This window comes from Hippoglossus hippoglossus, chromosome 13, assembly GCF_009819705.1.
Source record: "Hippoglossus hippoglossus isolate fHipHip1 chromosome 13, fHipHip1.pri, whole genome shotgun sequence".
In the NCBI taxonomy this organism is placed as follows: domain Eukaryota; kingdom Metazoa; phylum Chordata; class Actinopteri; order Pleuronectiformes; family Pleuronectidae; genus Hippoglossus; species Hippoglossus hippoglossus.
The window spans coordinates 17,564,387-17,635,923 of record NC_047163.1 but is presented as its reverse complement, the minus strand read 5'-3'; the positions used below and the strand labels follow the sequence as shown (position 1 = coordinate 17,635,923).

At 39.2% G+C, this 71,537-nt stretch overlaps 4 protein-coding genes across 11 annotated transcripts; 1 reads left to right on the top strand and 3 right to left on the bottom strand.

Annotated features, from left to right (window-relative positions):
• Positions 1-11,699: 11,699 nt before the first annotated feature.
• On the bottom strand, positions 11,700-29,936 carry LOC117772836 (uncharacterized protein C14orf132). 2 transcript variants are annotated; one of them, XR_004615846.1, is made up of 2 exons: positions 17,393-17,464; positions 11,700-12,378 (listed from the first exon to the last, which is right to left on the bottom strand). XR_004615846.1 is itself a non-coding variant. In XM_034604355.1 (2 exons), the coding sequence occupies exons 1-2, from the start codon at positions 29,869-29,871 to the stop codon at positions 12,160-12,162; spliced, it is 249 nt and encodes an 82-aa protein (XP_034460246.1). In that variant the 5' UTR covers positions 29,872-29,936; the 3' UTR covers positions 11,700-12,159. The 2 variants fall into 2 exon arrangements, 1 of the variants encoding a protein (XP_034460246.1); XM_034604355.1 differs by lacking the exon at positions 17,393-17,464 and adding an exon at positions 29,842-29,936.
• Positions 29,937-33,664: 3,728 nt separating this feature from the next.
• Positions 33,665-56,021, top strand: yif1b (Yip1 interacting factor homolog B (S. cerevisiae)). 6 transcript variants are annotated; one of them, XR_004615825.1, is made up of 10 exons: positions 33,729-33,830; positions 35,252-35,354; positions 36,533-36,662; positions 36,775-36,879; positions 37,593-37,729; positions 37,853-38,008; positions 38,255-38,348; positions 39,223-39,374; positions 54,952-55,717; positions 55,759-56,021. XR_004615825.1 is itself a non-coding variant. In XM_034604018.1 (8 exons), the coding sequence occupies exons 1-8, from the start codon at positions 33,785-33,787 to the stop codon at positions 39,376-39,378; spliced, it is 918 nt and encodes a 305-aa protein (XP_034459909.1). In that variant the 5' UTR covers positions 33,665-33,784; the 3' UTR covers positions 39,379-40,442. The 6 variants fall into 6 exon arrangements, 2 of the variants coding, with proteins under 2 accessions (XP_034459909.1, XP_034459908.1); XR_004615824.1 differs by having other exon boundaries at positions 39,223-39,453; positions 55,023-55,717; positions 55,759-56,017; XR_004615826.1 differs by lacking the exons at positions 54,952-55,717; positions 55,759-56,021 and adding an exon at positions 40,189-40,442 and having other exon boundaries at positions 33,708-33,821; positions 39,223-40,142.
• On the bottom strand, positions 41,532-53,264 carry LOC117772684 (probable E3 ubiquitin-protein ligase HERC6). Its single transcript, XM_034604019.1, has 23 exons — positions 53,024-53,264; positions 51,773-51,929; positions 51,581-51,657; positions 50,813-51,040; positions 50,070-50,161; positions 49,839-49,960; positions 49,536-49,690; positions 49,025-49,080; positions 48,788-48,873; positions 48,607-48,666; positions 47,877-47,973; positions 47,081-47,261; positions 46,692-46,843; positions 46,071-46,190; positions 45,867-45,965; positions 45,550-45,717; positions 44,632-44,772; positions 44,318-44,484; positions 43,524-43,587; positions 43,366-43,436; positions 42,632-42,815; positions 42,107-42,209; positions 41,532-42,018 (listed from the first exon to the last, which is right to left on the bottom strand). The coding sequence occupies exons 1-23, from the start codon at positions 53,241-53,243 to the stop codon at positions 41,783-41,785; spliced, it is 3,036 nt and encodes a 1,011-aa protein (XP_034459910.1). The 5' UTR covers positions 53,244-53,264; the 3' UTR covers positions 41,532-41,782.
• Positions 56,022-57,148: 1,127 nt separating the features above from the next.
• Positions 57,149-70,287, bottom strand: LOC117772682 (probable E3 ubiquitin-protein ligase HERC6). Of its 2 annotated transcripts, none has more exons than XM_034604015.1 (23): positions 69,991-70,287; positions 68,695-68,851; positions 68,503-68,579; positions 67,733-67,960; positions 66,991-67,082; positions 66,754-66,881; positions 66,451-66,605; positions 66,043-66,098; positions 65,800-65,885; positions 65,619-65,678; positions 63,482-63,578; positions 62,706-62,886; positions 62,319-62,470; positions 61,776-61,895; positions 61,559-61,657; positions 61,253-61,420; positions 60,340-60,480; positions 60,026-60,192; positions 59,190-59,253; positions 59,032-59,102; positions 58,281-58,464; positions 57,760-57,862; positions 57,149-57,671 (listed from the first exon to the last, which is right to left on the bottom strand). In XM_034604015.1, the coding sequence occupies exons 1-23, from the start codon at positions 70,208-70,210 to the stop codon at positions 57,475-57,477; spliced, it is 3,003 nt and encodes a 1,000-aa protein (XP_034459906.1). In that variant the 5' UTR covers positions 70,211-70,287; the 3' UTR covers positions 57,149-57,474. The 2 variants fall into 2 exon arrangements, with proteins under 2 accessions (XP_034459906.1, XP_034459907.1); XM_034604016.1 differs by having other exon boundaries at positions 66,043-66,102; positions 66,479-66,605.
• Between the last annotated feature and the right edge of the window lie 1,250 nt (positions 70,288-71,537).

Here is a 71,537-nt window from a genome sequence, read left to right as displayed (position 1 = left end):
GCTGGCTGACTGTCAGACACTTTATCAGCCTGCACTCACTAACCGGAACACAAGATGCAGCCAGACGCTGACTGGATTAAACAGATCAATGAGCACTTCATCATATTATGTAACTTAATGATTCATCACAGGTTTTATAGTGTAATAAGGTGATGAGGTTTTATTTTCAAACATAAATTAGTGTCTTACACACAGCAGATCCTGTAAAAACACTAAAATGAACTTTACTAGAGCTGTGTTTTATATATCCCTGAATTAATTTAAAGGTGGTTGAGTCGTCATTTCAGAATAATAACAAATACAACAAAAAAATCAGGGTAGAGTTTATTCTTTAATTATTTGATCGATTTTCCATAATTAATATGCATTTTTATTAGTTTAATACACAAGAGATTGCAGCAATATGCTATTCCAAAAATATGCAAGTAAAAGCTGTCACAGTAAACAAGTATGTAATCACATTTGGGAAAGCAGGACATTATCAGGAAAGAAGTACATTAATACTTAGCCAGCTCCTAACAAAGCTTTTGATATTTGTTGTTTTGTCATTGCTGAAAATCCAAAATCTTTTAAGAGCGTTTGTGTCGCTACTTCCATGAGAAAACCGAACTTCTACAAAGTAATGAAGAAGATCAGATCTACAAAGACAAGATCAGACCTGTAAGCGCCACGTAACAGCTGAAAACCATATTCAGCAGACAGTTTTTATTGTCTTCTTTATTGCTTCTAAAATGTGTTAAAATGTGAGTCTGTGAGTCAGCCTTTACTGGAAGAGAGAGGCAAACACACACTCTCACATGCACACACACACACACACACAACCTAAACTGTGTTATCAAGGCAACCAAGCACTCACACTGAATTACTTTTTTATTCTCTCATTGTTTTATTCTGTATGTAAGCAGCTCCAAAATCTGTGGGAATTGTCTGATACAGAGTTCAGTCCAAGGACAGTTGGACTGGACTCTCTCTCAAGTCATGTCACATTCCTATATATTCACTATAACTAACTATAACTATTACTTTTTCTGTGTGACATACGTGTAGAAAGAGAATGAGAGCGTTTCTGTGTGTTTCCAATATATTTAACCTATTTATCCCTATAATGTCATACATTTATACATATCATACATATTTTATTATTACTCGTCCTTTACTTTTACCCCTAGTTTACTTTTTTAAGCCAACATGAATTGTTGACGGAAGTTAGACATACTGCAGGACTGATTAATACAGGACTGATCAGACTTTGACAACACAAGCTGTGCCCTGTTGCATTTGTCAGTACAAACAAATAATACATTGTGCATCTGAATGTATTATGAGGTCATCTGAGCCCCTCAGCTCTTGACATTTGTGCACAGGCTTCACTCAGATATATCTGTTAAAGTGACGTTGACCTGCTAAGGTAAAAGTGAGGTGACAGTTTGCCAAGAAAAACTGTGAGTCGTTGTTCTTCTGTGGCCCTCTCACACCATATATAGACATCTTTCAGCCTGACTGCCACAGCTATTCAATGAAAACACTATGGTGTGTGTATGTGTGTGGGCTCTTGTATAGCTATCTTTGTGAGGACCATGTTAAACCTACAACCTAGGTGAGGACATTTTGGGAAAGTGGGGACATTTTGGCCGGTCCTCACGTTCTGACCAACCTTTAATGGACTGTTTGGGGGTTAAGATTTGGTTTTAGGGTTAGGGTTAGGATTAGAATTAGGCTTAGGTTAGGGTTAGGCATCTAGTAGTGATGGTTAAAGTTAGGGAAAGGGGCTAGGGAATGCATTATGCCAACGAGTGTCCTCACTAAGTGAGAAGTACAAACATGTGTGTATGTGTGTGTGTGTGTGTGTACCCACCTGCATCTGAAAGAGACGCGCCGGGCTTTCACTTAACTCCAATGTAAACCCAACTGGGGCTCATTTCGATGCTCAGCATCCTTTTACTCCATTATAAACTTTTTTAATCATCTTTTATTAAAATGTTTTGTAATATTAATGTAATGTAATTTTGTAAGAAAATCTTTAAAATCACTTTATAGTTTCTTTGCTGGTCGACTGGAAGTCTTTTCCTCACTGTTCATAATGAATTTCCAAGTGACATCGTGTTCAGGGCTTGCAAGCATAGGGATCCCCTCTCCCCTTTTAAAAATACATTTTTATTTTGCTTGTTACTTTGAGGCAAAGCCCTCTGAGTTGTATTTTAGTGTAGTGTATTTCAGTTCGACTAATTGTGCTGATGAATGATCTCAATAGTTTTTTTTTATTGTTTCATGTGATAGGTACACCCATCCAACAGGTATATGTGGGCCCCACATGGGATTTGCTTGGGATACATGGGTACCAAGTGGGTATGGTCCCAAAATGGGAATCTTATCTGAGGCCCACTTTGGTTGAAACAGATACGACCAACATTGATGAAACCAGGTGGGCTCACTATGTTGGTCCCGTTAACCAAATGGGTTAGACATGTGCAAACACAAATAATCCCATACAGACTTGTTACATGGGTCCAAGGGATTACACAAATAGCTAATCAGTATAAGAATTCAGGGTTACCTTGTGCTTCTGTAGAAGACACCATAAATCCATCCATTATCTATACCGATTAGTGTGCTTGGTCAGGAAGCCCAGGTCAAATACTCTTACCACAACAATCTTGAAATTGTTTTCTATGTCCTTCGTTGTCTGTGTTTATCATTCATTCATCCCTTTCTCCTTTCGTTTACTGTCCTCTCTCCTCAGCTGGATTAAATGTAGTTATGCATCAGTGATCACTGTCTCAAACAGATGATGCAGCCACGATAGAAGAGGTCTTTTTTTTTTTATTTCCATTCCAGAAGACAGAAGGTTTTGGTTTTACCTTGGGATTTGTGCTTTGCCTTGAATGCAGGTTTGCATATCGTTGGAATAACCACCATCTATTTTAGGAAAGAGATAACTTCAGGGTTTTCTAGCAATGACTTTGTTAGATTAGACTTAGATTGTCTACTGAGGGTGATTAGCAACAGTGTATCTATTTTTCTTGTTCTCTTTCAACAGCCCTTTTCACCACATTCATCTAAATCTAAAATTACGCTAATGATCTTAGAATTTATTTTTATTTATGTGTTAAATGATATGGGATTTTCCTATTTTGTGTTCGAGCACGGGTGTGTGTGTGTATGTGTGTTTGTGTGTGTGTGTGCATGATTTCCTTCATCTGTGTGTTTTAGGAACTCTCTTTTCCCCAAAGACAACCAAGCCTGACAGGGTGACAGATGGAGTGTTTGGGATAGCCTGTAGTGCTAACACACACACACACACACACACACACACACACACACACACACACACACACACACACACACACAAGCAAACACATGTTTGTGTCACCATCACTTCAGTGAGTTTCTTCCCTGGAGGCCTACTGTGACCTTAACTATAACGACTACCAACCCCAAAATACCCTTTACTTTAACCTGAACTCTAACCTAAATCTAAACCTAGCCCTTAACCCCTGGTCCTGGCACGAAAATGAAACCTAAATCTGAACCCAAATCTAAACCTTACGTAACCCTTAATGCTAACACGAAATAGAAAACCTACACCTGAACCTGAAAGTGGAAAGAAAGAAAGAAAGCTTTTGTCTGAAATTCTCTTTGTCATGATTCATTTCGTGTTGAAATAAATAATTCCATCAGTTAATTTCCTTGAGTAACTGGAAGTGAGATGTTATTGCTTCATTGGATTAATATCTAGTTGAATTTTAAAGAGAGGAAACAGTCCAGGAAGATGAATGAACATTTTACAATCCACATGTGAAGATTACATCATTACAACTGCAGACATCCTGCATCCAATGTAAGTGCATTACATAAGTTTTATACAGTAGTAAGTAAAAATGTATAGACACTACTGAAGCTGTGTAATCAGAATGTTAAAACTAATATAAATTAACTTAGCTCATTTTTCAGCATCACTTTTCATTAAGTGTTAAAGATGTTTTTTTGAGCTGAAGCCCAAAATTCCGTTTTAAGGTGGATATATTTGTATGTAATGACTTCTGCTTTAATAAATAAAAAATACATGCGTGCCATTGCAAAATGGAGCTGCAGTCAAACTAGTTAGAACAGGAAAGTCTGTGATCATTTAGTCAGAAGATGCTGAATCGAAATGAAGTCACATTACCACTAATTCACATTTAGTCAGAGCTGAGATGAAGTCCTATTTAATATTCACTTTGAATTCATCATTTGATTCTTATTAAGTAAGTTACCATTATATTAATATATAACTTATAATGTGATGGTTAGTCATGATTATTCACTATCATCTCTACAATTGTGTTGGTTCTCCTCCATCTTCAGGTACCACTAAACTTAAAGTAGATTATTGTGCTTTTTGAAGATATAATTAATAATCGAAAATGTATTAAATGCACACATTTCTTCTTTTTCAAATGTATTTGTGTCATATACAGTCGGCACAACATAACTCGGATATTAATTAGTTTCCGGGGTGTTCTAAAAGGATTTTATAAGAATATTGACCATAAAAAAAAAACTTGATGCAGCAGACAACATCTCACATTCTGAATAATTTAATGAAGTTATATTACAGAGGATTGAATGTAGGGTGAGATTCATACAGTAGAAAGGTCTAACACAACTCCCTTTAAGAGTAAAGAATAACTAACTAAAATAAATAAATAGAAACATCATAAAAACAAATACTAAAGCCACATTAATATGTATTAACTAATAGATCTAAGCATGTAGTTTGTGTTACTCAAGTGCAAATGACTGAAATGTATGTGAGGAGGTAAACAGTTAACTCCATTAAGGAGGACAAGTCAGGGAATTAGAGCGATCTAGTAGCCATGCATGTGGAGTGAGGTGGACACAATGCTGAGATACGATAATGCTACAATGGTAGCATGTTAACATTTAATACTGTTTCACCTCCTCCTGCTGAACACACAGGGCTGCAGATGTTTACAGTCATAGTGTTTCTGTTATATGTTTGCATTGTAATACATTTCTCATTATGTGTGTTACATTTGTTGTATCCTTTCTGATTATCTGATGTATGAATGTGTGATGCTTTATGACATAACTCTGCTCTACCATTGTACTTTACATGTTTTAGCCTGTAGACTTCACAGTGAAGCCTCTGAGTAACCACAGCTAATACCTGATCATAAGTACAAATACCTCATCCTGTCCTCATCAAGTCAAGACATTTGAGATAAACAAATCATTGTTTAGATAGTTTTATCTGTGTTTTCTCACAAATTAGAGACAAGCTTTGCATTAAAAGGTTCTGTACAATTATCTTTCTGTCATTCCTGTATTGTCCAGCTCCAGTCGGAGACAATGAAGTATTTATGCCGATTTGTGAATGAAGAAACATCTTCCGCTCAAACAAAGACATTCCCAAAATATTATAATATAATAATTTAATGAGATGCTACTTTCCTCTTTTTCTCATCCTGCAAGGGATCATGACGTCACCACCTAGCAGTTTTTACAAGGACAAGAATCAAGAGTCTCTCTCCACGCAAATGCATTTGGTATCATGATTTAGAATATGCTCATCCAGATACACCTGCATTCCCACTTTTTTCTTCTCATCCAGAGCAGAACTGGGTCAGTGTTGCAATGTAGCTCCACAGTTTATTTTTCTGGCAAACAGACCAGTGTTATTGTCATTTCTCCAGGCTGTTGCATTCAGTACTTCTCCTGAATGAAGATCAATGAGGAGGATCTATGTGCAGAAGCAGAAAAAAACGTTTAAAACGACAGTTAATTTCAAACCACAACAACAAAGAAGCTAAACAACACTGTCCAACAAGGACAGTTTGTGGGTCTGCCAAAAAAACATTTTTGCATATTTTTCTAAAATGCAGACAGGACAGTGATCACATTATACTATACTATAAATTGCGTTCTCCCTCAAGGTTCTATTGTAGGTCCCATTTTATTTCCTCTGTATATGCTTCCCCTTGGCTCCATCTTCAAAAAACATAGTATTTCTCACCACTGTTATGTGACGGAAACTCAGGTTTATCAGTTTCACCTGATGACTCTCCCTTAATTAAAAATATTGTGAACTGGTTAAAACCTGTCAATGCTTATGCATTCTCCTAAAGGAAAAGTTTAAATTATTGTCAACATAGGGAGTTATGTATTGTTAACCCACTCTAATCGTTTTTATGATCTTGAGTCATTCTTCTCATGGTCTAAAATTAATAAACAGATCACTGAAATTGAAATTGAATATAATTTTTCTGTTAAAACACATCTGCTGAAGCTGCGTCTGCTTACTATTAAACCCAATGTTCTGGCTTTAAAGCTAAAACTACAATGCTATTGGTATTCATAATTTATTGAGTAATTGATAAATGATGAGTAAAAAAGAAGCAGGGAAAAACAAGATTACAGAGATGAAAGATGGTGTGTGTGTGTGTGTGTGTGTGTGTGTGTGTGTACGGAGGGGTTACACAATGTGGCCTTCACGGTCTGGTGCCTCACGTGCATGAAAGGAGGGAGTGTGGGAGATAACAGACGAAGAGACGGCAGGACAAGAACAGAAGGCGCAACGTGACACACTAGAGAACCAGAGAACGGTGTACAATAAGCTTTTTAAATAACACACCCATTACAATAATAAGTATTCATGCTTTACTCTTCACCTGATAAGAAGCTAATGGTGCAAAAGATGAGATTAATACGGATTCTTCTTGGTTCAACAAACTTAGAGTCGAGTTGTAGGTTAAAATGTGAGCGGGGAAGAGATGAACTCCCTGTCACTTCAGTTTGCTGGATCATTTAGTTTGCTATATGCTGCCATCTTGGGTTCATATCCAGTGAAGAGGATTTTTACTTCAGCACTTTAAAGTTCTTTGGTCTTTGTGTAGCAAGATACTCTATCTTTTAATACAAAGGAAAAAGGTTCAGTTCTTTAATTACCATTGCATATAGTGTGGATACATTTAATAGTTTAAAAGATTCATTATGCAAAGTCTTGATTCCACTCAGATTACACAAAATGCATGATACTGTTGATTTATTTATCTACTGTAGCTTCTCCCATAAAATTTAAGCACGATTATCTGAATTTTCTTTCAGATTCATGCATTGGACTAAAAATATCTTCCTGCAGGGTATCTTGTTGAAACTCCGATTTTAAGCAGTGACTAATGTTTGCCGCAGACTGGCTCATCACTGTCACTGGGCGATGCTGCAGTTACACTGATAACAAGCCTTTTATTAGAGGAGAAAGGAATGTGAACATGAAAAATACACAGCTGACATTTGTGAATTGAAGCAAGAAACTTGTTTTACGACTGAACGCAAACGTCGCCTACATGAGGTCTCGGCACAACACAAGTGTCATCCTCACCTTGGGGCTGAGTGGCTGAGTAGCTGAGGTTACTGGGACAGACTGATACGAGTCTGCAGTTGGAGATTTTAACCTTCACTTCTGTGTGACTTTGCCTGCAGGTCTTAGCAGCAAGATGACGTAAAGAACTGCCTTGTCCGAGAGTGGCAAAGATTGTCCTGTCCACAATAACAGACACCAAGATGTCCATGCTGTCATTTTTTTCGTGGCGTCCATTGAGTCAGTTCCACAAGCTTATAGGATCCCACACATTAGTCCATGCTTCCGCAGAGTCTGGCTGCTGATTGGACAGAGGGTAGTGGTGGTGGTGAACACTGGACACCTGAGCCTTGACCGACCAAACAACGACCACAAACACATTCTGTCTGGAGTGAAACTGTGGCGAACATGTGATGGATGGTTGCTGATAGTAGTTATGAAGGAGTGAGGACTAATAAATGACCCGGGCCTCCCTGAGTAGCCTATATATCCAATCATTGTGATTGTGGATGGGAGATATGAGCTCATAAATCATGCACGCTGATCAATGCATTGTCACTGCAACAAATGTATTCGGTTGTTTGTTACTTTAAAACCCATTCATTCCCACTTATTCTGATTCTGACGACTATTACTTCTATTATTTCCATCATACTTGTTAGTATTGCTGTCAAATATAATCCTTCTCACACCTCCTTCCTTCCTCTCCTCTCTCTCTTCTTTCCTCTCATTTCCTCAGTCTTAAACAATGTCGCTTTCCTTGTGGGTAAATGCTTAATGGCAGAGATGAAAATGAGCATTCGCTGCCTCATTATCTTCCCCCTATCTCCCGGATATTCCTTTTTTTTCACTTCATGTGTCACTCTGCGTCTCTTTATCTCAGATGACAAATTTTTGTTCTTTCTCTCCTCCGCTCATTTCTGTCAGCACGTTTAGCTTTGCTTCCGAAGGCTGAAGTTAGTTCTGCAAATTAATTTCCTAATAAAGTTAACCGCAGTGATGTGATCTTGCTCTGACCACCCTGATAGCCGTCAGGGACACTTTTCCCTCCGGGACATCAAGCGAAGGAGATAGTGGAAGGAAAACTGGACAGGAAGCTCGGGTCGGGAGAACGAGAGGCACGTTACAGCTCATTACGCTGCAGAGGACTGACAGAACGGTGACGCAGTTCAGACAGGATGAATCTCGACTGAGTGATAGTGATATGCATGTGCAAACACATGCAAGTGTATGAACACATACATGTGCAGTGGAAGACTGTGGACCAGTCCTCTGAGGCAGGAAGAATGGGATCAGAAAGTATAAAACTACCAACGGACTACTTTGATTTTGATTAGATTCAGCTAACAAAAGAATATCCTAATCTACACATGGTACTAGTTGACCTGATGATCTACCATATTCTTAATTAATTGTTCAAATTAACAAACAAAAATGTTGACATAGGCTCTCTAGAAAATACATACAAGTATTTTTTGATCTAATGATTCTATGAGCGAGATAATAATTTTAGTCTTTTTATGTCGTTTTATGATGAGGGTGACTTGCGTTTTGGGTTAGAATGACTTTTATCATTGAAATGCGTTCTCTACCTTCATTTCGTATACGGACACATCTTCTGAAGGCGTACGGATACCGACAAAATGGACTAAACGGACTAGTTCCATGGGAGATCGTGAAGAAGAAATTTCAACAATTGTGAAACCTTTTGAGGAGAGACTTTGAGTTGTTAAGAAAATACTATATAATGTTATTTCACGCAGACACACTCGACTCTGCGCTGCCCTCTAATGGATGTATTGCCTAACAACCATGCAAATGATAAAAACACATGTGGGCAGTTATGGTTACATCACTTTTAAACAGACGTACCTCTTTTAGCACATAAAGGCAGCATACATGAGCCTTAAGGGTGTTACTGACCTTAGTGCCTTAAATTAATTTTACAGAATAAGCCTTTAGCCTTTTGATTATTTTTATTCACTTGTCTTGGTTCACGCTCAATGCTCTCATCAATGTAGTTTCCAGTCTCAGCAGGAAGCTTAAAGCCCACTGTCCATATAGCACCAAGCCCCAGACAAAGTTCGAGGCAGACTAATGAGCAAGTGTATGGTTGGATTTTTTGGCTAGTTTCATGAGGTTTCCTCCATTACTTTTTGACCTGATCTGCTTTATCTGCCTCCTCCTCTCTCACCTCAAGAGTCTACCTCGATTGCCTCTTCCCTATGAGCTGCATGGAATTGTATCTCCTCTCTGACGACTAAGTGATTTGAAGGGTGCTGAAAGCAAACGGCACTACCCTTCTTAATGATGTATTTATTCTTATAAGGGGGGTAAGTAACCCTGACAGAAATTATTCTCTGTGACCATCGCTTGTTAATTTCAACAAATCACTGCTCAACCCCTGCAGAGCCCTGCTCCTCTCTGAGAGGAGTTTGTTTCCTCTGGGCTTTTTGAGGGCTGTCATGGTTTCTTCAAATGCGAGACATGCGGGTCAGATGAACTGGAGTTTTTAGGTAACCTATTAGTGTGGATGTTCATGGACAAAGAGGAGACTAGAATTTGCTGAAGCATCAAGTAATGGAGATATAAAAAGAAGCTGTAGTCACGGCATGGGAAAGTCATAACTGAGGGTTTTGCTACACTCCATCGAAAAAACAGCAATTGTCCAATCATAGCATTCTGTCAGGATTCATGTCCCTCAAATAGTAAATAAGCATGCTGAGGAATTTGAAAATAAGAGATACCAAAGATTTTGAAGGGCGGTGTCTCTTTTTTTAGCTTTTACGAAAAAAACAAAACTACAAGAGTGAAAGTGTTCGGTAAAGTTGACGACAATGTGGGCTGTGGTCTCCGCAGGTGTGGTAGCGAGAGGGGACGTTGATGTAAGGGAGGAGGTTGAGGTGGAATTTAAGAGGGAGGAAGGGAAAGGTAAACCTCTACTGCAAAGACAGTAGAGACAGCTAGGTGTGGTAGGATCCACCTTGAGTCTAGGTAGGAGGTGTTGGTCTTGCTGGGAAGGCCATGCTGGAAGCCACTGCGTGTATCTGAAGCTGAAGGAGCTAAAAGTACGGCACAGAGCTCCACTAACATCAAGCATTACAAGGCCAAGGAGCAAATCATACAGCATTATTTTGTGAGAATAAATTTCTTTAGCTCATGCTACATTGGCAAATCTCAATGGGTGAGTGAGTAAATGACCACTGCTCTTTCGATTATGAACTGGTGCAAACAGTTTCCATTATTGCACCCTTTTTTGCACCCCAAAAGCAACTTTTTTTGTTCAAAATATGGGACAAATCCGGCAACTTTTGTAACTGCCTGCAAGCGAGAGGCTCACCACAGTTTGTTACCCAGACAGAGGCTGTGAACCGTGTAACAGACAAAAGCTTGAGCTTTCGAGACATAACCCGGAGGAGCCGCACGTGTGAACGCAAATGTCCAAATCGGTTAAACTGGACATTAAACAGATGTTACGCTCCAGTTTCCTATTGCAAAGTCTGACTGAACCATGTGAAAATATAGCCGAAAGTTGGCCACCTCTGTCTAAAACAGGTGCACTTTCTACAGAAAATAAAGCTAAGCAGACACAGCAACCATAACTAAAGGGAGCAAGGCTTCGCAGGGGTCAGTTCCTCATTGCAAGTTTTCAGATTTACTCTAGTAAATACACTGGATGCTGAAAATGTAAGAATGAAAACAACAGAATAGAAAAGAATAGTAAAGACAGCACAGGTTAGAGTTCAGCACTTCGAGCATCCTCTTGACACTGTCTGTCACTGGGCTCAGACCTCTGAGCGTTCAAACAACTAAATCATGCGCAGCCTCGACTGTGGATCTCTTTCTGGCCTCTGATCCCTGTAAGAGATCAAACTATGATCTCGTCTAATCCCTGTTGTTCTGAAGCTGACCTCTGCTGAGCCTGTGGTGTAACTGGGACTGAATGGGTTTACATAACACCAGCTTGGCTTGCATAACCGACTGACCATTGGCGAGCAGAGTTCTATGATGTTATCACGTTTGGAATCCAAAATGAATACATTTGGTATTTAGCTCTGGGACTAATGCTCATTAAAATAATGTTATTACTCTAAATAAACATCCATTTGAGCTGTTCAGTTTTAACGATAAAGGGGGAATGTGGGGATTCGTTTATGTGAATGTGTTTTCAACGGTCTCAGTTTTAACTATTTAAGTAAAGAACAAAAAGCCTTAAGTCTTATTGTATTTGAAAGCTGATAAAACAAATCACCCATTAAATGTGGCTGAACCTGAATAACGTTTCATCCAAAGGTTCATCTAACATGGATGTGATGATATGACATGGCTCCTAGTTTTAGGGTATTGTGATTGTGTAAGGCTCGTCATCAAAAGGTTACTGGTTGAAATCCAAAGCTGAAAAACTCTTAAGTGAATTAGTGAAATTATATTTACTGCAGTGACAACCTGGACAAGGTTGCAGGAGCAGGATCATCTTTAAACTGTGGGAATCCAACATGGTGAATGTGTGCTGGGTATAGCGTTAGTATTTGCATGTATGGTATCAGAGTGTGTTGTTGTTTGGTCGGTTTGAGGTTTCGACTCAGGTCAATATTTTGACACGATGACCTCTTTTGAATAAATAAATGTGTTTTATGTCCTCTTTTTGAAATTTAAGTTGAATATTTTTATTTGTCAAAAGTGTGTACTTTAAAAAATCCATGGTCATCAGTTTAAATCCATTTTAAGGCTATATTACATTTAAAGGTTTCCAACGTTCCCACACAGCAGCAGTACTTCTGCTCCGCTCTCCCATGCTGTCAGAAGGCACAGGCACAAACCACGGCCACCACCACTATGTTGCCAATAGTTGCCAGCACGGCGATCCAGAGCCAAATGGTGTCGCTGGACACTTTCCCGTCATCCTCTGCTTCTGAGGGTCGAGAGTAGCCGGCGTTGAGGTTGGAGGTAGAAGTCTGCAGGGACGTGTTGCCATTGTACGGAGAATCCATGAAGGCCCCGCTCACAGCAGGGAAATGCTGTCAGGAGAGAGGGACAGAGGAAAGGAACAGGTAAGGGAGAGTTTAGATAAAAGTCTGTCAAATTATTTTTGTTATGCAAAATCAAAGAATATAGAACATTACGGAGCACGCAATTTGTTCGATTACTACAAGACAGAGAAAGTTTAAATTGTCGGAATACATTGTACAGGAAGGCAACAAAGTACATTATAAGAAATTAGATGCTAAAGATTTTTGATGAATACTCATTTTAAAATGCAAAAACCTTTGCATTTTTAGAGAAATTCCACTGTGTGCGTAAACAGTGATTTTTTTTAACCAGAAATATCAATTATTTCAACATGCAATCAATCATTTCTTAAAAATAAACACTTAAATTAAAAACCTTAAAAACCTAAAAAGTCTTGGTAACAAGACTGAGAAAAATTCAACCACCTTGTCTTTGAAACCTTGACTGAAATTTTTATTAGATACATGTTTGTCATTGGATTCAAAATGTGTTGAAAAATATTAAGTTTAATTTGGAAATTGCAAAAAGCAAATATCAATCAAATATATATGTATAATTCATAATATTAACTAAATAGTTTATATAGGAAATCATAGTTTGCAGATATTTAAGCGAAATTATTATTTTTTCATGAATTTTCAATCATTTATCTTCGTTATGTGTCCAGATTTCCTCTAATCAACAAAAAAGTACAAATTTGATCTATAAACCCGAAGATTTGACTTTTCCAAACCAAACTTAGAACTGAAAAAGATTTGTTGTAGAGATGAGTATAATTCAGGTGCCTCCTTTTGAATGAGAAGATAACTGATTGATCAGATGCAGAAGCATCTTCAGATATTTTTTTTTGTTACAAATGAATAAAAATCGGATGCATTCAGCCCTAAACGTCTCACTATGAGTGAACAATGACATGTTCTGTTAACCCCACAGCTGTGCCTGGTCTCAGGACAGCTGTACTGTACAGTGCAGGGGAATCAGCATCTCAAAGGGATTGAATCTCAGACGAATTAACAGAGTCTGACACATGTCGCACACACATATAAACACGGAAAGAGACAGAGACGGACGCACGCAGATGATGTGAGAGAGGGACAACAAAATGATGGATGGATCTCACTTTTTGTCACAGCTGGATGTGTTTGTCCCTGCAGGGCTTCCATAGGACCCAGTCAAACAGACGGGAGACGCAACAAATATACATTCAGCCACCTCTGGTAACTAATAACCTAAAATGTCTAAAAATAAATTATATATTCAGTATATATATGCACACACTCCATTTCTTTTAGGGTCACACACACAGGTTTTAGTTGCATGCGTTGCCTCCAGCTCTTTGTTCTGTAGGTGTAACAGCTGTACTGCAGACACATACAGACACAGGGTTTGAGCACTCAGGTGTGTGAACTGAATATAGCCGACTGTACATTTTTACACAAGCTCTTCAACACACTGTGAAAAAAGACGAGTACACGGGCTGACTCACACTCTCATGTACGTGCGAACACAGACTGCACAGTGTGGCCATTAATAATTCAAGCTTTAAATCTGACATCTGAAAGGCTCGAGGGAGTTTGACCCTTTAACACGCGGTGTAACCGTATCTTCAAGCCCCATTATGTGATCGACAGTATATTAATGCAGATATTAGATTTCTTTTAATCTCCTATACTCGATAACTCACATGTTTTGCTGTGTTTAAATTCAGTTCCCTGCCATTGCATTAGGGAGTTCCAAAACTGTAAGTTATGTGTGTGTTTATTCAGATTTGTGAAATAATCACATGAGTCATCTCATTTGTGAACTTTCAGCAGATTAATATGAGTTTCTGACTTCCTCAGCATAACTGAAGCTCAGCGTCAAAGCCCCGGGATTGTAAATAGATTTTTTTCCCCCGTCAACTGTGGTTCTGGGATGCTCTAAAGCGTCAGGTTCAGTTTGACCCCGAACTCTGGGTTCTCTCGTGTCCTCAACCACCCTGACTCTGCTCCCAAATAGCAGATGTGACTTCAGGGCAAGTTCTCACTAAGGAAACCCTCATACTTCGCTGTTAAAGAAAAACTGTTTCTCCTCTATTGCCACTAAATGTTACAAGTTAAAAGAAGTTTAACACATTCAGTGCTAAAGCTCCGTTAGTGCTCATTGTTCTTATTATGATGCCTTCAAAGACAGTGGAGGTGTTTGAACTGAAATCTCTTCAGACCTTGAAGGTTGGATGTTGGATAAGGGGTCAACAAGGAGTCAGTGGGGGCATGATATGAGGTTATGTGACACCATGTGTCTCAGTGGAGGACTAGGCCACTGATACATGGTTCAAATGTTTGGTGGTTTGGGCCAAATCAGCTTCTTTAATCTGCCTTTACACTGAGTGAGGTGCACGTATTTTGGAAATCAAAATGAAGCTTTTCCAGATGTCCCAACAAAACCAAAAACCAGCTGAACATACTCATGCATATTTATGCAGAAACCTAAATCTGCTTCTCAAATTGTGAAAATACCTGAATGCACTACTTGAACTGTTTAGGTAAGAATTGAACATATTAATTAATATTAATTCAGCAACTTGCACTCAAATATAAACAGATTTTAAATTAAATCTCTGATTCTGATCTTAAATGTAGTTAATGGGACAAAAGAGTAGGTTTACAGGGATTCAGATATGCTCCAATTACACGTGCAAGCCGAATGGAAAACATACTGAACAACCATGAAGCTATAGATTCCAGACCCTGTATATCAAATCCCACCAATGTACAGTATGATGATGATTGCCATTATGCATCATTATTCATGCACAACTGTCTCATCTCATCCAGTGAGACCAACATGTGTCTGTGTTCCTTTCTCCTCAGAAGTGAAAAAAAAAAGTCTAAAATGTTGCGACCATTAAGATCCAGCAGCATAATTTATGAGAGCTCTCACATCATCCACTTAATATGTATATTTAATTAAAACTGCCTCTAATGGTTTTTCATGGGGGAAGGAGTGGGGCAGGCGTATATTTGGCTGTTCCTGAACATGCGACTGACCCACATTAATATCCTATGATCCAAACTGAAGACAAAACATTTTTCCAGCAGCGGGAACGCTGCACTTGTTCACCTTCTCATTAAAAAGTCTCTGCCCTGGAGCCGTGTCTCATTCTGCGAGCAAAACGCCACAGAAAGGTCATCAAGCAAAACAAAAGTGAGCTCAAGCATGTGCACGTGTCATTACAATAACCGTTGCATGCTGCAGCTCTGTACTCAAAGTGGCAATAAGTTCTGAACGTACCTCAGTGGTAATCAGGCAGGGTACTGATAACTATTGTAGTCAAAACTTCTGCTCTGCACATAAAAGAGCAACTCCCTTTTGAGTAGAGCGTTAAACCATAGACTCTACGACACATCTCGTCTTCCTCCCGTTGAACAAAAATTAACCCAAATATCACGGATGCAGGTGACGCCATCTTGCGCTTGTATTTAATTTGGAGCCAGAGTGCAGTACTGATCGTGGTGTGGAGTCGTCGTATTGAGGTCTCGATATTGAGGGCTCGACTATTGCGAATCAGTCTCAGCTGTCAATCATGATGTTTCACCCCATTTCAGCTACAATTACTCCACCATTTTGAATTTTTTTGTTTGGTCGAAATCCCATTTGCTCTTTACATGAAAGAGGCGGGGTTTATGACCAGGCGGCGACTTTTGGGGAGCTGTCATGTCGTCCATCTTTCATGAGATCATGAGGCGTTTTAAGTGGTAACTTCTTCTTAAATCTGCTGCTGTCTACACTGGCTGCCATGTTTTTTCTTTAACCTCGGCTGTGACTCGTATTCTGTTTTCACTCCCTGACTGAACAGGTCTGGATGAAATTAGTGATTAATGAGGTTCTACAAAGAGGAAGACGTTGCTTGAAGAAATTAATTACATACCACAGTGAGACATTTCATACACATCTGCACACCGACTGTCTATTTCCTTGACTAAGAGTCCACCTCAGAGATACATCAAATGAGTGGTGGGGACAAGAATGTTTCCAGACAAACACACATGAATACTCACACACACACACACACACACACACACAGATACGCACACAGTGCATTCTCATAGTCATTTTCATTGAATCTGTTCATTCAGGCTAAATTTGCAGTTACATAAGGAGCTGACAGCTCTCTGGTCTATGACGGCTTTAAAGTTTCACTGAATCTACTCTTTCCGTTTATTTATTCGGTTACACACTGAAAAAAAGACTGTGTCTGATTAAAAATGTGACATTGCATCCAACCACTAATTATTCTCATGTTTAAATGCGTAATTTCTCCAACAAAATATGGTGACAATGCCCATCTTCAGAGCCCCAGTCAACCAGTGACTGAGAAACTAAATCAACAATCATAACATATCTAAAGAAAAGTTGTTGTTATAAGAATAGCCAATATTCTGCTGATTGTCTAATCCATTCATGCACCCACTGTTCCAGCTTTACCTGAAGTTGGTAAAGGAGCCGGTCAGTCAGTCTTGATAATGAGACAGTGGTGTATTAGTACAACACAACCAGGTAACATAAAAAATATAGGAGGCCAAAACAATCAACAAAAGTAGATTTAAATTGTTCAGATGGTTATAAAGGAAATTTTAGATGCACACATTTTACTTCCAAAAGAAACATTTTTTGCCAGAGTTGAAACAAGAAATCTGTTTTCTGTTGTTCATTCCTAAAACACCCCCAAGCATCACAACAAAATCAAAGAAGCAAATGTTCGACTGCATTTCAACACTTTATTCACACACTGATGTATTATATATTCTCTATAGGTGGAGAGAAAGTCTGACTGAAGGTGAGACACAGAAACAGAAGCCTTCAAAGTTTCAAGTCACTTCAACATTAGAGCTGAGTTACTCGGTCCTAAAACATCCCTATACATGCAGCTATAAAAGCCAGAATGGAGAGAGTGAAAATATATACAGTAAAGATATAGAGAGAAGGTAAAGAGAGACAAAGAGGAAGACAATAAAAACAGAGCGAGACAGAGAGATGTACCTGCTGCCAGCTGTATATGAAGAAAGAGCTCAGTTCCTGTCTGTCCCGTCCTGCACTCTGACTTAGACTGAGCACATCCACACAGAGAGAAAGAGAGAGAGAGAGAGAGAGGGGGGGGGGGGACTGATCCCTCCCACTGAAAGCAAGTGATGAGAGTGCACTGTGAAAATGTGTGTGTGTGTGTGTGTGTGTAGGTGTGTGTGTGTGTGTGTGTGACACAGATTTTAAGATGATGCTGTGGGACTGAGTCTAAAGATGTAAAGATGTGTGTTTGTGTGTGTTGAAGTTAGTTGAGTTATGTAAATTGAGACTGCAAACACACCATGGTCGTTAGTGTGTGTGTGTGTTTGTGTGTGTGTGTAGATGACAGAGTTTTCATGCTTTCCTCTTTGAAACAGCTCAGCTGGACACCTACCTAGTCACATACTAAGAACATGTTATGATGGTATGATCAAATCTTGTTAAAGCTGTCAAAAACAGTCATTGCACAATACAAATGTAAAGGAAAGGAAGCATTAAAAGTGTGATAACAGCAACAACCTCAGGCTTCTGATGGATAATCTAGAATAAATCTGACAGGGTTGACATAACAGTGTCTTTTCCAAACTGATGATGTAAAATGATCAGTTACAACCCCGGCAAATGATGCTTCTATTCGGTCAGGGGGAAATGGGTTAACAGAGAAAACTGTAAATCAGATATCTGGAGCATTTGTTCTTTACACGCATGCATACATGTATATATGGTTTGCACCTGAGTATTTTTGCGTGTATGGACTATGTATGGACACTGATGTGTGTGTGTGCTTGTACGCATATTACCAGCATGCATTTGTGTACGTATGGGTGAATGCATATGCACGGATTAGAGAACATGTCTCTGTGCTTGTGAGCGTCCTGTTCTGTGTGTGAACCAATGCAGAAAACAGCTGTGTCAACATATAATCTGTCTCACAGGCAGTTTCCAGATTTGTGCTTAAAGAAGAACAACAAAACAAGTGAAAAATATTTGTTCTTTTGTCAAAGATATTTTGGAGCAAGACAATAACCATTGTGTAAGGGAATCTTTGTTTGCTTGTTTATTTAAACTTAAACAATCTAATATCTGAAAGATTTTGTGTAACCGTATCCAGTGGCATCGTAGTGGGGGAGGGGAACTGACTTCCCAGGCCCCAGAGGGGAGGGGGGCCTTTAAAAGGCCTGAATGAGGGGGGCCTGAATGATAAAATAATAATTATATTGTTATTTTAATTTCTAGGTACTTAATGAAAATGGATGAAACTGGCTGAATTGATTGACTGAAATCTGTCTCCAAAAATAGTGGAGGGTTCCTAGGATCATCTGTCTCACCCCTACAAACAAATGGTTAAGTTCTTGCCGCACGCTTCAGAAAGCAAATGGAGGGCAGACAACTGTGGACAGATTTCTTTCTACAGAAAGGTGAGTCCATCCAGCAATGACACAGTTTTATTACACCTGGTCACACTGGCTGCGGCCGCGCCAGGTTTGTGTTTTGCAGATTCAAAGTGTGCTTTTTATGCTGTAAACTACGCGCAGAACAACAAGAAAATAGGCGAGACCTTGTATTACTAGAAGAGCAGCGTAGCCTCCTCAGCTGAACCTCAGAACTGCAGCAGGCCCGATGTGGCATCTCTAATTTGTTAACATGGGCGCGGAAAATAAATGAGCAAGTTGTTCCGCAGCCAGTGTGACACAGGCGTTTACCCTCTGGATTCACAATTTTGCTATAGTGACAAAATTCTTTGGTTTTAATCTGCTTGAGTATCTCCTTGATTATTCATGCCATTGACAGAGTGGGACCATCTTTTAAAAGAGTGTAAAATAATACAATTTCAAATGATGTCTTATTTATATCTGTAATTGTAGGTGATTTGTACAGTTGACTAAAAATCGAGAGAGGAAGGGGGCCCACAGAGACTGTGTATAGGGCCCAGAATCGTATGCTACGCCCCTGGCCATATCCCCTGCAAAGGCTCAGGTGTTCTCATCTAAAAACTAAAGCACATTTTATCCCTGTAGTGTCTGATCCCCTCCACTAAGAAGATTATCTTTTCACCCTTGTCCATTTCAGGGCTTGTCTTTTTGTAAACAAGATTACACAAAAACAACAGAACAGATTTCCATGAAATTTCTTTGAAGGATGTGGTATAGGCCCGAGAGGAACCCATTAAATCTTTAACATTGTGAAATAGGGCATTTTTCAACATTTTCACAATTTTACCAGAGAATAATTCAGGGATCTTGATGAAAATCATTGGCATATTTAGGTGACTGATATCTTTGAGTTTGTGAAATGTCGTTCTGCTTGATTAAATTTAAGGGAACTGTTGGAGGAGGGTTAGGGTTCTCCCATTGTCCTCTTTCCTTTTATTTGTGTGTCTCTCTCCATTTTCATGCCTTATCTCTGATTCCTCCCTCCATGTCTCACCTGTCCCCTCCTGTCGCTCAGTTTTTAAATCAAACGCTGACTGGGCCAACTGCTCGTCCCGTTTCTACCTTTTACTTTCACACCGCATCTATGCCAATCTGTTCACACACCATCATTCCATTACGCCCCTGCTGCACCTGTACGTCCTCATTGTGACTCCTCTCCACCTCTCTTATCACTATAATTTTTGCAATTTCTTTTCTGCATCATCGTCAATTTTACCCCTCTCCCTCTGCATGGATTCCTCCCATTAATCCATCCATTGTATTTTCCCATAGTAACGACGGACAGGACATCCTGCTATATAGCGTGCTGTGCTGCAGGTCTGGTGGGATTACAGACGAACAAACGCAGCTCCAATCCTCCAAATCTCTGTAAATGAGAAACCTTTGACGCATGTGACATACTGAGTGCACAACGCAACTTTTGTGTATATTGAGTGGGCATATGCTACTGTTTCCTGTGCCCATCTGCGAGTGTGTGTCCTGTGGGGGCTGAGGGGGAGGAAGCACGTGTGTAGTCTTGGTCTGTATATCTGTGTGTGTGTTTGCACATTTGTATATCTGTCTCTGCTCTATATGCACAGGTACATGTGTTGCTTGTTTGTGTATCCAGTAAAATGATGGTTTATAAAGTTACATAATTTTCTTCCAAATTTGGGAGAGGTTCAGAAACTGCCTCTGGTGATCACACACACAAACATAGAGTACACACACGCATGCGCACACACACACATACACACACACACACTGGGTACAAATGACTACACACACATATGCAGCGGGAAAACACATTCATCAATCACCAGAAGCATGCGCACACACATACACAAAGACTTCGTGACACACTGGGGCTGAGCAAAAAAAATATTTGAGTGAAAAAATACAACAAATTTTCCATAATTAGCAAACGATGTGGGGGGAGAATAAAAGAGGCCTGAACTCACTTATCACTTATGAGGCATTTCACTCACAAACTATTTTACTAGTGTAGCCCTTGTCATGAAGTTTGCTCCCGGGCGAGGGGGCATATTTCAGCCTTCCACACACGGTCTCACACTCCAAAAAACCTTTATATCATATTTATATTTCATGTTAAATTCTAAACAATACATTTCCAAACGTGAAATGTGGGTCTCCATCTGCAACCGCTTTGTCAGAAAAATACAGATAAAAGAACAGAAGGGGAGGGAGAGCAGAGAGAGAAATGAGGAGGTGAATAAACAGCCCTGCAGCAGCCAGCTGTTCCTCTTCTCTCTGAAACATCTGTCAGAGTGGGAGAAACACTGGGAGAGACAGAGAGGAAGTGATGACGGGAAAGAAAAGAACGAAAAAGGAAGAGACACATGATGTTAGAGGGTGAAGAAGAGATTTTTGCTCGTCTGTTTTTGTTACATTGTTTTCACTCCTGCTCAGCAGACATGAAGAAAATTACAAGCAAAAATTTGACAAATTTTAATTTTGACCATATGATGCGGTTATACAGACAGCGGCTCACACAGTGAATTTAACCCGAGAGCGAAATCATATCAGTTCATCATAATGGGTAAAAAAGTTTGACCTTGACTTTCACCCAATGCTGGGGAACTCAGTAGTGGATGAAACATTATTTAGGACCAAAGCAGTGAAGCAGTCGATATCCACAGACTCACAGGGCTAATGTGACTAAATCTTCCTCATTCATGCCACAGTCGGATCTTATCACTGAACTTCAGCATCACTGAAGCCCCCTGCAGCTCTGATGTGCTCATCTTAGAAAATGCAATTAACATTTAAATTTAGCTTTTTTTTTGTTGTTGAGTATCATCAGAAGTTTGGCTTAATATGATACATTCGGTTTATTATGACGAACTTCAGTGGCATTAAGGATGTGGTGTGGGTCAGGGAAGAACGCAGTACGTTTCAAAAGATCCAGATCAGGGGGCGGAGCCAGTATTTATTTATTTTTCCCTTTCTTTAACATTGTGAGGTAGAATTCCCGTCTGTGGGTTATGGTGAACGAGAGATGGGAGAAATATAAGTGTGGGCAAGAGAAAGAAAGAGAGAGCGAGAGACAGATAAAGAGAGAGAACTTGTTGTCATGGCTGATTGAATCTTTGTTCAGTTTTGCTGGAGGCGACAGAGACTGACAGACGAGGGAAGAACAGCATTCACTGACATCATTAAATGACCTCATCCAGATTTCACAGAACCCCTCACTTTCATACACACACACACACACACACACACACACACACAGATGTGGATGGACACAATTGCACTTTTGTTATGTTAGTGACACACAGTCACTTTTGGAATAATCTGAATACATTGATTTCATGTTTCTATCGACACATCAGATTCAAACTTGAAGGGACTCCATCAACCACTTTGTCCAGAAAGAAACTGCAGGTATGAATATTTGGTGTCTCAGTGACACACGGCTCTTACTGTAACACGAGCCTGACTAACCTGTAACCTCATTACACAGAAGTGCATTATGGGAGTAAAAGTGTATTTAAATTGTACAATTAAAGACATTTCTGACGCTGTAAATTTGAAAATACAACTAATAGTTCATTCGCTTTCTGGGACAGCATGGCAATACAGTATTATCTCTATTGCAATTTCACATTTGTTGATTTTCTTTTTATTAGAGGATTAGGATAATCTCCTCCAAGTGCTTGGTATGATTACTGCATACCCATGTAATAATGTAGTAGTAGTAATGTGGCACTGAGTACTCATAATTAGTGGCAGGAGGAAATACTTCATCAGCATCCTTCCACAGTGACCGTAACCATTAAGACTCACATCAATGAGATGAGAGAATAACACAGTTATTCTGTTTCACATGCTGAATTGTTTCTTGCGTGTAAATTGGCAGTTTGAATCCAGAGCTGGGAAGGTGGACTTTGCCACTGAAATTAAAACCTGCTCGCCTAAATAGCTAAAGATTGCCATTATAAATAAGAGCCTATAGAAAGTAATTCATTCAGATAGCAGAGCGCATGGAAGTCCAACTACCTGATATTAAAGTTATAGCTTTATGATCATAACTTTATATCTTAGTCCTGCAATACCCTGGCGACTTTTTCATGTTGTACCCCATTTCTCACCTAATGGTGGCTGGGATTAGCTTCAGCCTCCCCACAACCCTTAAAGGAAAAAGGTGTAGATGATGGATGGATGGACATTCTCAACATTAAATACAAATTCACTTGGACTGTGTGTCAAAAGTGCGCATTCTGTTATCAAAAGGAGATTTTCCTTCTGTAGGTGAAAACATAGAAGCAAAGTTTCATAAAACACACGTCAGCTCTCACCTCTTCATGTAACAGTAACGGAGCTGGTATGTCTGTCTTGCAGAGCTAATTACATGAAGCTTATAAGAGCTATACAGGAAACTGTAGCCTATGCTGAGAGAAAGCATTGTGTCTGTCTGCCGTCTCTGCACGCACATCCTTGTTTGCCCATGTTGTGCGAGCATTTGCAGACTCAGGTGCTTGTGTTATTGTTCGTGTGCTTCAGTTGCAGATTTACTTGCTTATTCACTGACCTTTGAAATTCATAATATATTAATATGTTGCTTACATGTGAAATTGGTGAAAAAAGACTCTAAAAGCTTTTCCACAAGCTGCAGATCGACCAAGTTCATAGTTTTTTGTTTTAAAAGCTTCCGACGTACAAATATTTTAGGATTCGTTGTCAGTAACAGAAAGCAGAGACGGACAGGAAACACATAATGAGGGACGGTCGTGATATTCAACACAGGCTTAAACACATCACACTTGACCTTATTGTATAAAATGTTTCACTGGAGTTTGTTTGTATTGTATTGTTTGTTGTAGTTTTATGATTTTGGAAATATGTTTAATATATTTGGGCTTTTTTCCGTTTTACCCATGACTTTATCCACAGATGTGCAGAGTTATTCTTTTTTAAGCAGAGCATTTTTTAGGGGCCATTTTTGTCTTTATCTGATAGTTGTGAGTACAGATGGGGATGAAAACAACAAAGGGTACTTGTGTTAAACCATCATGAATGCTGTGTGTGTGTGTGCGTGTGCGTGTGTGTGTGTGTGTGTGTGTGTGTTTGTGTGTAATCTGTCATGCCATCTATCCTGAATTAATAAAGCTTTACAGAGTTTATATGTTGCGTGCCATGGGTGACTCATCCCTCTTTATGCTTAATGTGTTCAGCAGAGTCATGACCTCGTTACCTTTTCAGTGTCGTTATCTCAGCTCTATTGTGCTGAAATAATAACGGAACAAACACTGTGAAGATGAATTTACATTTTCTACATAAACAGAGTTAATACACACATCGTTCCCCCTCGTATGACGTCAGGGTTTGTCCTGCAAAATTACCCAGAAAGCTTCATGTCAGTGCTCACACTCGTGAACAATGGAGGAGCTTTGGTATTCATACCTACAAGACTGTATATAAAGATGGATGACAGGATTGCTCCCTGAAAGTGAAGCCAAAGAATCTCGATCACCTCCTGGTGGCTGACTGCAGTATAGGTCATAAACCCCACCTCCTCCATGTTAGTGGATGTTACATAGGCCAAACTAAAACGTCAAATACATTTTTCTCACAGATGGTTTCTATCATAATAGGTCATTCTTATCACACTGATGTATATTCTAGTCTTCCTGTTTCCAGTAAGTTTGGTTTTAATTAGTTATTTGATGCTATATGACGAGGTGAAACATCATGATTGACAGCTGAGACTGACTCACGATTGGTTGCGTGCATGTCTTGTTGGCACCTTGATACCGTGGCTCTGTCCCCTGATCGCTACTGTTCAGAATCTGGCTCCAAATAAGGTCATCGGCGCAACCTGTCAGCGTTTGTATCCAGGACATTTTTTGTGGCTTTATTTCTGCATAGTAGGAGGAAGAGTCGTCCCACTTAATATACAGTCTATGTTCTTTATATACAGTTTATGTGCAGGACATTTTGGAAAACTATATAAATGCAACAGCAAAGTACATTTGATTAAAATAAAATTAAAATATATACACATATATATATATAAATGGCTTTGGAAAAAACAATAGTATTTCACTTAAAGTAAACATTTGGCCTTAAAATGCATAAACACTGTATGGTAGCTTTACTATACTTGCAGCTGTAACACTGAGAGAAAATACAATCTGCTTTTGGATTCGGTGAAAGAAGGAGCTACTCGTGATGGATCCAATTTGCTGTGCATGTTAAACAGATGCCCCCACTGACGTAGTGGATAAACTATTTAAACAGATGCTAATCTGACCTAATCTCCATCACACACACTTTGATAGGCAGGACTAATTAGGACCAATCTAACAGTCACCCAGTGGAGAGAGAGAATCCAGTTATCTACACAAGGTCACTCAGTTTTCATCAAAGATAGAAAGAGGAAAACTGAAGTCAACATTTACATCATTCGATTGACGAATGCACCACTTTATGTAAGATTAATAACATGATCAACAGAAAATAATAAATCTGTGATGTGTTCACAGTCTTCTCTGATTTATGTGAAGAACCAAGAATGCTGATGGTTGCTGTGCCACCTTTAATGTCTGGATAAAGTTATAACAACCATAATAAGGTCTATTGCATGTTTGAACCCTAAAGCCTTTCAACTTCAACATTGTAAAATTGCCGTTTCTTTTTCTACTGAAGTTTTAGAGATGCATGTTCACATCATCGATCAGTCAACAAGAGATTTGTATAACGCTTTTAATTCAATGTAACGCAGAGTGATTAATAGAATACAAGCAATAAAAACTATACCTCTCCCTCTCTCCATCCACACAAAGAAATATTGTCTCTATAGTCTATAGTCTACTATAGTAGCGGAAACACTATAATAAATCTCATAAATTAAGAAGATGAAGACAAAATAATCAAGATAAAAAATAACACAATTATAAAACAGATTAGATGTTTTAAAGTAAAACCAGAGATGAAAAATAGGATATTAAAAGAAAAATGAATGAATAAAACATGATACCAGTAAAACAGTATAAAGTATAGGGTTATGGTTGCTAAAATGGTAGCTCCTGAGTTTGCTTTTAAAACGATCAACTCTCCGGCAGTGATAAAAGGCAAGGCGTTGACTGCAGGGCGTTGGGGGACAGTTAGTGTGGGGTGATTAAAGACCACACATCGAGCACAGCTGATTAACTATCAGAGAACAGATGGCTATCAGATGAGGCTCTCCATCAAACTTCTTCAGCCAGACAGGGTTCACGTCTGGAGCAGACAGGCTCCGTCACAACATCCAGGCACTTAAAGGAGAATAAACTACTCCATCCAGAAACTGGAGTGACACTCGGAGTCGGATTTCTATTCAGAAATATTCAGACAGAAATATTATTTTGCCAAACAATTCACAAGTCAAACTTCTTGTGTGGAAAAGCTTTGATGAAAGACTGCAATGTCTCTTGTCACCACTTGAATGTGTCATTACGCAGAGGGTTGGTTGATTTAGCACCGAGGAGCAAATGCATTCATGGAGATTTCCCCTCACATCTGCACAGCTGGACAGGGAATATAGGCGCACAGCAGGCAACGTCTAATCTGCATGAATCAGCAGCCTCATCACTCCTGATGCACCTTAAATGTTTCATATGTGAAAGCTCAAAAAGCGCAAACACACAAAAATTGAGATTGGAAAATTATTTATTGGTCTCAAACGATACCAGCAGATGGCACCATTTCACACTTCAGCAGGCATCTGGCCGTCTGAGTGACAGCAGGTTTCTAGAATGTGATAAATCTCCACTGTGGATGGCAGATGTCATCAAACCCTGCTGTGTATTATGCTGCCCTACCGTCACATGATCCATATGCTTTTTGAATCTGTCCAAACTTCAATGCAGAAGTGGAGACAAAGTCCAAATCACACCAAAATGGGTTTTGCACCGTGAAACTTTTTTCAGTAACACAAATATCAACTGGACCATGACACAAACACATTTGCTATTTTAACTTTGCTTATTCATAGCTCTAAACAAAACCATTTTCATCATGAACCCATCTTCCATTATGTTTTTTGACGAGCAAAGAAAAACATCTTCCTATTGCAAATAGAGCAGAGGTTCAGTGCTGCAAAGAGAGCATGCAGGGGGTAGTGGAACTTCCACTGTGCTTGTGCACTTAGAAGCTTTACTACAGTAATTACTTTCAAAGCATATCTACTGCAGGCTACATCTCCCTGCACCTCACAAGAGGACCTCGACAGTAACATACAGCTCTGCCCCGAGGCCCCTGAAAGCTCAACATCATAGGTCAGAGGAGACAGAGAGAGAAGAGAAAAACAGGCACAATAATATTCTACCATGATGCAGAGGAAACAAATGCAGAAAAATAAATGAAACTGCTGTAGCAACTGTGGCAGGGAGAAGCAAATAGTCCAGTAAAAAATACAAGAGTTTATTAATAATAATAATAATATACAGAACAGAATCCATTTTGTTTGCTTTTTTTTGCATTGTTAGGGAATCTGTTGCTTATGCTTCTTTTATACCAAAATTAGCAGGTATACGCAGGTTATTTATACACGGGTAAACTAAATTATACGCGCTAAAAGGAGATTAACTCCTTTGCCAATGCCAGTAGAGAAGTTTGCCATTCTGTGTTTTTCTTTTTTCAACAGTGCAGCATTGTTGACTTGATGAACGCACCAAAAACTGAGAAGCTATGTTAGTGGGGATTTTGACCAGTGGAAAAGGGGCGTTTTACACCTTTTGACACATTCAGTATTAATATTATGCCTGAGCTGAAATATGTTCCACAGATGGTTGACCTCTGCAGGAATGTGTTGGGAGTTGCCATCTTCTCTGGTGTTGTGATAAGATGAAACTTGACAGTGTGCACTCTCATGAAGAGAATGGGCATCTTGACTTATAGTGACCTAGAATGCTATCTGTTTCCTCTCATGTGCTATACTACTGAAATCCTTTTATTGTTCTTCAAGGTTTGTGGTTTGGCTGTTCACATGTATGTCAGACCAAGAATCTTCTCTGTCGACACATCTCTTTCTTTTTTTTTGCATCCGACCAATCAATGTCAAGAACAGGTAGACACAGTGCACATGGGTGATGAAGACAGGACTGTATGTATGTCGTACAAAATTCTTTAGTTCACTCCCTAAAATGCAACGTGAAACCAAAACTAAGCGGATCAAATGTAAACAATGTGAACTTTGGTTCAGACCATGGTCCAGACTTTCAGGTGTAAAATTACTCTAAATTGACTGTGTGCATGTGACAAACTATTTTGACACTGGCAGAGAATTATTCAATTTATATGTTGTGCATTATAAAGGGGTGAGTGCAGGAAAACAGCCGCGTCCTGGGTGTCAGTATCTTTGTTCGACTTCAAACTGTTCACTATGTTAGAACCAGGAAAACAAAAGTGTAACAAGTTCCTCTCACCCTCAAAACGTGCAGTTTTTATGGCTCATAGATGCTTCACTCTCCTCAGTTCAGTTAAATAGTTGATAAAATGTCAGAACAACTACAAAACAGCAGCCTCACAGTGACTCTGCTGTTTAAATAAAACCCCTGCTTGCTTTGCGTGTTTCTCCTTTTAGAGACGCCACTTTGAGGTCTGACTCATCTCTGTACGTGCACGCACGGTCTCAAATCCTATATCTAATATGAGAACTGTTACTTTACAAATGTACAAAAACTTATCTTACGCTCCAGTGACTTAGTGTGTGCATCTGTGTGTCATTCCTAAGTAATTTCCTTTACATTCTCGTGCTGATGAGAACAGACCCTGTAGCATCTGTACTGTGTCTGCTCGTGTCACAACTTCATCCATTATAGCTGCATTTTATCTGACATGACCTGAGAGACTTCACGAACTATTGTGAGCTGGGGCTGTGGGTTCTTTGTACTTTGTTAGTGGGTAAAAACTAAATCTGACACCGATAAGGTTTTTTAAAAAATCTTTGTTGCAAATAAACCAAGGCAGTGAATATCTACTACCAATACTAATTCCACAAACATCTGTCCGTCTGTATGTGGAAGCTATATCCCACAAACTTATTGGCTTCACACTTGGAATGTGTACTGCTAATGACCCAGGAGAGTGCATTTTCAAATTTGGTGCAATTTGGACACCAATTCAATATTAATATCAATAGAGGGTGACCACGCTGTGTAGCAGCCAGTGGGGGCGAGGCAGTGTGCTAACAGTCAGTCTGTGGATGAGTTGAACATGTCTTCTTCTAAGTCCTCACATAAAGTACAGTAGTGGTCAGCAACTGGCAGGCCAATCATTTCTGTCCCACCTGATCATTTGGATAAATTGATTATTTTTATTTCCCCATATCGGACTGACACAGACAGTCGCAGGTGCTGATCTCCGTCATTGCAACAATATTCATGGAATCACTTCCTGTTTGGCAAATTGTACTCAAAGTAAAAGCATTATGTTTGCTTTGTTGCTGTAATGCTTTAGAAGGAGCTGATTTACAGAGCTTTTATTTTGAAAATGTGTGAACTTGGCTCTGAAGATTGTGTCAATGCAACATTCAATTTATGAAAAAAGAAGTAAGTAAGGAGCTCAGTATATTGTTCAAACTCATATATAAAAGCCTCACACGAGAGCAGTAACAAAGCAAATATTTTTAAATATATTAAATATTTATTAATAATACCTTCATTGCAGATAAACCAGGTAGGATGAACACAAAGTTTTCTAACTTCACTCTGCACACAACGTCCAGGACACAAACAATAAAAAGTGACAGTATATTGTAGAACTCGCTAATGACAAGGAGTAATTCTGAAGTGGCTTCAGAGCATTAACACAGGACAAGAAAACAGACCATTCCAAAAAGTAAGGTTTAGACACTGCACGAGTATGAGATAATCAAAAGTTACAAATAACATAAAAAAACATATTTAGTAATCTAGCACTGTTCTACTTCTTATTAAAACCCTTTGTAGTTCAATAGCCAAGAGTCATAAAAGTAAGACTTTGAAGAGACTTAACATTTTCCCGCTTCCTTACCTGTGCTGCCATCAGTGATAACTCCATCATCCCTGGATCGATGGTCGCCAGCCTGAGTGTGTGAATGAAATGCTCTTGGTGGGAAAGGGAGCGTTGTAATGTAAAGGAGAAAGAAAATAAAGAGTGGAAGCTTCTCCAGAAGGGAACCGAGCTGCTTCGCCGGATGAGCACAGTTGTGGATGTGCTACATACAGACACAATGAACGAGTGTATTCACTCTGCATATCTCCCTCTACTTCTCTCCCTCTCTCTCTCTCCCCCACTCTGTATAGATGTGTATGTTGCGGGGGGCAGGGGGAAAGTGGTACTTGGAGCATGCCTGACATACCATACAGAATTATTGATGCTGGTGTGGCTTCGGCACATAAACTCGTTTTGACACTGCTCACGCCGTGTACATCTTCCTGCCATCACTTTCCTTCGGCTGGAATTCATAATCCCAAGTGTGCTTGAATTATTCATCTGCATTTTCATTTACATTAAAATCATTGATGTGCATGACGTTGTTTTTTTATCTCTTTCAAAAATGTTCTTATTAGTACCATTTAACTGGTGTGTAAAGAATGCATGATATCATGAAAGAATTAATAATACAATCACAATCACTTTATTTATTTTTTGACCTATTTTTGTTTTTATTATAGCTTTTGAAATCTATTTTATGGTATTTCACTGTCAGCATTTTTTGGGGGCTTAATTTCATTAATTTGTCATTCGTCATTTGTGAAGGACTTTGAACTGCACTAATCTGTATGAAAAGTCCTATAGTTTGATTGATTGATTAGTTGATTGATCGTAATGGGAAATCATGAACGAACCCATGTACAAATGGGAACCAAAAAGTCACGTAGTCACGCATTGTTTTCATTCTCTAGATGAACAGCAGAAAATGTCAGTGAATGCATCATGTTATGCAGCCGCTTAACCTACATTATCCATCTGGTTCCGTTTATACGATGGGTGAGGGGCACCTCATAATATACAGTATAAACTATATACATACATGTAAACATATATAATTATTGTTCCTTTTTACATTTTCAATTAATTTGTTCGTTCATATGGTTAAATCTTGGTTGTAGAAAATAGAATGAATTAAGTTTAGGCCTAAATGCATGAAGCCCAAAACTCAGGTAGGGGTGTGGTTATGAATTCACTGCCCACTGAAGTTAGACGACTAATAATTCTATTTTCTGTGCTCATTTTCTTTTTTATTTCTATTCTAGGTGTCTGGCATTGTTTCTTCCTTGATTCAAAAAGTGCTATACAAATAAAGTTTCTACATAGATTTACTCTGAGATGAATCCGATTTAAATGTATCTGTGTGAGAATCAGCAGTCAGGCACGTCTGAAACTCATCTTTTTCCTTTGCATGCTGAATTGAGCTTTTATTTAACTTTTCCACCTCATCCTGAAAATGTTTCTGTGATATTTTCACCTCTTTTCAAATCACCTGCATTTAAACTCACGTCATCTTCCTATTGATACAAATGGGCTCAGAAGATTGGAGAAAAACAATCTCATACAAACACTTCAAATTAAAATACCCCCAAACGCAGTGTTGCTCATATACAGTCAGACACACATGTACACAGCATTTTTTTTGTTGTTGCATGTTTTTGCTTGAAATGAGGTTGAGTTATTGAATTTAATTTCCAAAGGCAGATTCACCACAAGCCACTCATGTGTATCCAGTGTCACCGCACACCAAGCTGTTAACTGTAGACCTCTATTGTACTCTCTCTGGCCTTGGGAACAATTACTACTGCATGAGGAAACCCCTTAAAATAGTATCTGTTCTGTGTGTGTGTGTGTGTGTGTGTGTGTGTGTGTGTGTGTGTGTGTGTGTGTGTGTGTGTGTGTGTGTGTGTGTGTGGGTGGGTGTGTGTGTGTGTGGGTGGGTGTGTGTGTGTGTGGGTGGGCGTGTGCGTGTGCGTGTGCGTGCGTGCTTGTTTACATATGTGTACGTGTGTGTGTGAGTGTGTGTGCATGCGTGTGTGCTTCTCTTTTAAGAGTTAGGGCAAAAAAGTGAGTGTGTGTTTGTGTACCCTATATGTACGTATGGGTATGTGCTCATGTGTGCACGTTAGACAGGGCAGCTTTAGCACAATGAGCAGCTTTTTATGCACAGTCCATTCAAACAGAGATGGTCATTCGGCCTGAGGGCCACTCGAGTCCAGCTGTCAGCAGAGACACAGATACACAGTGAGTTTAATCAAAAGAGAACGAGAGAGGACAGATTAGGGCTGATAGACACAATTATGGAATTGTATTTTTTTACTCATGTTAATTTAACCATTACACCATCGCGATTTGTTAATGAATGTGTTTTATTTTTGTCGTCTTTGACTGAGATGAATCTACCCGCAGTGTTTCTCTGTCTCATGTTATTGTGTACCATTCTTTACAACACATCCACTCCATCTGTCTACAACAGCTCTTTGGCACAGATAGAAAACAAAACACTTTTATCCCACTTTTTTAAAAACACGACTGTTACTCGATCCCTGAAGGCCTCACACACAGATACACACACACGCACACACACACACACACACACACACACACACACACACACACAGACACATGGATGAGTAACTTTCAAAGGCTGCGCTTTGCCTGTTTATACTGTGCACCCTTTGTTTGGCTTCCTGCGTTTTGTGTCATGTAAAAATCTTTTAAAGTGCACACCGCAGGTACAAAACAAATGTGCACAGATATTGAGAAAACACAAGTAAAAACTGTTTTATGAAACTACAGAAAATCAGGCAAATTGTTCATCAACTAGAAGTGAACACAGACCTCTGCCATGGCTCCTCTCCAAGATGTAATGGGCTCTTCTTTGGGTTGTGACCAACCCCTCCACAAAATATCATGTAAATTGGTTTTGTAGTTTTTGAGTAATCCTTCTGAAAGCCAGAAAAACAATGAAAACACATAGATGTAACTGGTACATTGCTTTTTCATCACCTAATAAAACTGATATGGTGAGTGTGCAAACAATTTAAAATTATAGATATAATATGAGATATTATTATTAGGGATTGCTGCTATAACATTGCAATTTATTTATTTTATTTTAAGATGTAGGCAGAACTTTAGAGCTGGATCTAATTTTAAATGCTTTCTACAGTTGTCTCTTCAAATTATTTGAGTAAAAAGAACAACTTCCTCTGAAATAGTGGAGTAAAAGTATAAATAAGAAAAGATAATTGAATAAATTACATAAAAGGCCAGAGTAGGGTGAACATGTTCAGCCATTTTAAATGCATATTCAACTAAATCCCAAACAATAAGGCACGTCATAATCATAATATCACATAACTCAAATTTCAAAAAGACTATATATATATATATATAAGATTATATATATAATACCAAACACACACACATTTAACACACACACATGGTCAATCTCAAATTAAGATGCATAGATACTTGTAAAGAGATTTTGCTTTTTTTAGTTTACAACATTTTAGGTATTTTTTGAAAATAGTTATTTTGTTTAAATATGCAGGCAAAAGAGCCCCCCCCCCTCTTTTGCCTTCATATTTAAACAAAATAACTGTAAGAAATACTTACTTGATAAAATCATTCAATTATTTCCCCCAAACTCTGAGTGATTTGTCCTCCATTTAAAACCCTAATCGTATGTTTTCATATGTTACAACTGGATTCTAATGATAAAATGATAATGATAAATAAACATGCAATACTTATGAATGCAAGGACATGTAAAAGATCTGAAAAGATAAATGGAGAATGTGGAGGTTTGAGGGCGCGTCAGTCCAGAGGGGGGCAGCACTAAAACATCAACTACCCTGAACCCTGAAAGAAGAAGAAGAAGAAAACGTTCACTTCCGTGTAAATGTTATAAATGACTGTGTGCTTCGTGTCGGTGGCGTCTGTGATTTGAGCCGCTGCTAGCACCGCGTCACTCCTGATGGATCCCACTGCAGCTCAGCCCGGCTTCAGACAGCGTAAGTTACGTACGTGAGTCCGTGGATCGAGTCAGATTTCACCGTGTGCGCACTTTGAGCCTGCTGCTGTTTCACGTGTTCAGCGGTTAAAGCCACGGAGACGTCATGTTAGCTCGCTGCTTTTAGCCGCTAACTTTAAAACAACTCAAAATAACACAAGCTTCATTGACGACGATATACGCAAATGAAAACTGAAGTGACAGCGTTAGCCTCCTTTTGAGATCATCAATCAGCTCTGAGCTGACGTAACAATGCTAACTACCGAGCTAACGCACATAACGTTCCACGGGCTGGGTGGATAACGGCAGCTTCTTGTCCTTTGAACGACGTGTTTCCCTGTGTTGAGGTTTGAGTTGTGGGACCAAGTTAGAAACCACCACGATCTGTGGTGTAAAGTCAAGCTAGTTGTTTACTCAGTTCAGCTCCTGTTTCCAAGCCTCGGTCTGTGGTTTGAGTAAAGCTCCGTCATTATCTACTGTGTTTTATTCAAATCCATAAGAAGAGCGGTGTGTGATGAGATTCAAAGTCAGTAATGAGGTTAAACTCTAATAATACGTTAGATTAAACGTTACCTCTGCGTCCATAACAATCATCTATCATAAGTAAGCATCTGACCAGTTTGTAAACAATCAGAGGATTAAATGTGGTTTAGAATATTACTTCTGCACAGCCAGTCTGGCTCATAATCACCTAAACATCACACACTCTTAATAATGATATTATTAACAGTGTAAGTAGTTATTATGCAGCACTTTTCAAAACACTGTTACTAAGTGCTTCACACAACAGCACATCCATTTAAGGGCAGAAATGACATAAATCAACAGCCCAGATGAAATCAAAAAAGTATTTTGGTAGAAGTTAATTTTGGCCTTCCTTTATTTTCAATAACAAACAATTTAGATATAATCCGGAGTGACTCTCTGGTGGAAGGAGGTTCTTGAGGATGATGTAATCTGCCCTTGTGATAAGTGTGTGATGAAGTGATTTAGTCCTTCGGGGAACAGAGTTTAAAGCTCTTTCTCCTGCAGAGCGTTGCACACAGAATTAGTTATTTATCATAAGACGATCGATATTACATTTTGCTCAAGTTGCTTTACGCTATATAAGCTTTATAATCGCAACGGCATGACAGGGTTACTTTTTATAAAACAGAAAAAATACAGATGTGAGATAAATTTCAATATATATAATTATAATATAACAAAATAAATCAAGAAAATAAAGATAGCTGCACATTTTATGCATTGTTTTTTCAATGGAAAGGGATGCTTGCTGATTTTTTTATTTATATATATTTTTTTATTTTAATCCTGCCTCTGCCTACCTGCCTCCAACACTGCTCTCTCTCTGCACCCCAAACATGTGAAACAGGTATAGATCTGCTCCTTTGTTTGACATTTCTCTTTCCTTTCTCTCGCGTCATCCAGAGCCTAATATGCGTCTAAGGAATAGCTCCCCAGATGGGTCAGATGGTAGCCAGCTGTTTGAGGATACAAGTGGAGCTGGGCTCGGACCACAGAGCGGCTACAGGTGAGAGGCCTGCCAGATGTGAAATCACTGAAGCTGCTTTTACACATGCACTGAACTCCAGATAATCTTCTGACATTCTCCGGAGGGGCTGTATGTGAGATGGCAAATGTCCGAGTGGGAGGCTCCGTACTTTCTCCGAAGTTCCCCCTGCCAGTCCCCTCGTAAAAACTCTTGATAATGTCCGAAGAGCCCAAGTGAGAATGCAGCAGGAGGATCCTCCGCAGGATTCACCGCCGACCAGCGAGTGAAAAAATAATACAAATATCTCAGGATTAAAAAGGGGTGCCACACATTTAGGGGATACAGACTAAGTATAGAGAGATATTGGTGAAAATGGCCGACGCCAAAAACACATGATCTCTGCAGCAGAATGAATATGTTAAGTCCTACCTCTGTGCCAGCCCTCACCAGAAAACTCTGGAGATTCTTTTGTTCTTGTAAATGCGTCTGAGCAGAGAATCTCCTGCTGCGTGGTTCATGTATGAAAGTCAAACGCCGGAGGAAGTGCAGATGCCGTTTAGCTTGAGTCAAGACCTGTTAACTAAAGCACGATTACTCACTCCTTATTGATCCTGTAGAAAGTTTGTATTTTTGTAAAGGACACACTGTAAATATACATTGTATTTGTAATGTACATTTTTAACCGAGCGTCTAACAGCCCTCGTGACACTTATCAGTTATACACTGTATTTAAAATAAACATAATGCAAGAATCTTACCGAAGCTTCATAGATTCTATTGGGTACCCAAAACCTGCCCTGTTGACACGTCTGTCCCAACACACACTTTTGGTGTCGAGAATCTTTCTCCCTGAATTACACTCACCAGTGTCGCCAGCCACCTGGTTCACTGGATCACAGTGTTGAGCGGCTCTGGTTCTCCGGTATCCTGCCCCCACTTCTCAACGGCGGGTTGAGGTTAGAGTCCCAGACTGTAGACGTGCATGGTCTTCACCTTCAAGCCTGCGTTCCAGCTTGTCATCTGATACATTTGTTAATCAATCAAATCGTCTCCAGCTCAAGAAACTTTAAACTCCTTTAAAAGAAATTGCAAAACAATAAATTCTTTTCTTTTGTTTCTTCAGCTTTTAGCGATTCTCCCCTGGATACATTTGACTAAAAAGTTCAGCCAAAAAGTCACCATGTTTTTTCAGCTGAAGCTTTTTCTTTACATGGCAGGAATCAGCACGCTGGGCCGCAAGCAGAAGGATTCCCAGGCCAGTCCCTCCTGTCAGACCCCATGTCTAACCTGGCCATGGCGTACGGCAGCTCGTTGGCATCTCAAGGGAGGGAAATGGTGGATAAGAATGTAAGAGTGGCCTGCACTTGTTTTCAATACAAACAATATTTTAATAAACATCTTGAATAGTAGCATATTCACATATGGCTGAATAATTCACATGTGTGCTTGCTTGTTTCAGCTGGACAGGTTCATCCCAATTTCTAAGCTGAAATACTACTTTGCCGTGGACACAGTGTACGTAGGGAAGAAGCTGGGCCTTCTAGTTTTCCCTTACATGCACGAAGTAAGTCTGCTTACACGTGCTAAATGTCTTTGCAGAGGTAGTTGATCATATGCATCAAATGCTAAATCTGTGGGAAAAGTTTACCAGAATGTAAAGTATACAGTATATTAGTTTTTTTTATTTGACCAGTGAATTGAATTTTATCTGTATAGCCCATATTCACATATCACAATTTGCCTCAGATCTTAACAAGGTGTGACATCCTTTGACCTTAACACTTGACAGGAGTGAGGAGAAAAACTACCCAAAAATAACAAGTTTAACTGGTATAAAAATGTACAAAGCTCTGAGAGCTGCAAAGACGGACAGAAGTGTACTAGATGTTGCTTTTTAGCCTAGAGATACACCCACCTGTCTATGTCCCAACATAAACCAGAGATATTTAGTGGAACTTTGAGATTCTTTTAAGGAGGAGACTCGGGGGAGCAGACATCAACTAAGAGTTTCTCTCTTCTTAAGACGCATCTCTATAAAAAAGCTTTTATCGTATGATGTCTATGACTTTTACTATTTTTATCTTTATTTTTACTTTGATTTTGTTTGTGAATTTTATATTGCTTGTTGTAAAGCACTTTACGTGTATTGAAAGGTGCTAAACAAGTTATTAAGTTACTACATTGAAAGTTAAGCTGCAGGTAAAATAAACCAGGCCTTTTATCTGGGACATGCTTTCACTATTGAGTCTAAAGTGTGTGTGATCACATGTGTTATAGAACTGGGAGGTGAGCTACCAGCAGGACACTCCAGTGGCTCCTCGCTTTGACGTGAATGCTCCTGATCTGTACATTCCTGCCATGGGCTTCATCACATACGTCCTGGTGGCCGGACTGGCCCTCGGCACACAGAACAAGTACGCACACAATGCATCCATCCACGTCTTTTTTTTTACCAAGAAAATACATAAATCTAATGCTTTATGGTCATTTGATTTTTGAACTCTGCTCTGATTTGTTGTTATTCATGCACACCTCAGGTTTTCCCCGGAGCTGCTGGGAGTTCAGGCCAGCTCAGCGTTTGTGTGGTTGGTCATGGAGGTGCTGGCAGTCTTGCTGTCCCTCTACCTTGTGACCGTAAACACAGACCTCACAACCATAGACCTGCTGGCTTTTTCTGGCTACAAATATGTTGGGTATGGACATCATCTCTCTGTGTTTGTGTTTACATTGTCATCAGACTCTCTCTGTTTGTATTATTTGCGTTTTAATGATTTGATTTATCAATTTGTATTTCTTTTTGCTCGGTTGCTGCAAATTTTCTCTTAAGTGATGCTAAGGAAAGAATTCATTTCAGCTTTTTAAAGTTCTCTCAGTTAAAAACACTAAGGCTGTCTGAATGTTATACATTAACTGTCTCTGATTTTTGTTTTTCTCTTCAGGATGATCGTAGGTGTAGTAGCAGGCCTGTTGTTTGGGAAGCCAGCGTATTATCTCTCTCTACTGTGGTGCTGTGCTGCCATCTTTGTCTTCATGGTGAGTATAAGAGCTTTAACTGTTGATCTTCACTGACAGAATTCCTGTTTACAAATAACTGAGGACGCTTGTTCAGCTACATTTAGTAAACACATGGTTACAATACAGACTGATCATGATGGTTGACGTTTGCTCATTTTCTTGCTGGAAGACATTATTTAACTCTTTGATGTAAATGTGCTCAAGACTCATTTGACAGCTTTAGCAAATATAACACATGTAACCCCACTGAGGAGTGTATGCATGTAAAATAATGCAATCTTGTTCTAAGCCAATGAGTTAAGTCCACAGAGGCACCCTCAGCCTTAGTATCAGATTCCTGCTGTTAGAATGAGATGCCTTGGCACTGCAGATGATTTAGATACGCTGGAACAAATGTTACCTTGTTGAGATATTGAACATTTTTCCTGCAAGCGCTCATTAATAGTCTTTTACCTCTAATCACAGAGGCTTTCTGTCTACACACCTATAGACTAATAAAGTAGGGTAGCACGCAGTAGAGCTAAATTCAATTCAATCAACTAGCTTCAAATTGCACACACTAAAAAGTATCAGTCCCATAAATATTTTGACTTATGTCGTGTCAACTCTACTGCCTATCTATTTATTTATTTATTTATTTATTTTTTATCAATTAATCTAACGGTAATTTTTTTCTTAATCCTGCTGACTATCAGACTATCTGACTATCGGCGGTAATACAACTTCATTGTATCTGCACATAGGTATCAAAAAGACAACAAAAAACCCTAGACACACGGTCATTGTTACCACAGACTCATCAACTCTTCTGAACCTTATTGAACGGTTTTGTCTTCACACATCTTTCTTTTCACTTCACTTTGTCGCCTGGTCAAAACTTGTCTCTCCACAGATCCGCACTCTGCGTCTGAAGCTGCTATCCGAGGCGGCGGCAGAGGGTAGGCTGGTGAGAGGAGCCCGGAATCAGCTGAGGATGTACCTCACCATGTCTATAGCAGCTGCGCAGCCCATCTTCATGTACTGGCTCACCTACCACCTCATCAGATAAAAGCTGGAACACACACTTGTGCAGGAGATGAACTTGGCCAACCAAATGCCACCTCACCCTTTTTAAAAAGAAAAAAACCCCCCCACAACGCACGTCTCGAAGAAGCTCGACTCGGATGAGACACCCAACAGTTGTCTGGATATCCCGTCACTTCCCACAAAGACTCACCCGATGTGAGCACGGAGCAGAACTCGTGCTACAAGACGATTCGTAGACGATGTGAGGCTCTAATGCCTCTTCTCTCACAGCACAGCCTCATGTCTTTACTATTGCATCTTTATCTTGTCTTTTTTTTCGATGTAACGTCTTGGAAGCGTTTTGTAGCAAGAGCAAGTGGCTTTAAGTTGTTTTTCTACACCTTGTAATTATTTGTTAATGTTTTTTAGGAATATTTAAGTACGTATATTTGTGTATAGCAAGAGTATTACTGCTGATTGCTCTGGTCTGAAATCTCACCAGTGACGTTTCTGAGCCGACAGAAAGAAAAGCACACGGACCTCACACACACCGTCCATTTAAATGTAAACAACGAGCTCAACTCCAGGTGTAAATGTGATCGAGTGGCTCCGCTTCCATGTTTATACCAATGTTGGTTTGGAAACAAGGATTATCTCAGTGTCACCTCCCGTTTCATCTGTTTTTGAATGTGCTTTGATACATGTGTAAGCTTTGCTCCCTGAATAGAAATATCAAGAGCCATAGTGACATTAATGTGTACACGTCACAATGAGATGATCTCTTTTGATATCCTTTTAAAAAGCAGAGTAATTGATTTCATATTGGAAGTCAGATGGAATAAAGAAAGGGAAGGGATGAGATGATCTGTGAAAAGTTGTTTTGCTCTGCTTATAATACTTGAAATATTTTAACGTCAGAAATGCATTTTGAATGTGCTGGTGTCACTATGAAATGTCTCTGCTTTAATTTATGTAGCCAGTGTTAAATCAAACAGGGTAGGATTTACATTCACGTCAGTTCTTTCAGGAATCAAATGAAACATGAAAACAATGGGTAATGCTAAAATGCTTCTCCGTCAACTGAGGTGCCAATAAAAATAATTCAAAATGTCTTTGAAGTGCTCATTTAAGTAGAATCGTGAAGTTGCAGCATCTCGTTCAGACTAATTCTGTACGTGTGTTTTCAGGTTGTCCGTCCCAGTTTGGTGAATATGATTTTTACTTACACCATGAGCGAATTTCTACCTATTTTGTATAAACGTTAACTTGGACTAAAAATGAACTGATAAGTTTGGTGTTTGAGGGGCAAAGGTCACTGTCACCTTATAAGAGACTTTTTGGTCTTGTGCATGCAGCAGAACACCTTCAGGGAATTCCTTCAAATTTAGTAGAAAGGTTCGGGTGGATTCAAGGATGAACTCATAAAAATCTGGTGCTCAAAGGTCAAGGTCACAGTTGCCTCCTGTTCTTGTAAACATGATACATTGGTAACACCAGTAGATCATTTCATTAGGTGCGTTCGACTTGGACTTGGTCTGACTGTCTGACTTGATCTGCCGGCGGCTGCAGGGGTAAAGTAAAAAAAACACAGACGTCACTTTCTACTTCTCGTAGCCTCAGTGAGACGAGAACCTCAGCGTTTGCTTTTTCCGTTGCAGATTACACAGATGTTAAGGAAAACCCTGTGTTTCTGAACAAAGAATCGAATGAATAATGAAGTTGACTGGGACCTTTCTTTCAGGTTCAGATTCAAACTAGTTTACAGTGTCCAAGTGACGTCAGCATGAGATGAAAATTCATCACATCCTCTTTGGAGAGACATAGTGAGAACTTTTTTCTTCTTTATAAATCAACACACAACAAATACAAAATAATATTCCACAGCTAATGTTGGTTCTTAAAAGATTGTATTTTGATGTGTGGGCCTGTATCATGCTCTAAAATAATACATTAACATTTATTATTTGGTTATTACGTAACAAATGACAGAACAATTAACCATTTCCTGATTATATACATGTCAGTAATGCACTTTCTTTCTTGTTTCTCGCTCTGTTTTTCTTTCTTTGTCCCTCTTTCCATTTATTTCTCTTTCTCTTCTTTTTTTTACCATTTCTTTCTTTACTTCTTTCCCTCTCTTTCTGTCTCTTATCTCTATTTTGCTCCTTATTTCTTTCTCTCTCTCTTTTTTCCCCCCCCTCCCTACATTTCTATATTTATATTTGTAACTCATCAAAGCTCTATAATATAGTTAACATGTGCAAGTGTCATCAACCATCACCAAGAGAACTAGGAAAAAGAAAATAATGCAGACAGGGTTTTAACGATAAGTGATAAAAATGATGCTACTAAATAAATCCACATTAACTCCCTTCATAATAATTGTTACTATTAATATATAATAACAATGTGCAGTGACTAACGGAAAGTAAGACACCATAGTTTCTTCAGGCTCTGGTTTCTTCATTCTTATAGAAGCCTCCTTTGTAATGAATGGCCTTAAGAAGCCTGGTCTGCATGGTCCTCTCCACCGGGTCCCTCTGGTAGTTGGGCAGTGACAACAGATGGTGACAGGTGAGGGATTCTGGCAGATGGAGTTCGTTGCTGTTGGGTAAGACGGTGACTGTCATCATGATGCTGTTCATACCCAGGAAGGGTACGCGGTCACAGCCTGTGAGGAACACTGGACACAGGGACATTGATGAGATGCTGGTTTAATCAATAAATCAATCAAGGTAGAGGAACAGCTTAAACACAGTCACAATACTTACAAAGGAATTTTTTCTTGTCCTCAGCTGTCAGTTCCTCAAACACCTCCCAGAAGGTGATGATGGTTGGATGTCCTTCATGATACTCTCCTTCATAAACTGTGTTCTGTTTGTAAAAACAACAATTAAAACCTATACACACAAATACAACATGGGCTTTCGATTTAAAGGTTAGGAACACGAACTCCATGATGTCCACAAAGCCGGCGTTATTTTTCTGTGTTATTGTGTGGTAAGGGTGAGATTTTAAAATCGCAGGGAGAAAACCCTGAACCATCTATCGAGATCAGACATATTCTGTTTTTCTGATTTGCCATCTAGGATTTCTTGTGTTGATTTGTTTGGTGTTAAGCAGTGGACTTACTGTCTTGGAAGAGTTCCTTAAAGTTACACAATGTAACTTTTACTGAACAACATTGCCCTCTGCAGCCTTACGTGGTGATTCATTCTGTTAGACTCTGTAAAATAGATCCTATGTGTTCTTAAGACTTCTCAAGACTTAATGTTGTCTGATGGTTTTCAACAAACCTGCTTGAACACCTGCCAGTCGTAGTTTTCTTGGCCCACCATCACCGCCTGTAGCTCCTCCGGCTGGAAGAACTCCACCACATCCATGTCACACACTTTGAAAAACCCTCTCTTGAACTCTTCAAACACGCCCTCCACCGACTTGGTAAAGGCGTAGTTGAAAAAGGCATCAACAAACTCTTTCCTTTCAATAGAGAGAAATGAGAAAGTACAACTTCAGTCGGCAATTGAATATGGTGGTTTCATATTTGAACTTTACTGCCCACTGAATTTTTACCTGAGTCTTTTTTTTTTCTTGTTTTATAAAAATTTCATTTGATCATTTTATTACAATACAGTCCTGTTTTATTTTAACTTTTATCAGAGAGTCCTTAGGTAGTTACAAAAGACAGTAAATCATTATATGAAATATCCCACTCATAGTGTCATTCTGAAGTTTCTAATACCCTGTTTTTTGTCCACTTGTATTTATTAACATTGCAGGCAAAAGCCAGATGTTTGTGCGTTTTTTTGACCAGCAGAAACGCAGCTTAACTGGTCACAAAGCATGCACCCACTTCATATGTTTAACCTCTAGATGGTAGCAATAGCAAGTTTTTTTGAACATTGTGAGGCTGGATATTGTTGTGTTAGTCAACGTCAGACATTGTCATAAAAAATAATCCTTTAAATATGTAACAGTCGTGAAGCCAACCCATTGTGAGTGTTGTGTAGATGGTTCTGTATTAACACACTTGTTTGAGCCTGTGACAGGTTTTCCAGCTTCTTTTGGATCAAGCTCAACTTGCTCTCCACCCCAGGCCACCTGTAAAGAATCACAGTTACACTGGAATATGGCAGAAATAAGTTTAGGCAGCAGAGTATCAGTCTAACTGTGAGTAACTGAACCTACGTTAAAGGTTATGTACATATCTTCGACGACATCTGGAGTGTAGTCCATCAGGCAACGCCAAGACCTGAAGACACAGGAAACATGATCATGAGTAAGATCAAGTCTGTACAGTTGTGGTGTCATGGTGTTTAAATCATTATTTTAAGTCTACTTAGGGTTCCAATTCACAGGATGTCACTTTTGTAGAGTTAAACAATTTTTCCTAAGCTATATTCTTCCAGCATAACAGTGATACAACGGTTTTGGTTCCGGAAGTAAATGTCCCATTTCTTTTTTAAGCCAGGCCAAACAGCTAAGAGATAAATTATGATCATAAAACATTTGATTTAGAGCAAAGAAAATATAGGAAAACTGAAAAAAAGGCAAAGGAAATGATTATTTCAAGAGTGAGGGAATTTTCAAAGACTTCCAGCACCTCTTCTTGAATTCAACAAATTAGTGTTGCAATTTATTGTAGTTTATATCTTGTATGTATGTATATAGTATTTCAAATAGTGTATCGTACATTGATGTACAGTATTAATGCTGAGCGGTTCGATCCATTTCCTTTGTATCAGTGAGCTCCACCAATCAGAGACGCAGCTACTACACCTGAGGATTGTGGGTAGTGTAGTACTTCTCCTTGACAATGTGACTAAAACACGTTTTTCTTTAAATGCAGTTGATATGTAACATTATTTCACAATCTCATAGCTTGTGGTGAGTCTACTTTGGATGGTTAAAATATTGTGACTGACAATCAAAATTCATATTCAAAACAATGTTGCTGTTGAGCTCTATAAAAAATGTCTTACTCTGCCATGACAGGGTCGAACTCCTTCATGTCATCCATTGAGGGTTTGACCCCGACCAGCTTCTTGAAGAGAACCAGTGGGAAGGGCAGGTGGACAATGTTGTTGTTGTAAAGAGCCATGCCACACAGAACTCCGAACAGGAAGTAACGCTTCTCCTCCACTTTGGGCTGTTTGGTTCATGAATAAAAAAGAAAACTATTACATGTATGATTTGGTAACGTTTGATAACTGTTTACAGAAGACAAATCGTACAAATACCAGCTAAACTGGCTTTGGCCAATACACAATTTTTCACTGAAATGAAATGCTCTTACTCTGGGAGGGAACCACATCAGAGTCTTGCTCTCATTGTACATGAACATCTCAGACTCGGGAGCGATGAGCTCATCAAACATGTGGAGGAAGAGGTCCCTCTTGTTGACGTTCATCACTTTTCTCTCATCCACAAACTGCACCTAGGGAGGAGAGCGTAAATGACCCGCAGAACACAAACCCAATCAGCTCTGATGACAAATATCCAAGCATGACTTATAACTCATGGTACTGTGAAGAGACTTCAAATAGACACTTCCAAATTTATTTAAATGACAATTAATTCCAGCACTTCACCTTCAAACAATCCTCTAGTTATTACACCAAATTCTAAAACTTGTGTGAGTCCCACAGGTTTGAGAACCAGAGAGTATATAAAGATGGTCGACTTCCTCCCACTATCCAGAAATGAAACCAAAATATCCCAGCATAAGAACGCTACCATTTTGCACATTAGGAGTCTGCACTGTAGCGATCGGGGGAGGAGGCCGCTGTATAAAGGTCCCACCGGAACACGCCCTCGACCAATCGCATGTCAGTCTCAGCTGTCAATAATGACATTCAAATTTTTAACCTAATTTTTATACAATCAAATAACTTAAAATGTATTGGATCAGTGTGATAAACTACCTAAACTTACACAAACCCTTTGAGAAATAAAATTTGACGTGCACTTTGACTTTAAAGTTTGGTCTATGTCCCATCCACTAACATGGAGAAGGCAGGCTTAAGACCTGTACTGCAGACAGCCACCAGGTGGTAATTGAGATGCTTTGGCATCACTTTTAGGGAGCAGTCATGTCATCCATCTTTCTATACAGTCGTGCAAGGTTAAATTGCTGGAGCGAGTGAACTAACGTCACTGCGAAAGCAACCGGATTAATTTTCAGAAGAACAAAGCTTTTTGATCGCCTGTTTACCAGAAGCTGTCTTTTGAAGAAGCAGTGGTCGGCCGCAGCCAGATGTCTGAAGGTGTCTTCGACGAGGTGAGATCGTCTCAGGGTCAGCAGGAAGCGTGGGGGCAGGGGAAAGTTTTGGGGATTTCTCAAAGCTTCTTCATCCCAGCAGTCAATTAAAAGGCCCATTTTCTGTAAGCACAAAAAACTCCTTTATGAAGAAATCACCACAGATTTGAAAGTAGTTTTAATAGAATTACACAGTGTCTCTTAAGTTACAGTTGTACTACACAGTGCTGTTGATACTGATCTTCAGTCAAATGATCTCATCTCTGTTGTACCTTCATTACAGCCGAATGGATGATGAAGACCCTTGCCTTGCAATCCAGAGTCAACAAGAACGGGAAGCGGCAGAAAATGGCAGGTGTGTTTTCATCATCCTTTGAGACAGTAATGGATCATTTGTTAAGACGTTATTTTAGCAATAAGCACTACAACAGAAATGTAAAACTCAACATCACATATACTGGACTGTATGATTTTACCTCCGCTTTCGACAATTCTAACCACCGACCAATGTCTTCCTCCCCCTGCACAGTGTCCCTGATTTCCTCCACGTAAAACATGCTCAGTGGGACTTTGTAGGAATTTCCAGCTCTGTTGGCCTGCAAACAAATATTGTAATATGTTATAGAAAAAAGCATTGAAAGCATCAGATTTCTACCTGGTCAGATGTATAGTTTTAAGCCAAAGTTCATTGGCTAAGCCAGTGGTTCCCAAATGGTGTGTGTGGCATTGTGAGAGAGAGAAAGAGAGAGAGAGCGAGAGAGAGAGAGATAGAGCACGAGAGAGAGAGCACGAGAGAGAGAGAGAGAGAGAGAGAGAGAGAGAGAGAGAGAGAGAGAGAGAGGGAGAGAGAGAACATATGATATAAGTGGTTTCTACGGTATAAAAAAAAAATTCCCATCAAATTACGTCTTTATTCTCTAAATCTCAGAAGGTTTTTTTCTTCAATATGACCCAAACACTCCGTCGTAGAAAATAGATTCTTAGTCTTGAGATAAAAGACATGAGATAATTTTTGATCCCTAATTCAACACGTATAGCAGATCCTGCACTGAAGCCACTGGTGATGATAAAAATGATCATAAAAATATGACACTGACCTTGTAAAGTAGTTTCAGAGCTTCCATCAGGTATCTGATTCCCGGGTTGTGAGTTTTCAAGAGGCGGTTTTTCAGCATGAAGGCAAGGGCGTTTTTGAAGACCATGATGTGCTTCATCAGGATAGAGGGTGACACCGAAGACCACCAGCCAACTGCCGAACAAAATAACACGGTTAACTCACACTGTATGACTTCCACAGCAGAGAGCATTGTTGTATGGTTGATTATTTGTGTACAGTTTTATATTGTGCCCTTCCACATGTGGTTTGAGGTTAGCGCAGGAACATTATTTATGATATCAAGGAAAATATGAACATTTAAATTTCACAAGATTCAAAACTAACTCTTAGTATGGTAAACAAACAATGTATGGTAGGTAGGTAGTTTACTCAGCGCTGCCAGAGGCTTCTCTTTCAGATTTCCAATGATGATCGCCAGAGGCAGAGACCACTTGATGACACTGGAGTCCTCTTGGAGAAGAGGGCACGTCAGCAGAATCAGCAGGATCTCTGGAGATTTTAGGGTCATCGTTGATTCACAATGCAATGGCATGAGGATCTCAAGGTTCATCTGTGAGAAACATAACAAAATGAGATAATACAGTGATGTTGTTTGTATGTAAAAGAATCAGTCACTAAATTACAAAATGCCTGTGGCCAAAGAGTCTAATGAATTATGACATAACAGTGGAGGTTTATTTCTAAAGTCTAAGGCAGAAAACATAAAGTAGAATGACCTCCCTGTGGTTGTTCGTCTCCACCAGTCAGGGCAGACTTTGAGATACAACCAGGATCTTGACCTTTGACCACCCAAATCTAATCTGGTAATCCACGAGTCTAAATGAACATTTGTGCCAAATTTCACAGCCACCTTGACCTTTGACCACCAAACCTTCTCCCTGTGGTTGGTCGTCTCCACCAGTCACTGCAGTTTATATACATTTTCCTTCAGACTCAAGAGGTCACCGTGAGCTTTGGCCACTGAAATCTAATCAGTTCATCTTTGATGTTCCAAAGGGAACGTTAGCAAAAAATGTGAAGGAATTTCCCAAAGGCGTTCTTGAGATATCGTGTTCACAAGACCACATGCAGATGGATGAACAACCCAATGTCTTGGGTCTGTCTCAAGCACAGAAGCATGATAATGATCTGAACATGTGAAAATCAATCAAAGGAATTTCTTAACTGCTTGTTTGATCCATGGTATTTCCAACAGCTGGTCAAAAGCTCGGCTCGCAGCTTCCAGGTCGACAGTTAAAGCACCAGCTTCTAATGAACACCCACTGATAACACAGGCAAAGAATTCAAGTTTAGAACTGATTTATTATATTTTTACATTTTCACTAAACTATTAATATCATTTGTTCAATGTTGTGCAATATTTATTGTATTACATGAATACATACACACTATTTTATATTAGTGTTATTATATTATTTTATAATCTATAATATTTACAACATAATATATTTATAATGTTTTTATTTCTGTGTCATTTGGGATTGCATGAATCCCAAATTATTTCATGGATGATATTACTTCTATTATTATATATAAACATCCTGTGCAATATTACTTCTCATTTCTTATTTCCAATATGACTTCTTCTTTTTAAGTTTAGTTTTTACATATATTTTACAATCATGTAGGAGAATAAGAATATATTGTATATTTATATATCCAGGTGATAGTCTTCTTACATTTACCCTACATATTTTAATATTATATACTATAATATAATAATATACTAATATTTTGACTTCACTTATTTCTTTATACTTTATTGTTTTGATTCTTTTTTATTGTAACTTTGGATTTATATCTGGAACAAGAATTTCCTTTGGGACAAATAAAATTCTATCTTGTCTTATCTTAAAACATCACAGAAATCATAAGCCGATAAAAAAGAAACTTACTTGTCTTTTGTGAAACTTGCAACAAGACTTGAACTTGTCAAAAATATTGACGATATTTCTCTGTTGCACAAAAAGAGAAAAGTATTGGAAGAGCCCCAAAACATCAGTCACTGATTGTAGTGCTAATATTACATTTTTGAAAACATTAGCGTTAGCATATTAATATATTTAATAAAACTACCTCTTTGCCTCTGCATTGCCGTGTCTCATTGACAGCCATGTTTGCAGCTTCCTCTCATCGAGTCGTCCAGTTATCTGTCCATGACTCTTTAAAGAAAGTAGACATACATTGTAAGGCAGCCAGTTTAATAAACATGATAAAATACTTTAATCCTGAAATGAAACATTACAACTTTTGATGCACAGAACATGAAATCAGTATGAATGTAGAAGTTACATTTTTATTTATTTTATTTACCTGCGCATGTGAAGAGTAAGTAAAGTTTGTGTTCCACCCGGCTGATATTTTCAAGTCTGTTTAAAGAAATAAAAACAATAATGACAAATAAGAAATAATAATATTAGTAATAAATTATGATATATTAATGTCACATATATCTGCTAATCTTTGAAATCCTAACGTGACAGAATTTTGCAGAAAATGTGTTGCTTTTCAAATCAAGATCCTTAAACAATCATTTAACTACATATTTTACTTTAATCAAATTCTGTTTGATAGCCATGTTACTAATACAGAGGAAATGAGGAACTTTAAATGAAGTGGAGGGGATATGATCAAAGACACATACTCCCCACCGCCCTAACATACATACATACATACATACATACATACATACATACATACATACATACATACATACATACATACATACATACATACATACATACATACATACATACATACATACATACATACATACATACATACATACATACATACATACATACTTACATACATACATACATACCAGTGGGTATGGCTGCTGCACTGTCAGCGGTCCATGGAAGTTGAACCAGAGTGGGACTCAGATTGTTCTCTGCTCGTCCAGTCCCAATTTGACCTTTGACCCCATTGCCAAAAGCCCACAGCTGACCAGACGAGCCCAACACCAGAGTGTGACTCCTGGGAAAGGAACCACATATATCATAAGTATTCTATAGAGTACTGGTATATGATTAGTTATATATACTGACTATAATCATACTTTAATCATTGTGTTACCCTAAAAATATGTAAATGTGAAAATGCAGTTTCAGTGTGTCCTTTTTACCGGCCACATTCGATCTGTGAGGCCGGTCCGTCCAGACCATCGACCAATCTCACTTCATTGGCGGAGGAGCTGTGACCCAGCTGACCGTGGGTTCCCTCTCCAAAAGTGTAAACTTTACCATCCTAGAAATCAAAGCATTGCATTGTTAGAAAAAGAGATGGCCACTCATTGGGTCGATAAATCAAGACATCGGGATGAGAGGCAGACTGAGAAGATCAGTGAAGTTTGTACCTTTGTTAACACAGCGGAGTGAGCTTCTCCACAGCTCATGAAGGAGACACCCAGAGGTCTGAGCGCAGGTACCATACAGATGTTAAACCTGCCTGTTAGTCGTGGAAAGAAATGGGCATAAAAAGGACAACATTTATATTTTTAATTGATTACTTTAAATACCTTTTTCATAGCCTCCCTAAGATGAAATACATAATCCAGAGGTTAAGGTTGCTTTTGTGTTACCATTAAAAGCAAAGAATATTCTAAATAACCCAGAAAGTCATTTTATAACACTTTTTACAGCACTTTTCTGAAAAGGTCTAGTGTAAGATTTTTTTTCTTCTCTTATGAGGTCACCGTGACTTTAAGTTAATCCGTTGATCTTTGAGTCCAAGTGACAACTGGTCAAAATTTCAATCAAGGCGTCAAAATCATGTTTTGTGAGGCCACTGTGGCCTAAATCTAATCAGATCATTCTTGAGTCCAAGGGAAAGTTTTTTACCAAATTTGAAGAAATTCCCTCATGACATTCTTAAGATATCTTGTTCACAATAATGGGAGGGACGGACGTGTGGATGGACGAATGGACAAACCGAAAACATAATGCCTCCAGACACTGGCTGTTGACGGCGCAGAGGCATAAAACTTGTCTACATTGTCTGCAGGTGGTAAGTGTATACATTGACACTTGGCAAATTGTCCAATATTATGGACAATCTGCTGCGTGAGTGTGTGACTGAGTTAAGGTAAATGATTTGTACCCTTCTCATCCACCCTGTTGAGGCCCAGCTGGCCAGATTTATTGGCTCCACAGCAGTACACCAGGCCTGCGAGTGTGAGGAACAGGGTGTGGCTGGCTCCGGCTGCTATCTGGGTCACAGGTACGCCGGACAGAGCGCACACCAGGACGGGCGTGGGCTGCAGGGCCACCTCCTTCCCCAGACCCAGCTGACCATGACTGTTCGAACCCCAGGAGAAGACGTCTCCTCCTGGGAAGTGAAAAGAGTGCAAAAATCAAACAGTTGTATTCGACTTGAATGTCTGTACACTTCCTCAGCAGTGGTAGAAAACAAAGTAAAAAAGAAAATAAAAAGAATTTGCTTTGTTACTGTGCATGTGTGTGGCATTTATGAACGTTTGAATGGTTTACTGAACTGCTGTTGTTTTTTCATACGCTGCATGTTGGCTCTATTTCAGAGGTCTGTTAACCAACCAACAAAATCTTCAGACCCAAGTTTACAACTTTTCGAAATAAAAACTCAATTTAGCTCGACATAAACTTTTGCAGCAAAAAAATCCAGTTGTGCTTTTACTTTATTGACAAAAGAGAAAGTGATTCTATGAAAGTTGCTGCCATGAATGAGATCAGCACCCGCACTTCCCGTGAATGTCTGTGTCAGTCCGATATCGTTAAAAAAAGTAATCGATCTATTAAAATGATCTGAACCAAAGCGGTAGATTGAATTATAAAAGCTTTGATACTGTAGTTGGAAAACACAAAAAGGTCATCAGTGTGTTTAGTCTCTTACCTTTGGTCAATGCCAGAGAGTGGACGTTTCCACAGGCAACATGAATCACTGGTACCCGTAGTGGTATGGGCACCCGACTGCAATAAAATTAGACAATTGTAAACTGAAAACAGCTTTGCTTTCATCACCCACCATCTACTGGCTTTAGTGGTAGTATGCATAATGATTCACATATCTCAGAGACTATATTGCCTTGGTCTGATGAAGGTTTGCTTTCGATCCACCAACATCCCCAGCTGTGCATTCTCTGCAGCCCCCCAGGAGAACACGTCTCCAGACGCACACACAGCCAGACAGTGGTCCTGACCACATGCCATCGTCACCACGCCGCCAAGCCCCTTCACACGACCTGACACGGGATGACAGACAAGAGAAAAAAACACCCACGCTAGAAAGTTAACTTAGGAATAGCAATACTTGTGTTAACACATTAATTTCAGTCTGGTGTTAATGATGTAAAATCTGCCTAAACTGTTCAAAACTGTGATAAGCTACAACAAAGAGACACAATTTAAAGGAGTCAGACTGACAAACACAAAAGCAAGCCTCAGCATGGCCTAACTAGTCTCCACCAACCAGGACATGACCTTTGACCACCCAAATCTAATCAGTTAATCTGTGAGTCTGTGAATATGTGTGTGGCATTAGACAGGGATCTCTCCAGGTGTTCACAAGGCAAACATTTGTTTTATGAGGTCACAATGACCTTGACCTTTGACCTCCAAATTCTAATCAGCCTTCTACAGGTGTCTCTGATATGTCATGTTCACAAGAACAGGAGGTCACCTTGACCTTTGACCAAGAGCTAATCAGTTCATCCTTGAGTCCAACTAAATGTATTAACCAGTACTGAATTAACCAGTGCCCACCAATACCCTGCAGTTCATCAGACTAAACTAGACAAAATATCCAAACCGTGAAAGCCACATTGTGCTGGGTGACCAAAATTTCCCACATGAACTTGAATGCAGCACAAAACTTAAATGCAGCTTCTGGTTAAGTTTCGTTTTCTGGACTGAAGAGACGGAAACGAAAGTGAGACTCAGCCTCTGATGAGATGAACTGATAGATGCCATTAAAGAATTACATCAGTAAACACATGTTGACAAACATTACTGCAGACAACCAGATAATAATCCTGCAAATACCATTTCAACAGTAAAAGAACAGAAAAGGGTTGTATTCTTGATAGATAGATAGAGAGAGCGTGATAGAGTGATAGAGAGAGAGAGAGAGAGAGAGAGAGAGAGAGAGAGAGAGAGAGAGAGAGAGAGAGAGAGAGAGCCCAAATTCTTGTGTTACAGCAGCAAGGTATCATAAGACACTAAGTCAGAAGTAAAAATATAAGATTAAAAGAATACAAAAAATAAGGATAAAAAAAACAACTATAAATATAATTTATTGTTGCTGTTATTATTATTATTACTGTTATTGTTATTTTACCTGGTTTCCTTCCATCTTTGGGTGTCTTTCGTCCCAGTTGTCCCCTTGAGTTGTGTCCACATGAGAAAACGCCTCCATCCCCTGAGAGGAATAAAGTGAACTGGTCCCCACAGCAGATTGAGCGAATGTCCCGGGGGAAGGTCCAAGACACCGGGCTGAGGGCCGTCTGTGCCTCGTACTGTCCACTGGAGCTGTCCCCCCAACAGTACAGCTGCGCCATGTCTGCAGCTGAAGCTCTGAGGTGAAGCTCTGAAGTGAAGTGTTGACTCTGAGCTGTTCTGCCCTGATGAGGCAAATATATCCACTCACGCTGCCTTCGCGTGCCGTCGGACTTATCACGATCACACTCGCAAATATTCACTTAAACCACTAATTTTGCCAGTGCAGCATATTGTATCTGTTTACAACACTTAAAATGTCAAACATGGTTTTTGAGTTTGTCGCTGGGTAACCATTGTCATTTAAATTAGACCAAAAGGGAAACCAAGATGGTAAGTGGCCTTATTTACGAGCATAGCAGGAAACTGTGAAGGCGGCATAAGAGGAGCAAAACCTAACTTGAAATTTCAGTACTTCAAACTATGTGAAGTGTGAATGAAGTGTTAGTCACTTTTATAATATTATATAATGTATTATTATATAATATAGTATAATTAAGGAGCAATAGATGGGATTGTGTGTTTTAATTGATTCAATGAAATAGTATCTACATAATATTTTAAAACAATTAAATGGTAAATGGTCTGTATTTTCCAGTCTTGGTGACCACTCAGTGTTGTCCACACACACATTCATACAGTGCATCTGTGTGCAGCACTTTCTCTATACACACACTCATAACCCTCAATCTGGGGTTCAGTATCTTGCCCAAGGACATCTTGCATGCAGAATGGGGGAGGGTGGGATCGAACCACCAACCTTTTAGTTACTGGACAACCTGTTCTACATCCTGAGCCCAATAATTCAAGACCAAGAATTTCATTTTAAAATGAACTTTGTAAATTTGTTTGGCAGTAGTACAGTAAATCTTACGATTACAGAATGTGATGTAGACATACAGAGTTCTTTTGCTTTTTAATACAAAAACACACACATAATGTGGCATTTAGAGCTAATTATTTTATTTCAAGTAGTAACATTACATTATGACACAGAGTGCAGAGGATGTGGTACAAGCTGATTAACTGTTGGTTTTGGTTTCACAGAGATGAAAGTCAGGTTCTTATTTTCTCTTCAAGGGTTTATCAACATGAACTCAATAATGAAACTGAATACACAATAGATAAAGAATGACTCGCCCTGACTCAGCTTTAATTGATGCTACAGTTTCTCTATAAATATTCCATTTATTCTAATGTGGTTAGTTTGTTGCAATAAACACATTCAAACCTACAAGTTACAGTTTCAGTCTCTTCTTTATTTCACTCATTTATTGCAGCAGTAGAAAAGGTTTAGTATTTGGCGTCTTTGGCGTGTGTCCGTCTTTTTGTCTGTCCGTCCGTCCGTCCGTGTGTCAGTCCGTCCGTCCGTGTGTGTTCTTTCTTAGACGGACGGACGGACAGAAAGAAATGTGTGAATGAGGTTTGAGGCTTTAAGAACAAAGGACTGATAATAAACCCTCGGCACACCACAAGTACGCACACAATGCATCCATCCACGTCTCTTTTTTTTTACCAAGAAAATACATAAATCTAATGCTTCATGATCATTTGATTCTTGAACTCTGCTCTGATTTGTTGTTATTCATGCACACCTCAGGTTTTCCCCGGAGCTGCTGGGAGTTGAGGCCAGCTCAGCGTTTGTGTGGTTGGTCATGGAGGTGCTGGCAGTCTTGCTGTCCCCCTAACCCTGACCCTGACCCCTGTGACCGTGTCTATAGCAGCTGCGCAGCCCATCTTCATGTACTGGCTCACCTACCACCTCATCAGATAAAAGCTGGAACACACACTTGTGCAGGAGATGAACTCGGCCAACCAAATGCCACCTCTCCCTTAAAAAGGAAAAAAAAACACACAACGCACGGCTCGAAGAAGCTCGACTCGGATGAGACACCCAACAGTTGTCTGGGTATCCCGTCACTTCCCACAAAGACTCACCCGATGTGAGCACGGAGCAGAACTCGTGCTACAAGACGATTCGTAGACGATGTGAGGCTCTAATGCCTCTTCTCTCACAGCACAGCCTCATGTCTTTACTATTGCATCTTTATCTTGTCTTTTTTTTTTCGATGTAACGTCTTTGAAGCGTTTCGTAGCAAGAGCAAGTGGCTTTAAGTTGTTTTTCTACACCTTGTAATTATTTGTTAATGTTTTTTAGGAATATTTAAGTACGTATGTTTGTGTATAGCAAGAGTATTACTGCTGATTGCTCTGGTCTGAAATCTCACCAGTGACGTTTCTGAGCCGACAGAAAGAAAAGCACACGGACCTCACACACACCGTCCATTTAAATGTAAACAACGAGCTCAACTCCAGGTGTAAATGTGATCGAGTGGCTCCGCTTCCATGTTTATACCAATGTTGGTTTGGAAACAAGGATTATCTCAGTGTCACCTCCTGTTTCATCTGTTTTTGAATGTGCTTTGATACATGTGTAAGCTTTGCTCCCTGAATAGAAATATCAAGAGCCATAGTGACATTAATGTGTACACGTCACAATGAGATGATCTCTTTTGATATCCTTTTAAAAAGCAGAGTAATTGATTTCATATTGGAAGTCGGATGGAATAAAGAAAGGGAAGAGATGAGATGATCTGTGAAAAGTTGTTTTGCTCTGCTTATAATACTTGAAATATTTTAACGTCAGAAATGCATTTTGAATGTGCTGGTGTCACTATGAAATGTCTCTGCTTTAATTTATGTAGCCAGTGTTAAATCAAACAGGGTAGGATTTACATTCACGTCAGTTCTTTCAGGAATCAAATGAAACATGAAAACAATGGGTAATGCTAAAATGCTTCTCCGTCAACTGAGGTGCCAATAAAAATAATTCAAAATGTCTTTGAAGTGCTCATTTAAGTAGAATCGTGAAGTTGCAGCATCTCGTTCAGACTAATTCTGTACGTGTGTTTTCAGGTTGTCCGTCCCAGTCTGGTGAATATGATTTTTACTTACACCATGAGTGAATTTCTACCTATTTTGTATAAATGTTAACTTGGACTAAAAATGAACTGATAAGTTTGGTGTTTGAGGGGCAAAGGTCACTGTCACCATATAAGAGACTTTTTGGTCTTGTGCATGCAGCAGAACACCTTCAGGGAATTCCTTCAAATTTAGTAGAAAGGTTCGGGTGGATTCAAGGATGAACTGATAAAAATCTGGTGCTGAAAGGTCAAGGTCACAGTTGTCTCCTGTTCTTGTAAACATGATACATCGGTAACACCAGTAGATCATTTCATTAGGTGCGTTCGACTTGGACTTGGTCTGACTGTCTGACTTGATCTGCCGGTGGCTGCAGGGGTAAAGTAAAAAAAACACAGACGTCACTTTCTACTTCTTGTAGCCTCAGTGAGACGAGAACATCAGCGTTTGCTTTTTCCGTTGCAGATTACGCAGATGTTTAGGAAAACCCTGTGTTTCTGAACAAAGAATCGAATGAATAATGAAGTTGACTGGGACCTTTCTTTCAGGTTCAGATTCAAACTAGTTTACAGTGTCCAAGTGACATCAGCATGAGATGAAAATTCATCACATCCTCTTTGGAGAGACATAGTGAGAACTTTTTTCTTCTTTATAAATCAGCACAAAAATACAAAAGGCACACATTTTCACAGCTAATGGTTATTAAAAGATTGTATTTTAATGTGTGGGCCTGTATCATGCTCTAAAATAATACATTAACATTTATTATTTGGTTATTAGGTAACAAATGAAAGAACAATTTCCTGATTATATACATGTCAGTAATGGACTTTCTTTCTTGTTTCTGTGTTTCTCGCTGTTTTTCTTTCTTTTTCCCTCTTTCCATTTCTTTCTCTTTCTCTCTTCTTTTTTACCATTTCTTTCTCTCTTTCTTTCCCTCTTTTTCAGTCTCTTATCTCTATTTTGCTCCTTATTTCTTTCTCTCTTTTTTTTCTTTCCCTCCCTACATTTATATATTTATATTTGTAACTCATCAAAGCTCTATTTTGCTCCTTATTTATTTCTCTCTCTCTTTTTTCTTTCCCTCCCTACATTTATATATTTATATTTGTAACTCATCAAAGCTCTATAATATAGTTAACATGTGAAAGTGTCATCAACCATCACCAAGAGAACTAGGAAAAAGAAAATAATGCAGACAGGGTTTTAATGATAAGTGATAAAGATGATGCTACTAAATAAATCCACATTAACTCCCTTCATAATAATGTTACTATTAATATATAATAACAATGTGGAGTGACTAACGGAAAGTAAGACACCATAGTTTCTTCAGCCTCTGGTTTCTTCCTTCTTATAGAAGCCTCCTTTTTAACGAATGGCCTGAAGAAGCCTGGTCTGCATGGTCCTCTCCACCGGGTACCTCTGGTAGTTGGGCAGTAACAACAGATGGTGACAGGTGAGGGATTCTGGCAGATGGAGTTCGTTGCTGTTGGGTAAGACGGTGACTCTCATCATGATGCTGTTCATACCCAGGAAGGGTACGCGGTCACAGCCTGTGAGGAACACTGGACACAGGGACATTGATGAGATGCTGGTTTAATCAATAAATCAATCAAGGTAGAGGAACAGCTTAAACACAGTCACAATACTTACAAAGGAATTTTTTCTTGTCCTCCGCTGTCAGTTCCTCAAACACCTCCCAGAAGGTGATGATGGTTGGATGTCCTTCATGATACTCTCCTTCATAAACTGTGTTCTGTTTGTAAAAACAACAATTAAAACCTATACACACAAATACAACAAGGGTTTTCGATTTAAAGGTTAGGAACATGAACTCCATAATGTCCACAAAGCCGTCATTATTTTCCGGTTATTGTGTGGTAATTTGGGTGAGATTTTAAAATCGCAGGGAGAAAACCCTGAACCATCTATCGAGATCAGACATATTCGTTTTTTCCGATTTGCTATCTAAGATTTCTTGATTTGTTTGGTGTTAAGCAGTGGACTTACTGTCTTGGAAGAGTTCCTTAAAGTTACACAATGTAACTTTTACTGAACAACATTGCCCTCTGCAGCCTTACGTGGTGATTCATTCTGTTAGACTCTGTAAAATAGATCCTATGTGTTCTTAAGACTTCTCAAGACTTAATGTTGTCTGATGGTTTTCAACAAACCTGCTTGAACACCTGCCAGTCGTAGTTTTCTTGGCCCACCATCACCGCCTGTAGCTCCTCCGGCTGGAAGAACTCCACCACATCCATGTCACACACTTTGAAAAACCCTCTCTTGAACTCTTCAAACACGCCCTCCACCGACTTGGTAAAGGCGTAGTTGAAAAAGGCATCAACGAACTCTTTCCTTTCAATAGAGAGAAATGAGAAAGTACAACTTCAGTCGTCTGTCCACAGAAATTGAATATTTTGAATATGGTGGTTTCATATTTGAACTTTACTGCCCACTGAAGTTTTACCTGAGCCTTTTTTGTCTTGTTTTATAACAATTTCATTTGATCATTTTATTACAATACAGTCCTGTTTTATTTTAACTTTTATCAGAGAGTCCTTAGGTAGTTACAAAAGACAGTAAATCATTATATGAAATATCCCACTCATAGTGTCATTCTGAAGTTTCTAATACCCTGTTTTTTGTCCACTTGTATTCATTAACATTGCAGGCAAAAGCCAGATGTTTGTGCGTTTTTCTGACCAGCAGAAACGCAGCTTAACTGGTCACAAAGCATGCACCCACTTCATATGTTTAACCTCTAGATGGCAGCAATAGCAAGTTTTTTTGAACATTGTGAGGCTGGATATTGTTGTGTTAGTCAACGTCAGACATTGTCAAAAAAAATAATCCTTTAAATATGTAACAGTCGTGAAGCCAACCCATTGTGAGTGTTGTGTAGATGGTTCTGTATTAACACACTTGTTTGAGCCTGTGACAGGTTTTCCAGCTTCTTTTGGATCAAGCTCAACTTGCTCCCCACCCCAGGCCACCTGTAAAGAATCACAGTTACACTGGAATATGGCAGAAATAAGTTTAGGCAGCAGAGTATCAGTCTAACTGTGAGTAACTGAACCTACGTTAAAGGTTATGTACATATCTTCGTCTTTATCTGGAGTGTTGTCCATCAGGCAACGCCAAGACCTGAAGACACAGGAAACATGATCATGAGTAAGATCAAGTCTGTACAGTTGTGGTGTCATGGTGTTTAAATCATTATTTTAAGTCTACTTAGGGTTCCAATTCACAGGATGTCACTTTTGTAGAGTTAAACAATTTTTCCTAAGCTATATTCTTCCAGCATAACAGTGATACAACGGTTTTGGTTCCGGAAGTAAAAGTCCCATTTCTGTTTTAAGCCAGGCCAAACAGCTAAGAGATAAATTATGATCATAAAACATTTGATTTAGAGCAAAGGAAATATAGGAAAACTGAAAAAAAGTAAAAGTACATGATTATTTTAAGAGTGAAGGAATTACGGATCCTTTAAACCACTGCATATTATCCCTTTTCAAAGACTTCCAGCACCTCTTCTTGAATTCAACCCTGATATTTATATAGTGTTGCAATTTATTGTAGTTTATATCTTGTATGTATGTATATAGTATTTCAAATAGTGTATCGTACATTGATGTACAGTATTAATGCTGAGCGGTTCGATCCATTTCCTTTGTATCAGTGAGCTCCACCAATCAGAGACGCAGCTACTACACCTGAGGATTGTGGGTAGTGTAGTACTTCTCCTTGACAATGCGACTAAAACACGTTTTTCTTTAAATGCAGTTGATATGAAACATTATTTCACAATCTCATAGCTTGTGGTGAGTCTACCTTGGATGGTTAAAATATTGTGACTGACAATCAAAATTCAAATTCAAAAAAATGTTGCTGTTGAGCTCTATAAAAAATGTCTTACTCTGCCATGACAGGGTCGAACTCCTTCATGTCATCCATTGAGGGTTTGACCCCGACCAGCTTCTTGAAGAGAACCAGTGGGAAGGGCAGGTGGACAATGTTGTAGTTGTAAAGAGCCATGCCACACAGAACTCCGAACAGGAAGTAACGCTTCTCCTCCACTTTGGGCTGTTTGGTTCGTGAATAAAAAAGAAAACTATTACATGTATGATTTGGTAACGTTTGATAACTGTTTACAGAAGACAAATCGTACAAATACCAGCTGAACTGGCTTTGGCCTATACACAATTTTTCACTGAAATGAAATGCTCTTACTCTGGGAGGGAACCACATCAGAGTCTTGCTCTCGTTGTACATGAACATCTCAGACTTGGGAGCGATGAGCTCATCAAACATGTGGAGGAAGAGGTCCCTCTTGTTGACGTTCATCACTTTTCTCTCATCCACAAACTGCACCTAGGGAGGAGAGCGTAAATGACCCGCAGAACACAAACCCAATCAGCTCTGATGACAAATATCCAAGCATGACTTATAACTCATGGTATTGTGAAGAGACTTCAAATAGACACTTCCAAATTTATGACAATTAATTCCAGCACTTCACCTTCAAACAATCCTCTAGTTATTACACCAAATTCTAAAACTTGTGTGAGTCCCACAGGTTTGAGAACCAGAGAGTATATAAAGATGGTCGACTTCCTCCCACTATCCAGAAATGAAACCAAAATATCCCAGCATAAGAACGCTACCATTTTGCACATTAGGAGTCTGCACTGTAGCAATCAGGGGGAGGAGGCTGCTGTATAAAGGTCCCACCGGAACACGCCCTCGACCAATCGCATGTCAGTCTCAGCTGTCAATAATGACATTCAAATTTTTAACCTAATTTTTACACAATCAAATAACTTAAAATGTATTGGATCAGTGTGATAAACTACCTAAACTTACACAAACCCTTTGAGAAATAAAATTTGACGTGCACTTTGACTTTAAAGTTTGGTCTATGTCCCATCCACTAACATGGAGAAGGCAGGCTTAAGACCTGTACTGCAGACAGCCACCAGGTGGTGATTGAGATGCTTTGGCATCACTTTTAGGGAGCAGTCATGTCGTCCATCTTTCTATACAGTCGTGCAAGGTTAAATTGCTGGAGCGAGTGAACTAACGTCACTGCGAAAGCAACCGGATTAATTTTCAGAAGAACAAAGCTTTTTGATCGCCTGTTTACCAGAAGCTCTCTTTTGAAGAAGCAGTGGTCGGCCGCAGCCAGATGTCTGAAGGTGTCTTCGACGAGGTGAGATCGTCTCAGAGTCAGCTGGAAGGGTGGGGCCGGGGTAAAGTTTTGGGGATTTCTCAAAGCGTCTTCATCCCAGCAGTCAATTAAATGGCCCATTTTCTGTAAGCACAAAATCCTCCTTTATGAAGAAATCATCACACAGATTTTAAAGCAGTTTTAATAGAATTACACAGTGTGATCTGATTAGTGTGATTAGTGTGACTGATCTTCAGTCAAATGATCTCATCTCTGTTGTACCTTCATTACAGCCGAATGGATGATGAAGACCCTTGCCTTGCAATCCAGAGTCAACAAGAACGGGAAGCGGCAGAAAATGGCAGGTGTGTTTTCATCATCCTTTGAGAAAGTGATGGATCATTTGTTCAGACGTTATTTTAGCAATAAGCACTACAGCAGAGATGTAAAACTCTTGAGGACACTGCAACATCACATATACTGGACTGTATGATTTTACCTCCGCTTTAGAAAATCCTAACCACAGACCAATGTCTACCTCCGGCTGCACAGTGTCCCTGATTTCCTCCATGTAAAACATGCTCAGTGGGACTTTGTAGGAATTTCCAGCTTTGTTGGCCTGTAAACAAATATTGTAATATGTTATAGAAAAAAGCATTGAAAGCATCAGATTTCTACCTGGTCAGATGTATAGTTTTAAGCCAAAGTTCATAGGCTAAGCCAGTGGTTCCCAAATGGTGTGTGTGGCATAGTGAGAGAGAGAAAAAGAGAGAGAGCGAGAGAGAGCGAGAGAGAGAGAGAGAGAGAGCGAGAGAGACCCTAACCCTAACCCATCAAATTACGGCTTTATTTTCTAAATCTCAGAAGGTTTTTTTCTTCAATATGACCCAAACACTCCGTCGTAGAAAATAGATTCTTAGTCTTGAGATAAAAGACATTTTAATTTAATTTTTGATCCCTAATTCAACACGTATAGCAGATCCTGCACTGAAGCCACTGGTGATGATAAAAATCATAAAAATCATAAAAATATGACACTGACCTTGTAAAGTAGTTTCAGAGCTTTCATCAGGTATCTGATTCCCGGGTTGTGAGTTTTCAAGAGGCGGTTTTTCAGCATGAAGGCGAGGGCGTTTTTGAAGACCATGATGTGCTTCATCAGGATAGAGGGTGACACCGAAGACCACCAGCCTTCTGCCGAACAAAATAACACGGTTAACTCACACTGTATGACTTCCACAGCAGAGAGCATTGTTGTATGGTTGATTATTTGTGTAGTTTTATATTGTGCCCTTCCACATGTGGTTTGAGGTTAGCGTAGGAACATTATTGATGATATCAAGGAAAATATGAACATTTAAATTTCATAAGATTCAAAACTAACTCTTAGTATGGTAAACAAACAATGTATGGTAGGTAGGTAGTTTACTCAGCGCTGCCAGAGGCTTCTCTTTCAGATTTCCAATGATGATCGCCAGAGGCAGAGACCACTTGATGACGCTGGAGTCCTCTTGGAGAAGAGGGCACGTCAGCAGAATCAGCAGGATCTCTGGAGATTTTAGGGTCATCATTGATTCACAAAGCAATGGCACAAGGAGCTCAAGGTTCATCTGTGAGAAACATAACAAAATGAGATAATACAGTGATGTTGTTTGTATGTAAAAGAATCAGTCACTGAAGTACAAAATGCCTGTGGCCAAAGAGTCTAATGAATTATGACATAACAGTGGAGGTTTATTTCTGAAGTCTAAGGCAGAAAACATTCTTAAGATCACACGTTCACAAGGGAAACAAGTTTTGTGAGGTCACAGTGAGCTGTGCAGATGTAATTAAATTCTCTATGGGTGTTCTTGATATATCCAGTTCTCATGAACATGAGGTCACAGCCACCTTGACCTTTGACCACCAAACCTTCTCCCTGTGGTTGGTCGTCTCCACCAGTCAGTGCAGTTTATATACATTTTCCTTCAGACTCAAGAGGTCACCGTGAGCTTTGGCCACTGAAATCGAATCAGTTCATCTTTGACGTTCCAAAGGGAACGTTAGCAACAAATGTGAAGGAATTTCCCAAAGGCGTTCTTGAGATATCGTGTTCACGAGACCACATGCAGATGGATGAACAACCCAATGTCTTGGATCTGTCTCAAGCACAGAAGCATGATAATGATCTGAACGTGTGAAAATCAATCAAAGGAATTTCTTAACTGCTTGTTTGATCCATGGTATTTCCAACAGCTGGTCAAAAGCTCGGCTCGCAGCTTCCAGGTCGACAGTTAAAGCACCAGCTTCTAATGAACACCCACTGATAACACAGGCAAAGAATTCAAGTTTAGAACTGATTTATCATATTTTTACATTATCACTAAACTATTAATATCATTCGTTCAATGTCGTGCAATATTTATTGTATTACATGAATACATACACACTATTTTATATTAGTGTTAGTATATTATTTTATAGTCTATAATATTTACAACATAATTGTTGGGCCATGGTTTTGTGTGAAACCACACTTCGGCCTACATGTGCCATCAAAGCCGGAAGCAGCATGTCCCTCCAGGACTCCGTCTCCCAGGGGCCATTAAAAACCAGAGCAAGGAACTCAATGTCCCAGAGGGCATCAACTTCACACAGAGGGGTGGAAACCCCCCCCCCCAGGGACACAGGTTTCAACTCCCATTGGTCACTCTGGACCCCATGACCTGTGAGGTCACCGGGCCAATATAAGCTAAGTTCTCCAGCTTCTCGATCTCTTTCTAAACTCCCTCAACGGAGAGAAGGCTGTCGAGCCTCTCCTGCCTCTTCCTACGATCCTTCCACAGGAGGGAAGGCTGTGGAGCCTCTTCTCCAGCTCACATCTTCTCTTCCCATCCAACTCTTCGAGAGGAGCACAAAGGTGCAGCTTCCAGCTCATCTCAGCAAGGAAACCTCCTCGCCCTCCAAGCTCTACCAACGTCCTAGCAGCGATGCGATGTCCTGCAGGAAAACTTCAGCCAGCAACTGAGCTATACCGCTCAACCGAAACCAGCAAGACGACACAAAACTGCGAACTGCACAGCAACTTCCTTTTTCCCCTTTCCACGGACTGGTAACACAACTGGGCTTAATAATTATACTAGGCTAAGCAAGACTGTTTATTCGATTCTGTGTGAGGTTTATAAGTTTGATTTGTGGTGTTGTGATATTTTGGGTACAAGTTATTGAGAAAGTAATGTTAGTCTGTTATGCTCTTCACAGTCTTTCGTTGCATCCAATCTAGTAACTTCCTCTAATTTGGCACACACACAGACACACGCATAACTCTTCACCTCATTAGCTCTACAGGTCGTAAACATTCCAATAGGTGGGGGACGGGTGTTATCTCTTTGGCCAGCCACCATCTTGAAAGCACGCTGACTCACACAGACACACACACATGTATACACACATACCTATCTTTGTTTAGCAATTAGACCGTTAGTAATTTGTGTTTTTATACTTTATTATATTCATAATAAATGTTTTTCTTTCACAAATGTTTTTTATTAATGTTGCATAAGTGAATTTCGCCAACCTCTACACTGTCAAGAACCCCATATCTTTCAACTTAGCTAACTATCTATATGGCAATTTTGGTTATAGTTATTAATTTAATTGTTAATCAGAGTTCCAAAATTTGTAGTTAGAACCTTAATCTATGAGACTTAATCAATAAATTGGCTATCTTTTCCCTTCCTTTGAAGGGTGGTGCCCCGAGGTAACTTTAATCAATTAAAGCTATTATTTAATATTAATAATAAAATATTAATATCTAATATTTTATTTTGATAACCAAATTTATTGAATGCCGAAAGGCACACTATTTTATGGTATCACGTTTGATGCATTATGGCACAACATAATATATTTACAATGTTTTTATTTCTGTGTCATGCAAATGCATTTGGCCCAATCCTTCTGAGGATTTCATGAACCCCAAATTATTTCATGGATGATATTACTTCTATTATTATATATTAACATCCTGTGCAATACTACTTCTCATTTCTTATTTCCAATATGTTTTTTTCTTTTTTAGTTTAGTTTTTACATATATTTTACAATCATGTAGGAGAATAAAGAATATATTGTATTTTTATATATCCAGGTGCTAGTCTTCTTACATTTACCCTACATATTTTAATATTATATACTATAATATAATAATATACTAATTTTTTTGACTTATTTCTTTATACTTTATGTTTTGATTCTCTGCTATTGTAACTTTGGATTCATATCTGGAAGAAGAATTTCCTATTCTATCTTGTCTTATCTTAAAACATCACAGAAATCATAAGCCGATAAAAAAAAAACTTACTTGTCTTTTGTGAAACTTGCAACAAGACTTGAATTTGTCAAAAATATTGACGATATTTCTCTGTTGCACAAAAAGAGAAAAGTATTGGAAGAGCCCCAAAACATCAGTCACTGATTATAATGCTAATATTGGATTTTTGAAAACATTAGCGTTAGCATATTAATATATTTAATAAAACTACCTCTTTGCCTCTGCATTGCCGTTTGTCATTGACAGCCATGTTTGCAGCTTCCTCTCATCGAGTCGTCCAGTTATCTGTCCATGACTCTTTAAAGAAAGTAGACATACATTGTAAGGCAGCCAGTTTAATAAACATGATAAAATACTTTAATCCTGAAATGAAACATTACAACTTTTGATGCACAGAACATGAAATCAATATAAATGTAGAAGTAAAATTTGTATTTTTATTTATTTTATTTACCTGCGCATGTGAAGAGTAAGTAAAGTTTGTGTTCCACCCGGCTGATATTTTCAAGTCTGTTTAAAGAAATAAAAACAATAATAACAAAATAATAAATAATAATATAAACAATAAATGATGATATATTTATGTCACATATATCTGCTAAACTTTCAAATCGTAAAGTGACCGAATTTTGCAGAAAATGTGTTGCTTTTCAAAACAAGATCCTTAAACAATCATTTAACTACATATTTTACTTTAATCAAACTCTGTTTGATAGCCATGTTACTAATACAGAGGAAATGAGGAAGTTTAAATGAAGTGGAGGGGATAGGATCAGAGACACATACTCCCCACCGCCCTAACATACATACATACATACATACATACATACATACATACATACATACATACATACATACATACCAGTGGGTATGGCTGCTGCACTGTCAGCGGTCCATGGAAGTTGAACCAGAGTGGGACTCAGATTGTTCTCTGCTCGTCCAGTCCCAATTTGACCTTTGACCCCATTGCCAAAAGCCCACAGCTGACCAGACGAGCCCAACACCAGAGTGTGACTCCTGGGAAAGGAACCACATATATCATAAGTATTCTATAGAGTACTGGTAGATGATTAGTTATATATACTGACTATAATCATACTTTAATCATTGTGTTACCCTAAAAATATGTAAATGTAAAAATGCAGTTTCAGTGTGTCCTTTTTACCGGCCACATTCGATCTGTGAGGTCGGTCCGTCCAGACCATCGACCAGTCTGGGTCTCACTTCATTGGCGGAGGAGCTGTGACCCAGCTGACCGTGGGTTCCCTCTCCAAAAGTGTAAACTTTACCATCCTAGAAATCAAACCATTGCATTGTTAGAAAAAGAGATGCCCACTCATTGGGTCAGTAAATCAAGACATCGGGATGAGAGGCAGACTGAGAAGATCAGTGAAGTGTGTACCTTTGTTAACACAGCGGAGTGAGCTTCTCCACAGCTCATGAAGGAGACACCCAGAGGTCTGAGCGCAGGTACCATACAGATGTTAAACCTGCCTGTTAGTCGTGGAAAGAAATGGGCATAAAAAGGACAACATTTATATTTTTAATTGATTACTTTAAATACCTTTTTCATAGCCTCCCTAAAATGAAATACATAATCCCGAGGTTAAGGTTGCTTTTGTGTTACCATTAAAAGCAAAGAATGTTCTAAATAACCCAGAAAGTCATTTTATAACACTTTTTACAGCACTTTTCTCAAAAGATCTAGTGTAAGATTTTTTTCTTCTCTTATGAGGTCACCGTGACCTAAATCTAATCAGATCATCCTTGAGTCCAAGTGACAACTGGTCTAAATTTCAATCAAGGGGTCAAAATCATGTTTTGTGAGGCCACTGTGGCCTAAATTTAATCAGATCATTCTTGAGTCCAAGGGAAAGTTTTTTACCAAATTTGAAGAAATTCCCTCATGACATTCTTAAGATATCTTGTTCACAATAATGGGAGGGACGGACGTGTGGATGGACAAATGGACAAACCGAAAACATAATGCCTCCAGACACTGGCTGTTGCCGGCGCAGAGGCATAAAACTTGTCTACATTGTCTGCAGGTGGTAAGTGTATATATTGACATGTGTGAAATTGTCCAATATTATGGACAATCTGCTGCGTGAGTGTGTGACTGAGTTAAGGTAAATGATTTGTACCCTTCTCATCCACCCTGTTGAGGCCCAGCTGGCCAGATTTATTGGCTCCACAGCAGTACACCAGGCCTGCGAGTGTGAGGAACAGGGTGTGGCTGGCTCCGGCTGCTATCTCGGTCACAGGTACGCCGGACAGAGCGCACACCAGGACGGGCGTGGGCTGCAGGGCCACCTCCTTCCCCAGACCCAGCTGACCATGACTGTTCGAACCCCAGGAGAAGACGTCTCCTCCTGGGAAGTGAAGAGTGCAAAAATCAAACAGTTGTATTCGACTTGAATGTCTGTACACTTCCTCAGCAGTGGTAAAAAACAAAGTATAAAAAGAAAATAAAAAGAATTTGCTCTGTTACTGTGCATGTGTGTGGCATTTGTGAACGTTTGAATGGTTTACTGAACTGCTGTTGTTTTTTCATCTGCTGCATGTCGGCTCTATTTCAGAGGTCTGTTAACCAACCATCACAATCTTCAGACCCAAGTTTACAACTTTTATAAATAAAAGCTCTATTTTAGCTCAACATAAACTTTAGCAGCAAAAAAATCAAGTTGTGCTTTTACTTTATTGACAAAAGAGAAAGTGATTCTATGAAAGTTGCTGCCATGACTGAGATCAGCACCCGCACTTCCCGTGGATGTCTGTGTCAGTCCGATATCGTTAAAAAAAAGTAAACGATCTATTAAAATGATCTGAACCAAAGCGGTAGATTAAATTATAAAAAGCTTTGATACTGTAGTTGGAAAACACAAAAAGGTCATCAGTGTGTTTAGTCTCTTACCTTTGGTCAACGCCAGAGAGTGGACGTTTCCACAGGCAACATGAATCACTGGTACCTGCAGTGGTATGGGCACCCGACTGCAATAAAATGAGACAATTGTAAACCGAAAACAGCTTTGCTTTCATCACCCACCATCTACTGGCTTTAGTGGTAGTATGCATAATGATTCACATATCACAGAGACTATATTGCCTTGGTCTGATGAAGGTTTGCTTTAGATCCACAAACATCCCCAGCTGTGCATTCTCTGCAGCCCCCCAGGAGAACACGTCTCCAGACGCACACACAGCCAGACAGTGGTCCTGACCACATGCCATCGTCACCACGTCGCCAAGCCCCTCCACACGACCTGACATGGGATGACAGACAAGAGAAAAAAACACCCACGCTAGAAAGTTAACTTAGGAAGAGCAATACTTAATACATTAATTTCAGTCTGATGTTATTGATGTAAAATCTGCCTAAACTGTTCAAAACTGTTCAAAAAATAGTGATAAGCTACAACAAAGAGACACAATTTAAAGGAGTCAGACTGACAAACACAAAAGCAAGCCTCAGCATTGCCTAACTAGAAATCCCAAACATCGTGTGTATGTCTCCACCAACCAGGACAGTTAAGTCAACACACCATGACCTTTGACCACCCAAATCTAATCAGTTAATCTGTGAGTCGAAATGAATATTTGTGTGGCATTAGACAGGGATCTCTCCAGGTGTTCACAAGGCAAACATTTGTTTTATGAGGTCACAATGACCTTGAGCTTTGACCTCCACGTTCTAATCAGCCTTCTACAGGTGTCTCTGATATGTCATGTTCACAAGAACAGGAGGTCACCTTGACCTTTGACCAAGAGCTAATCAGTTCATCCTTGAGTCCAACTAAATGTATTAACCAGTACTGAATTAACCAGTGCCCACCAATACCCTGCAGTTCATCAGACTAAACTAGACAAAATATCCAAACCGTGAAAGCCACATTGTGATGGGTGACCAAAATTTCCCACATGAACTTGAACGCAGCACAAAATTTAAATGCAGCTTCTGGTTAAGTTTCGTTTTCTGGACTGAAGAGACGGAAACGAAAGTGAGACTCAGCCTCTGATGAGATGAACTGATAGATGTCATTAAAGAATTACATCAGTAAACACATGTTGACAAACATTACTGCAGACAACCAGATAATAATACTGCAAATACCATTTCAACAGTAAAAGAACAGAAAAAGGTTGTATTCTTGATAGATAGATAGATAGATAGATAGATAGATAGATAGATAGATAGATAGTTAAATAGATAGATAGATAGATAGATAGTTGTACTTTAATGATCCCAAATTCTTGTGTTACAGCAGCAAGGTATCATAAGACACTAAGTCAGAAGTAAAAATATATGATTAAAAGAATACAACAAATAAAGGATAAAAAAAACAACTATAAATATAATTTATTGTTGTTGTTATTGTTATTATTACTGTTATTGTTATTTTACCTGGTTTCCTTCCATCTTTGGGTGTCTTTCGTCCCAGTTGTCCCCTTGAGTTGTGTCCACATGAGAAAACGCCTCCATCCCCTGAGAGGAATAAAGTGAACTGGTCCCCACAGCAGATGGAGCTAATGTCCCGGGGGAAGGTCCAAGACACCGGGCTGAGGGCCGTCTGTGCCTCGTACTGTCCACTGGAGCTGTCCCCCCAACAGTACAGCTGCGCCATGTCTGCAGCTGAAGCTCTGAGGTGAAGCTCTGAAGTGAAGTGTTGACTCTGAGCTGTTCTGCCCTGATGAGGCAAATATATCCACTCACGCTGCCTTCGCGTGCCGTCGGACTTATCACGATCACACTCGCAAATATTCACTTAAACCACTAATTTTGCCAGTGCAGCATATTGTAACAGTTTTTTCTACACTTAAAATGTCAAACATGGTTTTTGAGTTTGTCGCTGGGTAAACATTGTCATTTAAATTAGACCAAAAGGAAACCAAGATGGTAAGTGGCCTTATTTACGAGCATAGCAGGAAACTGTGAAGGCGACATAAGAGGAGCAAAACCTAACTTGAAATTTCAGTACTTCAAACTATGTGAAGTGTGAATGAAGTGTTAGTCACTTTTATAATATTATATAATGTATTATTATATAATATAGTATAATTAAGGAGCAATAGATGGGATTGTGTGTTTCATTTGATTCAATGAAATAGTATCTACATAATATTTTAAAACAATTAAATGGTAAATGGTCTGTATTTTCCAGTCTTGGTGACCACTCAGTGTTGTCCACACACACATTCATACAGTGCATCTGTGTGCAGCACTTTCTCTATACACACACTCACAACCCTCAATCTGGGGTTCAGTATCTTGCCCAAGGACATCTTGCATGCAGAATGGGGGAGGGTGGGATCGAACCACCAACCTTTTAGTTACTGGACAACCTGTTCTACATCCTGAGCCCAATAATTCAAGACCAAGAATTTCATTTTAAAATGAACTTTGTAAATTTGTTTGGCAGTAGTACAGTAAATCTTACGATTACAGAATGTGATGTAGACATACAGAGTTCTTTTGCTTTTTAATACAAAAACACACACATAATGTGGCATTTAGAGCAAATTATTTTATTTCAAGTAGTAACATTACATTATGACACAGAGTGCAGAGGATGTGGTACAAGCTGATTAACTGTTGGTTTTGGTTTCACAGAGATGAAAGTCAGGTTCTTATTTTCTCCCCAAGGGTTTATCAACATGAACTCAGACAATAATGAAACTGAATACACAATAGATAAAGAATGACTCGCCCTGACTCAGCTTTAATTGATGCTACAGTTTCTCTATAAATATTCCATTTATTCTGATGTGGTTAGTTTGTTGCAATAAACACATTCAAACCTACAAGTTACAGTTTCAGTCTCTTCTTTATTTCACTCATTTATTGCAGCAGTAGAAAAGGTTTAATATTTGGCGTCTTTGGCGTGTGTCTGTCCGTCTTTTTGTCCGTCCGTCCGTCCGTCCGTCCGTCCGTCCATGTGTGTTCATTCTTAG

Bases quoted from the DNA above. Each gene is read 5' to 3' on its own strand.
- LOC117772682 (XM_034604015.1), bottom strand. From the start codon at position 70,210: ATGGCGCAGCTGTACTGTTGGGGGGACAGCTCCAGTGGACAGTACGAG. The intron at 67,961-68,502 runs GTAAGAGACTAA...TTCACTTCCCAG, and splicing joins CTCTCTGGCGTTGACCAAAG to GAGGAGACGTCTTCTCCTGG. The intron at 65,679-65,799 runs GTAGTTTTATTA...TTTGTGCAACAG, and splicing joins GGCAATGCAGAGGCAAAGAG to AGAAATATCGTCAATATTTT.
- LOC117772836 (XM_034604355.1), bottom strand. From the start codon at position 29,871: ATGATGGAGTTATCACTGATGGCAGCACAG. The intron at 12,379-29,841 runs GTAAGGAAGCGG...CTCTCCTGACAG, and splicing joins TATCACTGATGGCAGCACAG to CATTTCCCTGCTGTGAGCGG.
- yif1b (XM_034604017.1), top strand. From the start codon at position 33,785: ATGGATCCCACTGCAGCTCAGCCCGGCTTCAGACAGCGTAAGTTAC. The intron at 33,831-35,251 runs GTACGTGAGTCC...CGCGTCATCCAG, and splicing joins CTTCAGACAGCGTAAGTTAC to AGCCTAATATGCGTCTAAGG. The intron at 38,009-38,254 runs GTATGGACATCA...TTTTCTCTTCAG, and splicing joins TCTGGCTACAAATATGTTGG to GATGATCGTAGGTGTAGTAG.
- LOC117772684 (XM_034604019.1), bottom strand. From the start codon at position 53,243: ATGGCGCAGCTGTACTGTTGGGGGGACAGCTCCAGTGGACAGTACGAG. The intron at 50,162-50,812 runs GTACAAATCATT...CACGACTAACAG, and splicing joins CAACAGGGTGGATGAGAAGG to GCAGGTTTAACATCTGTATG. The intron at 45,966-46,070 runs GTAAAATCATAC...ACTGTCTCAAAG, and splicing joins TAGAATTGTCGAAAGCGGAG to GATGATGAAAACACACCTGC.